Source organism: Strix aluco, chromosome 14 (assembly GCF_031877795.1).
Source record: "Strix aluco isolate bStrAlu1 chromosome 14, bStrAlu1.hap1, whole genome shotgun sequence".
Taxonomy (NCBI): domain Eukaryota; kingdom Metazoa; phylum Chordata; class Aves; order Strigiformes; family Strigidae; genus Strix; species Strix aluco.
The window spans coordinates 2,738,344-2,797,856 of NC_133944.1; the positions used below are offsets into that span (position 1 = coordinate 2,738,344).

The following is a 59,513-nucleotide window of genomic DNA, read 5'->3' on the forward strand; positions in this document are numbered from 1 at the left end:
TTTGAGTATGCAGCAGCCATTCAAGAGTAAAAAAGATGACTAAGGACCCACAAGGAAAAACGAAAGGAAAAAAAAAAAAAGGTACGAAGACGATGGACAGTTACTGAGGAAAATGAAATTTAAAAGTTAGTGGGGTCTGCTGCCTTCAGTTATCATTTACCCTGTCCACCCATAGCCCTCTGCCTGAAAAGGGAAAGCAAGAAAAACTGTGACAGGAGGGAATAAGACCATGTAAGGAAAAGAACTGAATTTAACTGGCACATGCTCTAATCCTTAGTTTATTTCTGGTTAAAAATATAGCAATCCAGTGCAGTGTAATAAGAAATCTGCTGAAAAGGTAGCAGAGAAACAGCTAAAACAGAAGCAAAGCAAAGCTGAGTCCACAAGTCAGGGCTGCACCCAACAACTCTGTATGTGAAATATCGAGGAAGATTTTTTTCCCTCCTTCCCCCACCCCCCCCCCCCCAGTAAATCTCTGTGTGGGTTTCATCCCACCCTTGGGTTGCTGCCACACTCGCACCCCTTCTCCTGTTGAACAGAGCTGCAGTGGGTAGAACTGAGGGTGGAATTTGGTCCCTGGACGTACCAAATCCCAAACAAGCCATTGGAACCGTACCTGTGGTGGATCACCGGCAGAGCTGATCTCTGCGGCGGGGAAAGATGGTGTGGGGAGGGGAGGAAACAGGCATTTTTGAAAAGCCAGGGGACGTCAGCCATTTCCAAGCAATTCAGCTAAGACCACACTCTCGTGATTGGGACCATAACAGCTCAGAACAGGGATACGGCATCTTTAATGAGTATGCATATTATCAGTGGGGACAGGGGAGGGGAGAAAATCAAGGCAGGCATATTACAAAGATGGTATAAACGAACAAATTAAGTGACATAGAAAAAAAAAAAAAAGAAAAGAATACATCCTTAGAGGCTGCCATTGCCAATGATGTTTGGTTTTTTGTTTTTCTTTTTTTTTCTTTTTTTCTTTTTTTTTTCTTTTTTTTTTTTTTTACAGGGACATGTTGGAAGCTGGAATATACATCCTGCATTACAAAGTGCAAAATACTACATGCTCAGAGCCCAAGCATGATGTCTGAAACAGTCCACAGCAAGATGTAAGAGACAAACCCACCACCCTCTCCCTCCTCTCTGGGACATGCTCCAGTGCTCCTCCCCAGATGCCTTTGAAAAAGAGTTTTATCTTATTTTGCTTTATTTTGTTTTATTGTTATCCTAAGTGGATCAGAATTGAGCCCTCTCTCCCCAGTCCCTCCCCACCAGTCTGCTCCCCGGCATCTCTGTGCGCGCGTGTGTTTGGGATGGGATGCTCAAGTAAGGCTGCTCCTCGCGTGTTGGCGAGCCCGGCATGATGACCAGCAACCGCTCAATTCGTGTTGCTGAAGGTGCCTGCAGGTTTTTTGAGGGAATCCAGGTACACGTTTTTACCCAGGAGAAATTGGCTGTGAATTGAAAGTAGCACTGAGTGGTTTTCCAGCCTTGCCGCGGAGAGGAGCAGCTTGGGGAGGAGGAGTGAAGGCGGGAGGGTGGTGGGGCTGCTGCTCACACCTTGTGTTGTTCCCTGTTCTCCCCCTGCCCCAAGAAATTTAGCAAAGCACCAATTGCTGCTTTGTTTTAAAAACAAATAACAAAATGGGGCCTGTTGTCCTTCTCCCATTTTTCACATCTAGACAGGGTTCATGCCTTCCCCGTGCTCCTTCTCTCCTCCTCCTTACAGCAACATTTCTCCATTTGCAAAGGGAGGAAGAAGAAAAGCCTGATTTTGCTTTTCTCTCCCATTTACTTTATCATTAAAGCTGTTGTGGATTTCCCTGGGAAACTCAGCCTGGAGCATCCCAGGACCCGTACATCCTTCAGTCAAACTCTCCCCATGGTCACCTCATCTGGTCTCCATTTTGGGGTTCATTACTGTTGTTACGAATATATTTTTTGGGGGTGAAGGGAAGGGAAATGAGGTTTTATTTTGTTGGGATTCCTTCTCATCCTTTCCAGTGTTGGGGGGGCAGAGTGTTGATAGCATTTTGCCATGCCACACAGCATAGTGTTATACAAGCAAAGAATTTTGGCTAAAATCCAAAAAACATTACCCAGGAAAAAAGGCAAACTGTGAGTGAGACTCGATCGTTTGTTGTTCTTCTGTGAAAAGACTTGGAAATTGTCGTAGGACAGTTCGAGTTATGATTTTTCCCTTTTTGTTGTTGTTGTTTGGTTTTTTTTTCCCCCATTCATACATGTAACTGTTATTTTTGCAAACAAGACAGTCTTGAATTAGATGAAAAAGTTAATAAACAAAATGGCGACTCCGATATTTAGTAAGATCACCATGACTACCAGGATGGGAGCTGAACCCTGAAAGAGAAAGAGAAGGAGAGGAGTTAGAAGGCGCATTCAAAGCCTGTCTAAGGTTGCCTTGGAGCAGGGCCTGGGAGCTGCACTGGGCTGGGGTGCTGCAGGGCAGGCACGTCTGCAGGTGAGCAGACCACAAATGGCTGATTTACACCTTCCAGCAAACGATCCCAAAGTGCTTGGTAACCCTCGAAGAATTTTTGCAGGCTCCTGCCTTAGTGAAGAAGGTGTGAATGAAGATCTCCCCCTTAGAGCTGAGCAAACAGCAGCAGTATGGACTAAACCCACATTTATTGCCTCCGTCCCTGGGACAACAAACAGGTCACCACATGGTCTTTCATCTAAGCACAATGTCCTCCTAAGGCAGTACTTGATTCTGCAAAAGCAGACAAAATCCCCCTCCTGTTTCACCAACAGAAATGAACCGGGCTCTGCCAGGAGCCCCTTTGCTCCTTCCCTGCACTGACCCGTAGTCCGAGGCATTCTTGGGGCCTGCAGCATCCCTGGTAGCACTGTCCCCCTTATGCCTGGGCAACAGAAAAGCTGCTTTTCTGAACCACTTCAACACTTTCCATCCATTTGCGTCGACAAACCTGCAGGTCTTGGGGCAGACTCTGTCACACGTTAGCACAAAGGGGGTGGGAGTCCCAGGGTGAGCCCCGGGCCCGGCGTCTGCCAAGCAAACACCCACCGGGCCCATTGGTTAAGGGAGCAGTTGCTCATTGACTCCCCCGTGTCGTGCATATAGGAAATCTGGCCTTAAAGGAGTAACTAAAATCGGTTGCTTACCTGGGGTGGTCAACGAAAGGAAAAAAAATAAAAGGATTGTATTGGATCATATAGTTGTTTGGGGGTGGTTTGGAGGAGTCTTCAAAGGACATTCCAATAAACATCCCAGAATCATCTTGGTTGGAAAAGCCCTTGAAGCTCCTCCAGTCCAACCATGAACCTCACACTGACCGTTCCCAACTCCACCAGACCCCTCAGCACTGGGTCAACCCGACTCTTCAACCCCTCCAGGGATGGGGACTCCCCCCCTGCCCTGGGCAGCCCATTCCAACGCCCAACAACCCCTTCTGCAAAGAAATCCTTCCTAAGAGCCAGTCTGACCCTGCCCTGGCACAGCTTGAGGCCATTCCCTCTTGTCCTGGCGCTGGTTCCTTGGCTCAAGAGACTCATCCCCCCTCTCTGCACCCTCCTGTCAGGGAGTTGTAGAGGGCCATGAGGTCTCCCCTCAGCCTCCTCTTCTCCAGACTAAGCCCCCCCAGTTCCCTCAGCCGCTCCCCATCACACCTGTGCTCCAGACCCTGCACCAGCTCCGTTGCCCTTCTCTGGACACGCTCGAGTCATTCAATGGCCTTTTTGGAGTGAGGGGCCCAAAACTGAACCCACTCATTGAGGAGCGGCCTCACCGGGGCCAAGCACAGGGGTAAGATCCCTTCCCTGTCCCTGCTGGCCACTCTAGTGCTGATACAAGCCAGGATACCATTGGCCTTTTGGCCACCTGGGCACACTGCTGGCTCATTATCAATCAATTAACCCCCCAGGTCCCTCTCTGACTGGCAGCTCTCCAGCCACTCCTCCCCAAGCCTGTAGCACTGCTGGGGGTTGTTGTGGCCCAAGGGCAGCACCCAGCATTTGGCCTTAGTGAAACTCCTGCAGGTGGCCTCAGCCCATCGCTCCAACCTGTCCAGGTCTCTCTGCAGAGCCTCCCTGCCCTCGAGCAGATCAACACTCCCACCCAACTGGGTGTCATCTGCAAACTTACTGATTGTTTGTGCAGGTATCCTGATAACAGCAAAAGTCTACGGTGCTCTATGTTAAGACAACATTTTGGGAAAGCACTAATAACCTTTCCTGAGGTTCATATGGACCAAATTAAGCTTCTGGGGCCTATTTGGAAACTACTTCAGCGACCCACAGAACCACTGCTCTGTGCCAGACACCTACCATAGGCTGGGTTGAAGCACACCCTGGGAGCATCCATTATTTTCTGCTGAGCATAAAGGCCGCCCAGCCAACTTGGGTTGGACCTGATGAGGACGTGGCTCTTGGACCCTATTAGCATTCCAGGAACCGTAGGAAGAGACCACTCAGTGTCAGGACTGCAGACAACCCTCCAACGCATCTTTCTGCAGAACACCGGTCAGAAAAACATCCACCCTGCCACCTCATCCCTGCCAGAAAACATTTGCTGTCCTGAAGTGTTAACGTGGCTGGCATCAGGGTGAGCAAGTGTGTGTGCAGGTAGGTGGTAGCTATTTCTCGGAGTAGCTGGTATCCTCGTCTATTCTTGCTGCAATGGAGCTGTGCCAGCTTTAATCGCCTGGAATGGTAGAAATGCCTTTCTCTACGCTCCTGTCCTCGAAACAAAGCTCCCATCGGGTTGGCATGGGGCAGGGATGGGTGCCCTTTCTAAGCAAGTCCTTGTACCACTCTGCAGAGCTGCTGGGGAAAAAAAAAAAAAAAAGGGGGGGGGGGGGAAAAAAAGAGCTCCTGGCTGGCCAGAGATCGTTTCTCTTCTGAGCAGGCTGATTCAGTTCGCATTTGGGAGTGGGTGGGAGCGAGGATGCTGGAGCTTGCTGGAAAGGCATATTTTGTAGCTTAGCAACAGGGTCAAAGGAAGCCAACCAAATGGAGGGATTGCGGAGAGCCTCTCCTGGCAGCCAGGTATCCACGCCTGACTGCTTCCAGCAAATCTCTCCGCCTGCACCACGCAAAGCCTTTCAAAGGCAGAAACCACCCCCCTGTTGCCACTCCTCCCCCCCCACTCCCTGGCCTTGCCGCTGCCAAGCACTGCGATGCGGTGTGTTATTTACATTTGGGGGGTTTAGCTTCATTTCAAAAGATTATTGGGTTTTACGATTTTTGAGCTCGTGTTAATATAATAACAGATTGCGAGCGATTATCACTGTCATTGTTTCTGTTGGCAGGGCACCACAGAGACACAAAATGCATTCGGTTCCCTCCACCTCGCAGCCAGGGGAGGACTAAACTGCTCTCTCCTGAGCTCACATTAGCCTTGGTCCACTCGCCGTTTGATTTCCCTGCCAAAGCAGCAGCGACCATTTCTGCCCCTGCTCTGCTCAGACTACTAGATGGTTTTGACATCACAAAGGAGGCAAAGTTGTGTGGCAGCTGACGTGAGCCTGGGATAATCTGGAGGCTGCTTTCCCCCCTGACAAAAGGCAGAGAGCAGGACTGGCTGCCTCTTAATTCGCTGGTGTTTGAGCTCACAAACACAGACACTTTGGAACTGTTGGACTGACCGAGATCACAACCCTCTGGTACTTGTGTTTGTAGGATGCTAATGGGATGGTGTCCAGGGAGGGAGCACACCCTTCATTTATACACCGGGACATTGAAGCCATGCCCCCATCTAGAAGAATGGGGGGAGTCAACATGCACCTACTCGCTTGCATCAGCAGCAACTGGCTCCCTGTGCACGAATGTTTTGCTCAGCTCCCTGGTTTAGTTTGCATCTATTTGCATCTTGCGTCCTCTGTTCAGTGCAGAGGCAGGAGGAAATCCTTGCTTTGCCACTGCGTATGTGGGGTCGTCCCCATTTGCCAGCAAAAGCATCCCAGAAATAGGCTGACCAGGGAGGGGAGGGGTCTCTGCAAACAGAACAGCTCAAATCCGACTGTCTGACAACCTACAAATTCTGCTTCCTTTTTACAGCTCCCTCTTTTTTAACACCCTTTTCCCTCTCCTAAGTCCACCAAGGGCTCTCCAGGCACGGACTGCAGGTACGGCTGCTCCCCCCCGGTGAGACGCCGCGTGTCTTGGCAGGGGCTGGAGTCCTGCCTGTGGCAGCTGGTGGATAAGCAGCTTTGTGACTCTGAAGCTTCTGTTTTAGCACCAATTATGAATCCTGCTGCACTTCTAAATGCTTATGTCTGGCTTATTTCTCACTTGTAAGGTCTTTGTGCCTTAACCTCTGCTCAGAGGAAACGCTTGCCCTTCTCCCCTTTGATGGCAAGGATGTCCTGGGATATGTGTCATCTGTTTCTAAGAAGTGATTCCTGCTCAGTGCCCAGGCAGACGATGAATCACTTCTGTGTTTGTGCTTTGGAAGAGATGTTTTGCTGAGCCCAGCCTGGCAATAGGTCAGTGAACTCCCTTTTACTGCAGCTACAGCCAGCATTTTAGAACTAGCAGCTTTTACAACTCCTCATGCTACATCCTAGCCCTCTAACATGAGCCATCCCCGTGTAGAAAGAAGAGACAGAGCCCTTGATTTGCAACTTTGCATGTTGCTTTAGTAGTTCGGTGGTGCTTTATCTCGTCTGTGGCCTCCTTGAGACTTTGAGAAGCCCAAAAAAAACCCCGAGGCTGGGGGTATCGCAGGCTCTGAGGTGCTAGAAAGCCAGAGGTCGAGCTGATTTTCTGAGCCTGGGGTTTGTGTGTCAAACACATCAAGCAACCTGCAAAGCTTTTCTTTTTCATCTTTTTTTTCAAAAGCTACGACACTCTCTTTAGCCCTGAAACAGTAGTGCTAAAGCAGGCCGTCAGGAGATGCAGAGATTTGTTTAAACTACCCTGCCTGTCATTCAGGAGACGAGGCTCCGCTGCGAAACGCCGCGCTGCCTCCCAGCACAGTGCCCGCAAGTCCAGAACCTGCTTTACTGGGAAGCAGACGCCAGTTGGCAGCGTCCTCTCACCCAATTTTAGCTGTCTAAACGTTAGATATCTAGTCTGTGCTAACCATCTAGGCTGTCTGTAGACCAAGTGACGTGAGATGAATTCCACCCAGAATGGTTACCAGCCTGGCTCCAGGAAAGGAGAAATTAAATCAAGCTCTGGTGTGCCTAAGCATCATCCAGTGTGCTGGGTGATGGCAAATCTCATCAGCAAAACAAGGCAGCTCTGGGGCTGGCTCTTTTTATTTTTTATAATAAGATCCCTGGACTCCTTCATAGGAGGAGGAAAACATCTGCCAAGGATGGACAACGTACACCAGTATCAGCTAGGCAAAAAGGTCCTTCTGTATCAACAGGGGTAGTCTCCAAGGACTTTTAAGATTTCCTCCAAAGTTTAGAGAGCTGGAATGCAGACCCAAACCCATGGAAGCACTAAAATGTGAATAAACCCTTGTTATGGCACGGGAGTAATAACAGTAATCGTTGCAGAAGTAATGAGTGACGGCTTCTTCCAGTCTGTGGTTTTTGGCACACTGCAGCTCTGATGGTGGCTGCAGCCGAGCACCACCATTCCTGCCCCTCCACCTTGTTTGTTTTTATCCTTTAACTGTTGTGTAGCAACTCAAGAGTCTTACTGGGAATACAAGGGACAGCTGGTTTACAAATACAATTGTAGCATAATTAATTTAAGCATTAACAATCCATTATTATCTGTTATCGCAGGGTACAAGCTCTGTCTCTCTGCCATGGAAACCATAGTGCAGGTTACCTAGGAATCCCTCTGGGATCTATTAAGTGTAATTACTAAGGACTTGGATCAGCAAAAAATATATATGCATTGTTTTCCAGCCTCAGCACTGCAGAAAGTGCTGAAAACTTAGCAGCTCTGTGACATTTGTGCTGAATTGTCACATAATTGCCAGGAACAGGCTGCTGTGAAACGGTTAAGGAGCATTTAGCAAAAGAAACATAAGGGATTCACTTTGCTTTCTCTGGCGTATTACAGCATCTCCCGTGACTTGAGGAAGGGAGCCCAGGAGATGCTGAATGTGTAAGAGGAACGGGCACTCGATACCAGTGTGCAACTGAGCCGGGCGGTATGGAAAAACCTGCTTCTGCAGAAAAAAGTGGCTAAAGCCAACACGAGGATTTATCCTGAGATAGTGTCTCTTAATGAACTGTTTTGTCACCTCTGGTTCAGTCCTCATGTTACCGGTGCCTGTGTAGCCAGGAGCGAGCTGTTATGTTTGGAGCTGTGTGTATGTTTTTAAGATTTTTGATTCTTGTGGAGACAAAAGCTGGCGTTTGACCCCAACTTCTTCAAAGCTAGAAGATGTGGAGTTGGGCTCAAAACCCTAAAATGAATCCAGGGTGAGAGGAGCAAAGTCAGTGAGGTGCTCTGTTCAGGTACATCAAAGGGCCCCTGAGATTAAAAAGGGTTTTAAAAGGACCCTGTCAAGTTAAACATCACATTTCCCTCTGAACATTATTTACCTCGTGCTGCTACAAGTAATGCCTGCGATGTCTGTACATGAAAGAGATTAGAGGAAAACCAGTTTCCGATTATTATTTGTTTTAAAAAGAGACATCCCCCAAACGGTTTGCTTTGCGCATGCGATGGCTCTTCCGGCGCCGCTGCAGCCCCTGCGGCGATGCCCAGACCCTGGCTCGTCTCTAGAGATGTGATGGCAAGTGGCTGCCTGCAGGACCGATCTTCCTCCTCGTTCCTATGTAATTAGAGCTTATACTTGTGTGGACGTGTGGATGTGCCACGGCCATTTGGGACTGGGCTTTGAACCTGTTTGGTTGAGATGAGAGAAATAAAGGAAAGGCAGACGCGTCTGTGTTAGGAGATCTGGGGAAGGCTCCTGATGGGGGGAAAATAAAAGGAAAATCCTGAAGCAGGAAGACTGAGAGAACCCCAGAAATAAGCCCCAGGAGGCTAACCACAAAAATGTCCCCAGGCCCATTTCCCAGCAGGCTGGTCCAAAGGCAGATAGCACAGCATGAGCATTGAGCCTGGTCTGAGGTGCAGGGGAAGCTTCACGATTCAAAGAGTGGGTGCCCGTTCGGGACAGAGGGAACAGCCTGCTGTTCTTTATCTCCTTTTACACTCTTTAGGGCTAAAGCTGCCTAACTTTTCTCAAGAAAACACTCCACCTCGAGGTCAATCCCTTCAAGAATAACCCCACAGCAGCTGGAAAAGGGAGCATCCGTCACCGGCATCGGCAGGGAAGTGCCATTTCTGGCTCCGTGTCCCCCCCAGCTTGCTCCATCGAAGCCTGGGCTGAGGCCCCTGGCCGTGTCCCCCCCCTCAGCCCCGGCTCCAGCTGCATGGCATGCTCCGGCAGAGCCCTGTGCTGCCTGCAGATTGGCTGCCTCCTCCTCACTTTCCCCAGCGACAACGAAACCTGCTCAGAATATCTTGATGGAAAATACGCCCCTCGTGCAGCAAAGCGAGCGAGGAAGATGCTGCAGCTGCTGGAATCCCTCCCCGCCTCCCCAGCGGGTACCTGCAGGCGACAAGGGGGTCCCTCTGAGATCCCCAACCCAGCAGATGCCTTGCAAACTCCATTTGCTGCAACTGTTTCCCCTGCTTTGTTTGCAGTAAGAAGCAGCACCGTTAGCAAACAGCCGAGACCACTGAGATTTTATCCGACAGCACATGACAATGGAAGAAAATGTCAGGGGGGGCTGGGGTGGGTTTTTTTTTGGCTGCTGCCCTACTGTCGGGCCTTCTCGATGAGATGAGACAGGGGGATTTTAAGGGGCCAAGTCTTGCACCTACTCACATCTCCAGGGTGCCTCTAGTGAGACCACAACGTGTCCCTAGAAGTCTTCCTCTAAATGTCCGTGATTGCTCCTGCTAAATGAGGACAGGCAGATGAATCAGGCTCCGTTCGTGCCTGAACACGGGCCCTTCTCGCAGGCATGCTGAGGACCTCTGTGCCTAAAACACTTCTTTTCCCTTTTAGAAGCTGCGGATGTTCAGCACCTGCAGAAAAGGCGATGTATTCTTCCCGCCCCCCCCCCCTAACCCTAAAAATGCGTTTTGTACTGATGGATAAAAGGGTTGCTAGCATTTTAGAAAGCTTCTTTCCCTTTCCAGTGTCTCAACAATCCCTTTTTTTCCTTTCCTATTTTAGATCTTCTCAAAGGCTCTAGGAACCTGTGAAGCATTCAGGCACAGGCTTGAGCTTTGCGCCTCGTGGGCCTTTAAGGCCAGAAAGGATGGTGACGTTCACATAAGTCCCTTAATCCAACACCACCTACACTGGTCCTGGCATTTTGGTTTCTGTTTTCATCTGCCTGAATGATGACAACTGATGGGAGTTTGCTCTGTGTGTGCAGGGGTCAGTGCACACAGAGACACAGAAAGATCAGGTGGCTTTAAATGTACTTTTAAAGCGTTTGTATGACTGTAGCGTCGGCTTGATGACCCTGAAACCCTGAAGTCCCCTGATAGCAAACACCAAGCAGCGCTGAATTTCATCAATGTTATTGAGCGGTGGCCTCAAGAAATGACCTTTATAAGAGCAACTTGCAATTACTAATGGGCCGCCCCAATGAAGGGGGGTTCTGGGAGCCTCTTTTTAAGGGACTGGTGAAAAACGACTGAGAAGAACAGAGTTCCTGTAGCTCATATAGCAGCCTGTACATCTGACTCCTCTACAGAGGTCTGCATCCCCACCTGGGCACACATTGCAAGAGGTTGGAGACCAAGGGACCCCCCCCAAGCTGTTCCAGCCTCATTTCTAAGCCAGAAATCAAGAGAAGTGATAATTTTAAGACTGCGTTTTTGCAAGACCTGCACTCTTATCCCGTTCCTGCGAGCACTGACAGAGGTGTGCTTGTTCTCAAAGCTGGAACTGGCACTCCAACACAGAGCCAACCCACTGGGCTCACTGATGGCGTGCATAAAGCTGGTTTATGGCAGATTATTTTTAAAACGAGCTAACCCATGAGGGTGACCACAGTTCTGCGCAGAGCTACTCCAGGTAGGGCAAAAAATAGCCCTACTCAGCTAAAGAGCATCCTTCCCGTTCATTGGCAGGCACCTTTCTGAAACAGCCCAGCTGTCTGAGAGAGGAGAAATGTCCTTTTCAGCGAGCAGCTTCACAGATGGCAGCGCTGTGGATCACAGGGAAGCGGGCTGTCATGCAAGCTGAAACGGCGTGGGCACACACGCGTGCACGCACACGCGTGCGCACCACCGGCCTTCCCCGGGAGCTGCGGTTCGCCTGCATGCTGGAGGCGAGCTGCTGGGAGTCGGAAGGGGAGGGGTATTTTAGGTATTTCAGGCTAGCATGAGAAATGGGGCTGTTGGGAGCTTTAATTCTGCCTGAAAAGATGTGGGGTGTGAGCAGGATGCTGTGGATTTTTTGCAGGAGCAAGCAGGCGAATGCCCTGTGTCACTGAGCGCGCACAGGGGAAGGTGGATATGGGGACTGTGGGATAAATCCTTCCCCCTTAGCCTTCCCCTCCTCTTCTTCAGTGACTCACTACCTTTGCCAAAGCTTGAAACGCTCTGAGATCCTTGGCGGCAGGTGAGGGCAAGGTCATGGTGTTAGGCAGGAGGTTGGACCACAAACCACTGCACCTCCCGTTCCTCTCCTACCGCTCCTTCCCGTGTTCCTGTCCGACCACCCCCTCCCTGCCAGGCCACTGGAACAAAACCCTGCTAGCACAGTGCAATTCTTGCTAGAACAAATTGTTGCTGGCATTGTAGGTTATTTAAATCTACATATTATCTCTTCCTCTGTATTACATTAGCTTCCTCCCAAACCTTCGCCATCTGTTCCACCCTCGGTTATGAATGTGAGAAAACTGAACATGCTGCTTCACAGCTACAGCACTTAAAAAGTATGATGTGCATCCTAATGGCTTTTCTGTGCGCCTTTCCGTGCAGGCTGTGCCCCCCTTCGTTATTGCTCGGGATTCACTCGAAAGAACCATTAATGTTATGTTGCATTAGTGGCTCTTCACCTCCAGTGTTGCAGCTCAAGCCCTCCCTGGGCGGGAGGTTGCTGTGTGCTGGCTCCGGCGCGCGGGCTGGGGTCTGTCTGCGAGGTGGGAGCCTTGGCAGCGTGTCTAACTCGGGCGGCGTGGGGAGAGACACCCGGACTGCTTGTGCCAGCCATCTCCCCGAGGAGTGCCTGGCTCTCAGCGAGGAGAAACAGGGGTTTTGTTCCTCCTTTGGGCTCTGTGTCTCTCCCAGCTCCCTGTCGCCGTGTGAGGTCACGTTATCAAAGGTGCTGGGCCATCTGCGAGTCCCACGGACTTCAACAGGGTTGATGTCCACACAATAAGTGCTGCTTTTCCCCTCTGAAAGCCTGTCAGGCTCCTAATGCTGCCTGTCATTTCTCCAGTGCTCCACAGGCATCTGTGCCAGCAGGGAAGGACAGCCCGGCCTGGCTTCAGCTTGTCTGCTCACTAGCGTGTGCTCAGGGCTGGCTTCACTTGGAGCTCTCTTTTTTTTTTTTTTTTCTGACTGGCAAGATGTGTCCTACGGTGCAGTCCACCAGCAAACACACTGTGTTCAGCTCTTCTTCAATGCTGTGTGGGTGCTTTGGAGCCTGCGCCGAAGCTTGCAAGATGAATAGGAAGCCAGAAAGCTACAGGGCTGTGTGTGGGGGTGACTTATCCACAGCCACAGCAGGGAAACTGTGGCAGAGCTGTAGTTTAGGCCTTCCCGCATCCCGGCTGCTCACGGTTTGCAGATGTCCCCGCTCCCTCCTCTCTTCCCGCCCGTTCACTCCCATCCCTTGGCTGCAGGTGCCGACACCTTTGCGGTGCTGGCAGAGCTGTTGGCAGGCGGCTGGAGGAGTGGGGATGCTGTAGGTATGGCAACAGTAATCATACCTTACAGACCGTGATGCCTCCAGCCCAAACTTTTGGCATGACTGACAAATGTCATTTCAGTTTCATGATCCCTGTCTCCCAAACAACCGAGCATCATCTTCTGCTACCCTGACAGGGAGGTTTAGCTCCTTTCTTCTGCCAGAGGCTGAAATGTCACCACCTGAGAGTTATAGAGTTTCCATTTCTCCTGTGTAGGTCTGGCCTGGGCTGTGGGACATCCAGCAGCATGGGACCCCTCCAGCCCTGCTCTGTGTTTGGCGCTGACTCAACAAGGGGCAATTTGGAGCGGTGGTGGCTTCCCCACTGCTCCCGTCAGACCTCATCGCCTCTCCTAGCAATGCCAAACCAACAGGGAGAACAAGTCAGGAAGCTGCTCTCAACGGTAAGTCCGGGAATCAATCAAAAACCAGGAAAGGACCTGGGAAATCACACAGCTCAGCCTTCTCCCAAGGCTGGTTCAGCTCTGACCAAGTTATATCTGAGCTGCAGATGTCCAACCAAGTCTGAGACCACTCCTCCCTCCCAGCCACCATGGCCTCCCCAGGCAATTTATTCCAGCCCTCAACTCACTAGTAATGACTAATGGCTAACCACTGCCTCTAATGTTTGAATTTAAGCCCATTAATTCTATCAAGAACAGATTATTCCCTTCCACTTTGCAGCAGCTGTTTTAGGTGTTTGAAGATCGCTCCGTCTCCTCTTCTCCAGCCTGAACACCTCCAGCTCTTCCCTGCAGCCAGTTGTTAATGCCCAACGTGTCCTTGTCTCTCCCAAACGAGGAGCCCAGGACTGGATGTCTCACAAGGGGTTATCCTCCAAGTCCTACAAGCTATGCTCCTGCTTAGAAAGCGTGCTTGTGCTCCTCACAGTAGATGTTTGGCTGTAGTCCGCAGTATCACCCTGCTCTGCCAAGCTCCTGGCTAGCCCACTACCCTCGCTGTACTTGCCCGTGGCTTTCCCTGCCCAGGTATCCTTCCTGAATTGCATCTTCTTGTCTGCAGTTTGCCGAGACCCTTTTTGCATTGTATCCCTCCACTGAGGGGCTGGTAGCCCCTCCTGGCTCTGCAGCAACTACACACCAAAAAACATGAGCGGTATCGTGTCGTGCAGATCGGTGCAGGAAAACCTGAGCAGCGGTCAGCTCGGGAAGGCCACCCCTTTGCAATGTCCCCTGCTCCCTGACCATGGCTCCCTCCTCCACCTGGGCCAGGCCCCCAGTGTGACATGGTGCCAAGGCCACCACCTCAGTGCCACCACAAAGCAGCAGAGTGATGGAGAGCCAGTGCAGGTGGAGACCAGCTACCAGGACTGGTATCACAACAGGGTTCTGCCACGCTCTTGGGCCAGCATGATGTTCTCTTGCCACAACCTAACCACAAGGAAGCATCACCAACACCTTGCCTACTCCTGCAGCTTTTCCACCCGGTGAATGCTCAAAATCCCAGCGATAACGTATTTTTATTGCTGGCCCCGGGGCTGGGTTGCAAAACAAACTCAAACTTGCTGCTCGCATCCCCCAGTGAAAAATCTGCTGCTCCCACCAAGAGTTTGCAGAGAAAACCCCACACTGACTTCCAGCACACGCTATTATGCAGGATAGGAGAAGGGAGGAGGGGGATTCAAGGCACAAACCCACGATAATTCGGGGTTTTCGCTTTCTGCCTCACTGCAGCACCACAACAGCTCTGCACCGGGTCTCTCAGCCAGATTTCAACACAGAATTTTGCCTACTTACCGTACTGGATTTGAGCGCATCCCCATTGTCCTCTTCAGATTCTAGTGCAACAGGTAAAGATTTCTGTGGCGGGGAGAAGGTTAAGTCCCACCTTAGTAGCCGAGGTTCAGCTTTGTCCCCGAATCTCAGGTTTTCCAGTTTCTGCACTGTGGGCTCGGCAGAGGAAGCTGGCCTGAAATTCTCTTTGTTCTGGGACTTAGACCTCAGTCTTTGAACCCCGAAGCCCCGGTCTTCCCCGCGGTGGTCATCAGCCATGCTCCTGCAGGGACCCCCTTTGCTATAGTGTCTTTTTTGGGTGTGAATCTCTTGCATATAAGAATCCATCCTCATGAGGGGCTTCATCTCCATCTCGTAATTGCTCATCTTCTCCTCATCTAGCTCAAGCAGTTTGGAGCTCCCTGAGCTGTGGTTGTGGGACCTGTGGTGGGAAGTCCATGAAACCGTGGCTGGGGAATCTGTCCACCTCTCTCTTTGCTTGTGGTTGGAGGCCGAATGTTTGTGTCCTCCGCTCCGACCTCTGTAGTCTTCAGGGACGGAGGCTGAGCCCAGCTGGCCGCTGCGCAGTGTCCCGCTTCTCACGCTGCGAGTCCCACCGACCTTCTCTTCGCTCCAGCTGTTGGGTCGCAAGTAATCCCCGCCACGTCCCTCCAGCAACATCTGGATCTCCCCACCCCTCTCTTCGTCCACCGAGACCTGCCTGGAGAAGTGAGCGCTCTTGTTCCTGCAGGAAGGACCCAGGGGCGGCGTGGAGGAGGGACTGGCAGGGAAGCTCTGCAGCGGGCTGTCATCGGGAGTCAGGTCGGACGGGGTGGTCCCTTTGCGGTACAGCTCGGGGCTCTCTTGTTGGAGAGGTGTCCCGGTGGAGAGGACCTCAATGTCATCGCTCGAGTTCTGGCGCTTCGGTCTCTGGCATTCGAGCCCTTTTTGTGTAGTCGTTAAAAGAAAAGAGAGAGGGAGAGAGAGAAATGCAACAGGATTATTTCTATTCTGCGGGCGCCCACCGGGTTTTTCATGTCAAAGAATAGGGCCGAGAGCGTTGGACGGCAGGGGAACCGTGGGGCAAGATCAGGACAGCAGCAGCGTGGCACAATAAACAGCTTCTGCGACTAGACCCAGAGAAAAGACATCGCTGGTTTTACACCAAACCTACTATCACCCCCAGCAGCTGCAGAGCAGCGCAGTGCGAGCGGCTGCAGCCCGGCACGGAAAATGCTTTGGCATCAGCTACCGGTGTTGTCAAGACCGAGGCATTCTGCACTCAGGTTGTGTTTCTCCGCTGCTGTTAACCCACGGACTACCAGCCCTTTTAGAAGCCACCTGGCACCACCGTGGCTCTCATCTCCAGTGGATTCAAACAGGCTCAAGGGTGGCTGCTCCTTTAGCACCCGCAGTTCTCGCCACCCCTGCTGCCGGTGGGCACCCTGCGCGCTTGGGGACGTGCGTGGAGGAGCGTGTGTCTGTATTACAGATAAAAAGACTTGCAAGAGTTTTGCAGCCCCGGCGATGCGGGGAAGCCACTTATGATGTAGAGCTGCTGGGAGCCCTGTGCAGGCAGGGAGCGGGCGCCAGGGCCCTGCCTGCGTTCTGCCTTTCCCCAACAGGTTGCAGGGATGCAGCAGCTCGCAGCCCCGCTCCAAAGCAGCCCGCGTTGCTCCATGGCACCGTTCCTGCCCCACCGTTTTTTGGGGATCTATCTGACCACCTTTGCCCATCAGTTCCCAGTTCGCGAGCATGAGAGGGGAAATCTGAGCTGCAGCCAGCGGCAGCCCGTGGCTCACCCTGCGCCCTGCGGGGTGCTGCTGGGGTCACCCCGTGCCCTGCTCGGTGCTGACAGCCTTCACCCCCCTCCCTGGATGGGGAACACGTCAGCTTTGCAGATGTATGGCTTCGGAAGGGGAATCTCACCTTGAAGCTTGCGCAGGGAGATGGTCCCATCTGGGCAGATGGGCAAGCTTCTCATTAAGAATAAACCCCACAAAACACATATCAAACAGCTTTCCTGCCCCATGCAGGCAAGGAGGGTGTGGACATTTCCCCACTCAGTCCCCCCTTGCTCGACGTGACGGGGAGCACACGGGTGGTTGTGCCTCACACGTCTAGGCAGGAGCAAAGGAGCAAGTTTAGGGCTACATGAGTACAAAATACACCGTATCTTTAAAGATAAGATCATCTTATCTTTACCATGCTGAACGCACTTCGCTCCCCTTGAGCCCAGAGACACCCCAGACCATGTCTCCCTGGGGACAGGGACCTGGGGACAGGGACTTCAAGGGTGGCTGAGTGTCTTCTGCTGGAGGTGACCAGCTGGCAAGAAACATGTCGCTTCTCTGGACATTTAGAAAAAAACGCAACTTATCAATCATTGATGAAACAGCACGTTATTTCAAGGGGGTGCAAGCTAACGGTGGTTAATTCTCATTTTACCCTCTCAAGGCATAGTTGTTCCCAGCTAAAGCCATGCTACATTATGTGAATAATTCAATAAATATATTAACTGCCTAATGCCTCTGAAATGCATCTAATTGCAATTGCTATGGCTAGACGAGAAATGAGTCTCAAAAAGGAAGAACTCAATTTCTTACCAGGGTTTAAAAATAAATGCTCTGAAGCGCCTGCTCTAATCTCTTCACTTCTGCTGAGTAATTTTCTCTATCGCATCTTCTTGGGGAGCTGCTGCCGCCGGGACATGCCTTCGCCTGCAGCCGTCCCCGCGTCCCGCTGTGCCGTGGTCTGGATATGTGTGGGGGATGCCGGGAGCGTGGGGACGGATGTCCCCATCGAAGCACTTGCAGGGGAGGTAAATAGTAACAAGGCTGCTTGGAAATGTCCTACTGAAGCAATTTCTCTGTCGGAAATTGTCTCCTAATGACTGTCGATTTTTTTTTTATTGTTTGCCACAGAAAAATCTGTTTGTGTTTTGGGACAATACTCAGATAGTTTGGTTTAGCTCATTCCCTGTGTCCCTGTTTGTCTGTGGGAGACTGAACCTCCTGGGATTTATCTGGGGCCCTTGAGCAACCCTCGTACTGGTGGGAAATTGTGATGAAGGAGAAAAGTGGAGTTCACCCCCTCCGTTTTCATGCAGAATAACCGTCTCTGGGGAAAAATACAGACTGATTTTGTGGCTGTTGTTGAGATGTTCCCATTCCAGCCACCCTCCAATATCACAGATGGGAAACTGAGGCAGGGACAGAACAAACGGCTTCATGTGAGAAAGCTGCAAAGCCAGCTATTGAAACAGGCTCACCCGAGACTCGGGGTGTCCCTGTGTGTCTCAGGCTTTGACTGATTTTCCCCAGTTCAGGTCTCCAGGGCTCTTGCCAGAGTTCCAGGGACTTGAAAGCTTCCCACCAGCCCCAGTGGCCCCAAAGCTGATCTCCAATGGCACAACCAGCCTCACTACACCCTCTGCTCCTGCACCTGAGCCCCAACCCCAATCTCCCCTCATTCCCCGAGCCCCGTGACGGAGGCAAGAAAGTCCAGGGATGCTCCAGCATCCTCACCCAGGAGACGCACACCAGGGACCACCCTCTTGTCCTAAATCTTCCCCACCCACACCTGAACGAGCTGAACTAATTCTGTCTCTCCATGGGTTAATTCCTGGAGTTTTGCAGTCCCTGGCTGGGGCTTGTGGAGGAGCAGGGGCCAGCAATGCTGGGGCACAGCCACCCCTCCAGCCCTGGAGCCCCGCGGGGATGCAGGCATTTCCTTGCAGAGGAACTCGACAGATGCATGGTGCTGTCTTGCTGGCTTTCAACACCCGAGGATGTGCAACAATTATTCTGAGCTAAAATTAGTCGCGGAGCACGTGATGTTCCTGGAAGAACGGTTGTGAGAGCGCGAAGGAGGATGTGGAGCACCAAATCTGGATTTCCAGCAGGATTGAGGCAGCCGTGCCCAGCCACGGCGTCTTCAAAGCCAAGCACGTGTCCCCGGGCACTGCCATGCCCCTGAGGACCCATGTACGGGATTCGGGAGTGGTGCTGAGCTCCTGCCTCTGCCACCAACACACTGTTGTCACCTTGGGGGAGTCACTTCACTGGCACTGTCCAGCCCACGGGCTGACCCCGCTGGCAGCCACGAACTGGGGAGGCACGACCGCAGCAAGCGTGGTGGGGATGTGGAAGATCCCCACAGCAGACAGAGGTGGAAAACCACAGGGGAGAGGGTGATGCAGGGTGCTGAGCAGAGATATTTTTGTTTTTTCCAGGTAAAGGCCTTGTGGCACTGCTGTGGCGTGTCTGGGGTTGCTGGAACGAGTGTCTGCAGGTCTGGAGTCTGTGTCTGTTCAAATCGGGGCAGGGATGGTGTGGGCCAGGGTGCCCTGAAGGGGGCACGAAACCCCCTGCGATGCTGTGAAGGTGGGTGACACCCACAACACCTTACACGGTGGGGACATCCAGCCCCCCCGACACCGTGCAAGGGGACCAGCACCTGCAGCACCATGCATGGTGGGCACGTAGAGCCCCTGCAACGCTGTGAAGCTCCCCCCATCCCTGCCACAGCTCCCCCCAGCCCCCCCTGGCTATTTGCAGCTCAAGGTTCTGGGGTCTGCAGGGTGGTGCAGCTATTATCTGCCTGACTTGGTCCACGGGTGCTCCCAGGTTTCCCGGCACATCTTGATGGTGTGTTTGTTTTTTAATGCGCTCTAAGTGGAAATTCCTTCCCCCCCCACCTCCCCCCCCCACTTCACTCACACACAACCCACCCAGACGAGCACCAGAAACACAAGCCCCAACACAAGTCAAGCACCATGTCCCTGTCTAGAAGCTAGTAAAAAATGCATTACCTAAAAATATCTTTTCAAGAGGTGATTTAAAACAGCAAAGTCTCTTGGCAAGAGGAAATGGAGATGAGGAATATCTCAGGGCTGAAGAAGCCCCTGGGACCACGCAGCCCTGCAAAAAAGCTCAGATCTCTGATATACAAATTGGGCCTCTGCAGGAGAAAAGCCGAGGGGTGTTTGAACAGGGCTGCGCCTTCTTCCAGTGAGCAGAGAGCTCGGCTGTGAGGGGCTCTGCATGCTGTGCCCCCCAAAATGCCCGTCCACACGTGGCCATGTCTCGGATGGGGGTTTGCTACGCGCACGGCCACGGCCCCGGCAGGGTCAGGGCTGGAGCCAGACCTCAAAGCCCGTCTGGCTCATCACTGCTCATCCCTGCCGAGCCGTGGGGTGCCCTCGGCCACCCCCGCGGCATCCCTGCTGCAGTTAAGTGAGGACTCGTGCATGGGCTGGCTGGTCCAAAAGACGCAAAAATCCCTTTTCCCCGGCCTCAGGGACTGGCACCGACATGAGTCACCAGCACCAGCCCCTGGAGCAATTAAGCCGAATGAGTAATCTTCAGTCAGAGAGCTGGAAGGGGAGAAAATAATGATAGACGCCTCCTAATGAGGGTTCGGTGCAGGAAAACTTTTGAATAAAACCATTCACATATATTAATTACTATGTTAATTATTGCTGTGGGGACTTGGAGCTTTCCACTCCCACTCGCAGCAGCCCCGGATAGGCGCAGCCTTCGTGGGGTGAATCCTCCTCGTGCACCCGCTGGCTGCAGACCCCTGACCGACCATGGCTTCACTCCAGCTTCCTCTTCCCCAAGCCTTTGCTGAGCCTCAGCCTCTTGTCAACAAGCAAAAATTTGGACAAACTGGCCAGAAACGTTGAAGATGATGGAGGGAAGGAAGAACCACCAGGAAAACCTCAAATGCGCATTTCCCCGACTCCTTTGCACACTGATTTGCACACCCAAGGAAAGGTTTGGGTACAAACCCGTGCAGCCCCCCGCTCTGCAAGCCCAAGTGTTTAAAAGAAATCAGGAACCATAAAAGCCAAGGGTGTAAAATCAGTGACCGCCTCAGGGATCATTTATGTTTCCATTTTGCTTTCAGAGCTCTTGGTTTTTTTATGTGCAACCATCAAGGACTACGACTTATAAAAATGGGGGTGTTTTGGTGTGAAAAGAGGAGATCCCTGTAATGACAGGACTGCACAGGGTGGAAGTGTTGAATATTGAAAGCCTTGTGCTAAAACCCCCGAAAACTGGTGTTACGGGGCGGTTTCCCAGCCCAAGCGTCCCGATGAGGACCGGGAGCAGCAGGAACAGACCAAGCCTCCACACAGGGCTCATTTTTGGGGGTTTTGGGTCTCTACAGGGCTGAGCTGGGCAGAGAGCAGCACAGGGTGAAAGCCATGGCCGCGGAGCCGGCCGGCACGGTGGCACGCACTGACCATTTTCCCTGTGCTGGAAGGAAGGCGAAAACTCTTTGGCAGTGATCCTGGCGATCCGCGCTTCCTCCTGAGCTTTCTGCGCCGCCGTCACAGCCGCCTCCGCCTTGGCCCTGGAGTGAGAGGTCCTGCAAGGCAACCACAGAGACAAGGCCCATGTTAGGCAGCTTCCCTCAGCAGACCAAGGGACAGAAAAACCCAAATTACCCCCACGAAACCCCTTCGCTCCGACCCCCTTTGGCTGCGACGGAGGAGTCACCACCGGGACCTGGGGCTCACTGGGGAACGGGTGATGTTACATCGACAACACCTTTGTGAACTGCTTCTCAATCTGCAAATCACCCAGGAAATTTGGAAATAGGGGCAGGATGCTTTGTTCCCCCGGCGGGGTGCATCACCCCGAAGCAGGCTGGTCCCCTCCATCTCTCAGTGGGGGACCCCAGCCTGGCAGATGGCTGCAGCAACCTCTACGTGCATCTCCCGCGAGCCTCTGGGGCTGAAGGCCTGAGTTTCAAGGCGGTGGGTTTTTTTTTTAACCAAAAACATTTGCTTTTGGATGAAAAAGTGAGGATTTCCACCCCCGCCACCACGTTTTGCGTAAAACGCTGGATGTAAATACAAGCGCGGTTTGTCACCGAGAGCAGAGGTAGGAGCGGGGGCTTGCCATCGGTACCGCCTCTACCACCCCTTAACATATCTTTATCAGGGCATTTTTTTTTTTCACTCTGGATGAGTGACTGTCCCCTGCACTCACCCGTTACCAGCCATTCCCCAGACACTCGTGTTTGATGGTATTTCATCCCATCGCTCAGGATTTACACCCTCTTACACAGCCCCTCTGCAGCGCTCCTGCGAGCATCCTTCAGAGGCTGGTTGGCCCCTTCCCCTTAGCTGAGCTATCGAGGCACTTTAAAAAAACGCCTGTTCCTACCCACCCTGGTGCAGGCAGCGTTATAAATAGCTCAGCTGATTTCTTTTCCCTCCAAAATCAGGCCCTCCATCTCCTTTAATCATTTTTTTTCCTGCCGCTCTCTGAATTCCCTCTAATTTTTCGACATCTGCTCGGAGAGGAGTGCCATTTCTGACAGGCTCCTATAAATGGAAAATAGGGCTAGTAATGTGCCTGGCGTTGCTTCGTGCAGCACAAGCTGGGGATATAAAACCGGGTGTGCGTGCGTCTGTGTGCTGCCACCTCTTTGAGCCCGGGCGAGACGCCTGGTCGCTGCTCCCGGAGCCGACCTGTCACTTGTTTTCAAGTGTTGACAAGTTGTCTTTGCCCTAATAAGTGCTTTATTTATATAAATTGGCTGCTTTGGTGTAACCGAGGGAGCGGATATGACCTGTTCTTCCGGAGCTATCAACGGTGGTGGAGGGGCTGTGGTGATGCTGTTGCAGGTCCCACAAGTCCTCCATGACCGACACAACCAAAAATTGGGTTTAAATGTTTTTTTTACCCCCTCCAGGTCCAGCACTCACTCTGCTCAACACTCATGCAGGGTTGGAGGAGTGGACAAGCATGTTACAGCCCCATCCCCTGGCAGGCATCCCAGTTCAGCTCTTTTAGGAGGAACAGGGATGCTCCAAGCAGGAGCTGCAGCAAACTGCTGGGAGAGGAGGTGCAAACTGCTCCCGTTTTTGGCACAAACGTGGTCGGTGGGAAAGGCTGAGGTGTCAGACCCGCCGATTAAACCACCTCAGTGCCAAGGATGGTGCCACAGGAGGCTTAAAATTAAGATGCTGCCTCTCTGAGGTTGTTAAAACAGCTGGCATCTTCCACAGGAGCTTCTCAGTGGTCTGGATGTCAGCTCCCGAAGATCCTCCATCCGTCTATCCCTCTGCCATCTCCTCAGACTGAAAACTGTTCAGGGACGGGACTGTCCCTCCCATTCTGCAGCGCATTTATAGAGCAGGCTGCCGGTCCCTGCTGGCCTGATACAAAGGATTAATAACGTCTGAGAGTGTCTGGACCAAACTCAGCAGGCAGGATTACACGCTGCCTCCCTAAACTCTTCCCTGGAGATGCAACTGGAGGCAGTTATCTGTCACTCCTTGCCAGGGAAGGAGGCTGGAAGTGCTGAAAAGCAGCTTGTGCCACTTCCAAGGCTCCTGGGGACACACAAAGGTGGCTGCGGAGCGGGAGGTGACGCTGCAAGAGCATATGTGGAGCCACCACCCAAGCCATGCTCTCCTCCCCAGCATTCATCCCCCCCCCCTTTTTTTTACCAAAATGGGTCAAAATCACCATCCCTAGGGGATGGATGGATGGATTTCCATCCCTGGAAAACTCACTCCAGCGACTTCTAGACTCATTCATCCCCATAGACTCCACGATCACACCAGGAAGAGTGGCAACTAGGGGCTTTGGCCCAGAAAGAGTTAAAAATCAATCACATTAATTAAGCCATCTCCAATCTAAAATATACTCAATACCCACAAAGCGGATATAGTGTCGAGCGCTGCGCAGAGGCACAGGCAGGCTTAATTGTTTGTAATGCTCTCTAAGATGCTCGGAGGAGAGGTGCCGTCGGAGTGAAAAGCAGAATTATGGTGATCTATACATTGCATAATAAAATACATAAGTATTCCCAAATAAATGCAAGTAATCCAGTTAGTGTTCGCATGACTTTGTCACATACTAAATTTAACAGCTGTCTCCTTTATACATGCCTGCTGCTCGTAGCGTGCGCTAAATCTTAATTCCCCGGTTAATTGCTTGAGTTTATTTCCTTGTAAAGCAGGTCTTTCTCCACGACACATAGATGGGGCCCAATCTAATCACTCTCCTCCTCCTGCCATAAATCTTTCCCAGACAGAGATGCCATCCTGGAAACCTCAGTCAAAATAAGGCTGGATCCTTCCCCATGGATTCATCACAGCTGGAGGAGGAGGCTGGGGATGCTCAGGGGTGGGAGGAATTAAACAGATCCTCTTGCATCGCTCCTTCATTACCTCCTGTGGTGTCCTCCATCCCGTAACGAGCCCACTGGAGAAAAGCTCTTGTTTGCAAGAGCTCAGTGCCCCTCTCATCTTATTTGCGCTGATTAAAAAGTTGCACGTCTGTGGAAGGTGCTCATCTGGGTTTCTCCTGCCATCAATGGATGAGTGGGGGAGAAGGAGCGACGCACCCCAGGGTGATGGAGAGGCCTGGAGCTCTCAACATCAGCACACCCAAGCGCAGAGGGACTTTGGAGGATGGTTATAACCTCTAAATCGCATTTTAGTGCACTTCACCGTCCAAGCTGAACTGGGGGAGGGTGTTTCAACAAGGATGGGAAGAGACAGACGGGTGATAGCGGGGGTGGTTTACAGCTCTTGAGACCCGAGGGTCTGGTTTGGGTCAGGGCAGGGAGTCCACACTGGCTTGGGATATTTTATTTATTAATTTTTTGCCAAGCTGACTCACTCTTCTCGGAGGATGACCGGGCAAGTGGTCAAACTGGCAAGAAGAGCTGGCAGGAGGCAGGGAAAAATCACAACCAAACAGATTTCTGTAAATCTTTGCAGATCTCTTGTGATTTGGCCAGGACTGACAGGACAAGGGATAATACCTGCGAGTGGGTCGTAATGCCAAGTTTATCAGCTCCAACTAATCTATAAGAAGCTGGAATAAACTCATTTGAAAGTAAGAACTTGGCTTTTTAGGAATGCCAACAGCGACTCTGGCCCAGCTTTATATGTGCAAGGAGCTTCTGCTGCAAATCCGATGCTTGGGGCCGGTTTAGCCAAAAAAGGGTGAACTTTCAGTAAAATCAGTGGCACCTGATGGTCTCAGGAAGAAATGAAGCAAAATTAAAACCAGGCAAGACTTGAGTGGTGTTTAGGTTAATGGGCCGCTTTGTCAGGAGAACACCTGGAACAAACTGCTTAAAAATTAGGCTGGAAATTAGAGCAAGTTTACAGCTCACCAGAACCATTTCTGAATGGAGATGGGTCTGCTTGGGTGTCGTAAGCACGATGCCTGTAATTGCAGGGATGGCACTCAGTGCCACAGGAAACCTGTTTCATTTCTGAGTCCTCCACCTTCATCCGACTTTCCCTGAGCGCAGTGGTAGGGCAAAGGGTGAGCTGGAACCAGATGAGGGACTCACCATCCTTGTCCCCTTCTTTTCTTGCATTCCTGTATGAGAAACAGGCTCCTCTTCGATAAAAATAGGTAACAGACTCTTTGAGCAAAAGTATGTCCTGAGTCCAAGGAATATGTGTGCTGGACGCAGAGGGAAATCCACATTATTCACGGTTTAAATGTGAAAAAGCATCATATGGGCAAGATTTCTGGAAAAGAAGGTCTATTTTCCAAAATTCCCATGGCAGCTTTTGCTGAGGGATTTCTGTTCTTTTGCAAACAAACTCCTTGCTTCTCCGATGTCCCCGTGAATGAAAAGCTCAGCCAAGGGATCCCTTGTTCAATGGGATTTAGGCTTGACAGGGAAGTACAAAAATGCTGGTTTATTGATCATGTTTGTCAGGAACCTGCTGCAGGGATGGAGACCCCCAGCTCTCCTCCATCCCATGCCGAGAGCTGATGGAAACCTCTCCTGAGCTCTCCAGAGAGTCCCAACTCCTTGCCAGGAGCACACACGAGATTGCAACAACCCCTAAACCCTTTGCTCGGTACAGAGCTGATTTAGACAGGACTATTAGGGTTTAATCTTTTCTACTGTGTTTGCATACCTGCAAATCAACCCTTTTGCAAGGGAGCTCAAAAAAAATCAAGCTCCTGGTAACTACAAAGGAGTTCACTGTCTTCTCCCCCTTGTTTTGCATTTGCTTAGTTCAGATGGAGGGGCTGCAGTGATGGACAGACTGATCTAACTGTTCAGAGCTTAGAAATGAAGTAAGAAAGCTGAGATCAAAAGAAAAGTATTAAAACTGTTATTAAAGCCTTCTTCTGTGCAGCTTTTTAAACTACCATATAAAAGGAGAAAACCCCACAGTCTATATTTTCATGGAAAACGTGCAAACCCGCCATGTGACAACTTCACCAAAGGCTTCACTTCAGCAGGTGAGCGCTGCTGGCTCGTAGGCACTCACCAGTGGTGAGGATGGAGTTAACCAGCCAGTGAGCTCATCCTGGGACATAATAACAGCCTCAAGTTCTCCTAAGGGGCCAGGCTGGCTCCATCAGATTCACTTTGTCTCGCAGGTCAATATGCAATCAGGCAGCTTTTTGCCTTTTTTTTAAAGGAATCTTTATCTTCCTATAGGAGGAATGTTTTCTCCCTCCATTACAGAGGTTCATGTATTTTTCAAATGGCAAAATTCAATTAAAACATACACTAGCTGCAAGAAAAGACTTCAGGAAAAATTTAGAGGGAGTGTTAGCAGGTTTGCAGGGTATTTAAGGCTCGATACTTTGCTCTCCCCTTCAACCCCAGCTCTGTTTTGCACTTGAAAAGCAGCTGGGGTGGCTCAGGGGTGCACAGGGAAGTGTTGGTGCATGTTGTCCTGGGAAGGAATGGCCAGACGAGGCGAGGAAAAGGAACTTTTCAGTCCAAACACTCCATGTGCAAGAACCAGGCTTGCATGAGCAGGAGCCCCCCAACTGCTTTGACTCGCCAGGGCTTATTTTACACTCCCACCAGCTCAGTGGAGTGCAGGATCCGGCCCTAATTGCATCAAGCCGAGATGCACCAAGAAACACAAAGCAAAAGTCCCCAAGTGATCGATGCTGGTAACCAAACCCCAGAGCCCTGGGAGAGGGGGAGCGCTGATGCAACCTCTCCCAAGGCTATCCGATCGCTCCGTACCCCGCCGCCAAGGAGAGGCCTTTCCAGCTCTCAACCCCACCGACGTGGGATCGATAGCTGCGACCAGCACCGGGGAGGGACGGGGAGGTGGAAAGAGGCTGTGCCTGCTCAGGGCAGTATCTCAAACCCTGCCTGCGAGGAGGGGAGGCTTGGCTGGTCTTCATGCTCTCGATGGGACAAACTGGGACTGAATTATTAATAGCTGCTGCAGACTGTCTGGCTTCTACCTCTGCGGGAGCATCTCTGATTTAGGGCAGAGCTGGGGAGAGCTGCAGCGCCCGGCCGGCCTCCCTTTGGCCCTCGGCAGCCTTCGTCGCACACAGCATCCCACATCCAGCCCCTCCCTGGCCCCAAAAGACCGACGCAATAACCTGACTGCAAGGGCCGGGGTAGGCACGACCCAGGGCCAGGCTCTGTCTAGACGTTTCCTTCAGGGAGCGGGGAGATGGCAGCAATTAACAACCTGTTTGTTATTTTCCCTATCTGGCATTTATTGCCCCGATAAAACCCACTCTTAATTCCAGCTTGACTCTTTTCACAGCTCTCCTGGCTTGGTTGTTATTGCACTAGGCTTGCCTTGAGTGATTTGTGAAGGCAGTAATACAGTGCCAGTACTCAGGGGGTGGAATATTAGACACACCAATTAGCTATCCATGCATAAATTCCCATTTACCTGCTTATCACAAGCATATTTGCCTTGCCCGTTTCCTCCGTCTGCTTTTTCCCCCACCCCCCCCATCATTGGAATTCTTAATCAAGAGAAAAAAGCAGCTAATGTGACCTCTGACATGACGTAATGCAGCCAAAAACGTCTGCTCTGGCTCTTTGCAGCCAGACAGAAAGCAGGTGCTGTGCATAGCAAAGAGAAAGTCTGGCTTCCCCCCATGTTCGCTGCCAGACTTCCCAGCTCTGGATGGAGATTTTGGGATGGGAGGATGGACCACCCCTGCCTGAGCACTGTGTACTGGTGGAGAGCAACGAGCAGGAGACCTCCCATCAGTGAGACAGCAAGAGAGAAGCGTTAGGGATGGCTGGGATGGCACGGGGCAGAGGGAATGGTTATTGCAGGCTCTGAAAAAATTGCCCTGAAAGTCACATTTCATGAGAAAAGTTCTGAATTAAAAAAAAAAAAAATAGTCAAACTCCTTCATCCTGAAAAAAAACCCTTGATGCATGTGTTTGTTACTGCCCAAGAAAGTGAAACACAGAGAAGTGTGGAAAATGTTGTGGTTAAAAGCCCATATCTGAGTTTCCCTGTGGTTTTACACCAGGAAATGTAACGTTATGTGGGGAAACCATCCCCAAGCCAGCAGGGAGACCCTGGGGAGAGCAGGCGCCCATGTCCCAGTCGGGGCACTTCGTGCACAGGGTCTTCAAAATTCATGGAAACGGGGATGGAGCCAGTTCCTATTTAGCTTTTTGCTCCAGGCACCTCTGCCAGGTTCTCCTCTACCTTTATATTTTTGGAGCTTACAAATGGAGAGCGAATCCACCAAGGTGTCACTTGCCATTTTGCACTAGAAATACCGTTTTTTAAATCTGAGTAAGGGGAAAAAATATCCCAGGCTGTGCCCTTCTGTCTCGTGCCTTGCCAAAACGAGTTTTGCTGGAGAACTGAATTCACAACATGTAATGGTACAAAGTCACAGTGACTTGGGGGACAGGGATGGGCCACAATCAAATGTCACATCCCTAAAATCCTGGGAGAAACATGGCCCAAACCACAGCTGGCAGCGAACTGAATTGTGACCGTCTCAGCTGTTCCCATCCCTGTGCATCCCCCAGGACCCGGAGCTGGCTCCTTCCTGGCAGAGAAGGATGAGAGCGGCCGACGGGCTGTAATGTCACGATCCTCTCCAGCTCGCCCTATTGCCATCATCCCAAACCAGTCATGGAGCTGCTCAGATTTCTTTATTTTTATCCCTGTTATTGCTAAACAACAAAATGCCAGCCCTTGCACAAGAAAATCAAATCCCATCGGCTTCAAAGGGCTGGGCCAGGTGGAGCTGGTACCCAAAGGCACACGTGCCACCGTTAGCCAGGATGCTGCCTGCATCTCTCTCTGGCCAAGGGACACACAAAACAAGCAGACCTGTGCATTTCCCTCCTGATGGGCTTCCTTCCTTTTAATTTTTTGCCCCCCAGCAAGGGCAAAGCTGATGGGTCTTTTGCACTGGAGACAATGCGCAAGCTGCCCAGCGATGTTATTTACAGCTCACGAGATAATTAACATCTGGAGAGGGAGTCTCATCTCCTGCCATCTGTCACCTGTCATGAAGCTATGGAGGACGCAGGTGAGCGACGGGGCCAGGCAGTACCTGGTCCTGCGAGCCTAGACCTGCGCACAGGAGCCAGGCTTTGCCTTGGAAAAAGGACAGTTTTGATGCCACCATCCCCACCGCTGCCCCAGCCTGACCAACTGAAGGAGACAGGTTTGGCCTCACTCCAGACCTGGCACTTTGCTGGCTCAAACACGGCAGCAATGGGCACCGGGGCTCGGGCCAGTCCCCTCTCCCAAATCAGGCACGGAGGCAGCAAAAGCAAACCCCAGCTCTGGGGATGGAGTTTGCCCTTTTCTTATAAATTGGGGAAGGCATGAGATAATTGTGGGAGCATCTTTATCTTCTGGGAAGCAATGGGTTGTGATGCAAAATCTGCAGGAACCCACTTGGTTTGGGAAGAGTTAGCTTCAAGGATGGGAAAGGAGTGAGCAGGGGGGATGCTGCCTGCTTTCCAGCTGTCATGCTTTGGATGGGGCCGGTTTCTGTGATTTTACTGGATAATTGTCATGTACATAATGGAAAATGTACATAATGGACACGTGCAAAATGGAAATGGGAAACACTGATGTCCTGCTCCTCATCCTCTGCTCTCGCAGAGTGCCAGCAGACAGTCCTCCACGCACACATCCCAAAGGCACAACCACGCCACAAATGCTCCTCTAACCCTGTGCAAAAATAGTGCGTTACAAATGAGCCTGCCACTTTCAGGCAGGCGGCAAAACAGGTTGGAAGAAATCACTAACAACCCATGGAAAAGAAGAGTATTAAAAGAAGAAAAAGCCCAAGAAAAAATGAGAGCAAAGGCACAAAATCTCCAAGGAACCTGGGCAGCACTGGATCATCCGCACACTGCAGATCTATACCGTCTGTATTAAATGCAAAAACAGAACAGCAGAAAAGCCCTACATCAATGCCGCATTCGGGTGGAGATTTTTTAAATGCACAACAGGCCAAGTTATTGCTCCCCGAGCAGCCATAACTCAGCCTGCTTGGACATGTGTAGCGTTGAGTTTGGCTGTACATGCTGCTGACTGTAATGACTTCAGGCTGGATCCTGCATTCCGGTTGCATCGCCTTGTCTCCGGGCAAGGCTGGCTCCAAAGACGGCGCCGCCAAAACCCTCACGAGCCCGGCCCCACTCGTTAGGCCGGGAAATGCCAGGGTTTTTGGTGGGAGGCTTGGCCATGGTGGGTCTGGATAGGTGGCTTGGTGTAACAATACCCACGCTCCTGGATTTATCGAGGAGAGGAGGGTAGAGATGTGGTTGAGACATGATCACCCCCAGTCCAGCCACAAATGTGGAGCAACCTTTGCAGGATGGATGAAGGCTGTTAGAAAAAGCCTGGCTCGCTGTGGACACTGGGTACCTCCTCCTGCCATGACCTGCCCCAGGCTGCAGGTCAAAATGTAGAGGATTTAGTGGACCATCAGCATCCCACCCTGGCCTCCATCACCAGAAGGCTCCCCAAAGGAGCCCATTCCTCCCCATTTTTCACACTGACCTCCTTGCTTGGCTGATGCCACACACGGGATGAAGAGTGGGGTGGGAACCTCAATGCCAAAGGTGCAAAATGCAGCACAGAGAGAGAAACTCAACCAGGCCGTGGGTGAAGGGAGCTGAGGGACCCTCTTCTTTGCCTCCAGAGAAGCCCTCAAATCCCTTCGATGAGCCATCAGCACAGCCCAGCCCTTGGGGAATCGTTGGGCTTTTCCCTACAACCAAGGGGAAAGTGCTCAGAATAAGAGAATTTGGGGAGTTCAAAAAACTCCAGGTGAGGGAGGCGGTGACAGGCAAGCAAAGCAGATCTGTCCATTTAATTTCAGTTTCAATCTGATGTCTAAAACAGAATGAGCCAAACCAAATTCTGAAGCAAAACACAACAGAACCACAAGGAAAAGTCTTTTTTCCTTTCCTGACCCTTCACTCCGTTTGGGTTTTGGCTGAAACGCTCTGGCAGCGTCACAAGTTTTGGTCACCTCAAGCAAAACAGACATTTGGCAAATGAACTTTCCAGGCAATTTTTTTTCTGCTGTTGGAGCCACAAAAGCCCAAAAGAGGCAGGATAATGTTGAGCTCATGGTCCTCCTTTCCCTTGGTGATGGGCTGATGGACAGGGACGATCCATGACATACCTCTGGCCATTGCGCCATTTTAACCAGCCAACACCCAACAGCAAAACCCACCTCAGTTCAGAACAAACTGAAAAAAACCTCAGCCGGCGTCAACGACAAACTCGTTTAACTGAACTTAATATTTTAGTTCCAGCACAGTCTGGACTCAGGCCAAGACATGGAGCTGAAGTGGCCTCAGAAGCACTGACGGATGTTCTCCAGCTGTCGGAGGAGAGGTGGTTGATATCCAGCCTCACCCTCTGGCACTTCTCCGCCACCTCCAGCCCCGTGGGGTAGGAGACAGGACTCTTTTCTGCATGATGTGATAGGGGTCTAAGGGATGTGTTAAAACAGTCCAGTTCTCACGTTTCTACCACCAGGGCCCTAAGAGATGCTTGGAAAGAAAATATGTGTCTTGCTCCACACAGATGGGAGGAGGCTGATTCTCCACCCAGAGCGAGATGCCGGAGGTGGGCACCTCTCTGTGCACATCTGGCCACGTTCAGCCTCCCCAGGATGGACTTAGTGATAATGGGGAAGCTTCTCTCTGCTCTAAGGGGCAACTGGACCCAAAGCAGCTTGTTGGAGAGAGCCACGTGCGGGACACGGCAGCATCATCTCCATGCCACATCTAGCTCCCACGTCTGCGCACCAGCAACCCCCAGGAATGATGAGAAAAGCAAAAATGCCAACCCAGGGGAAAAATGCTCCCCAAGGAAATCATGCCACAGACAGCACCCCCTTAACCCCATTGCTTAACGCCATCCTGGAAGGTGCCAAGTGGGGATGAGGAACTTGCTTGGCCATGCCCCAAACCCAGGGTATCACCATCCCGTGGTGCAGCCCAGCCGAGCCCATAGACTTGCACAGAAATCTCAGCTGGAAACAGTACCCACCAACTCGGCCCTACTAAAAGCAACATCAGATACTAAAATGCTGCAGAAATATGTTCAGAGCTGGGCTGCTGTCACCGGTCTCTGCAGCTCCGGTCCCCATGGGGAGGAATGGAGGGAACAGGAGTGTTTGGTGAAATTTCTTGTCATTTTGAGCACTGCCTGGGGCTGGCCTGGCCCTGTGGCACACGTTGCCTGGTCCCCCATAATCTCCACAGCCCTGGTAGGTGCAGTCAGGAGGGAGAAGGGCTGGGGGTGCCTCGGGGGCTGTGCTCAGCCCCGGGCAGCCAGGCAGGAGTGGGCAGATCCTCTGTGGTGCGAGTTCCGGCCACAGCCCTGTCGACTGTGGGGGGGGAAAAAAATATATATCATCCCAGTTGCCACAGCAACGAGCAGCTCCTGCCTGGCTCAAACTTCAGAGCCCACCCAGGAGCCACTTTCCTCATCCCCGCTGCCTGCATGGCTTTCTCCTCCCTGTCACCTGGGGGTTTTTGAGCACCGAGGAGCCCAAAAGCCAGCCCACACCCCCAAATATCCCACGTCTCATGAGGCATCTCGAGATGGGGGGGCCATGCATGAACTTTGATCCTCAGCTGGTGGGTGCTGCTTGTCCCAGTGCACCCCGAGCATCCCATGGGATCCCTGGGACGGGGTGCTGCCGCTGGGGACCTGCTGGGGCAGCAGGTGCCCTTTCTGGTCCCCAAACACCGACATGCCCTGAGGCCAGCAGACTGCCCTGGGTTTGCAGGTCTGCGCTGCCTCCAAGGCAAAGCCCGTGAAAATTTCCACTTAAGCAGCCAGCAGCACAACAGGGGAAGGGACTCGGAGCCCAGCTCTGCCAGCAGAGAATCTGGGCTTTTAATTATTTATGCTTCACCTCCGTGCTATGGTGATGAGAGACAGATCAGACAGAGAGACACAGCCAGACAACGGAGAGAAGGCTGCAGCCTGTTTCCCCAGAAAGGCCATTTATACGACTCAGGTGAGCTGGAGGGCTACTGGCCCCTGCTACTGCCCCACACTTCTCCCCATGATAAAGAGGAGAGGGGATCCCCCCCAGCACCTCATCCATGGCTCTCATCTCTGCCACCGCTTTCCCAGAGGGTTTGTCCCCAGGACCGAAGGGCTGGGGAAGATCTGCCACGTGCCACGGCTGTTTGAAGCTCCCCAAGGATCTTGTCGTGTTGGCTGGGGACCGGTCACAGCCACCTGCCAGTGGGGGGGCTGTGGGACAACCACTGCCACCGCTGTGTCCAGCTTTGAGCCCACAAACCTGTTTCTTCTCTGTAAGGGAGTCTGACTCCAAGGAACTGCTGCTCAGGGTTCAGGGTGGCATCATCGAGCCATCAAGGCTCACAAGGATGCTTTGTGGTGGGGTGTCCACTGACCCAGCCTTGCTTGGGTCTTGTTGGACAGTGGGCTGAGCACTGGGCATGGTCACATCGCTGCCACGATGAGATTTTAGGGTGCCCAGCACCCTGAAGAATTGGGTCCTTTCTTAGTCACAACTTTAAAGGAATAATTGGTTGGATCCGTGGGCTAAATCTCCCTGGGATTTTCAGGGGGGAAATTTGCTTAGCAGGGTCTATGGTCAAATCCTTTAATTTCCTGGATTAGGAAGCCAGGACAGCTTGTCATTTGTCCTGTGTGGAGGAGGTGACAGAACCCTCATTGCTTGAGGCTTTTCAAACTGACTGCACGAGCACCAAGGGAGCAGGAGCCCCCAGCCAAGATGCTGCGCTCCCCCCACAGCTGGTGCCAGTCCCCCCAGCATCCCAACCTCTGCCCGTGCTGGGAAGTGATGCTCATGAACAGGAAAATACTCAATATTTTTGCTCAGCTCGCCATTTTCATGTCGGTTGTGCTCCTGACATTGCTTTCACCTCTCTCCAGGGAGGAAGGGGCTTTGAGGGGGGGGCAGGAGCATGGGGGTGTTGGGGCTGTTGCTGCAGGGAAGCGGGTGGGTGGGTGGCTGGGGTGGAAGCAGCGCAGCCGGAGGGACACATGCCAGGAAACCCAAAACGGGAGCTAGGAGAGACAAAAAGCAGCCAGGCCTCTCTTGCAAGATGGGAAGGCAGCATAGCTGTAGCGTAGGGACCCCAAACCTTCCCCTCAGCTCTCAAAGCTGCGGTGTGCAGCATCGCCGGCGTGCGGCACGGGAGCGGGCAGGGACACGGCGCAGCAGCTCCCACTGACACAGCCGGGGGGTTCAGGGTGGCGGGAAATGGCAGCAAGGGGCTGGGATGCTACAGTCAGCATCCCCCCCATCTAGCCCTTGGGCCTGGCTGCAGGTTTGTGCGCACCCCCACCAGTCTCCTCGCACCCACGGAGAGCGAGGATGAGGATGGAGGAGAGCGACGGGGCTGCGAGCCAGCCCGCCTGCCAGGCAGCTGCACAGGCTGGGGGAGGATCTCTCCCTTCCCTCCCAAAGATCGCTGAGAAAAGCAACACTGCAGTTTCTGCTCGCTGAATAGGAAAAGCAGCAGAAAGGAAAATCAGGGGCTGGCTTTTTGTTGTTGTGGTTGTTTTTTTCTTTTTTATTTTTCCCTCTCTGATGAAGGGCTTCTCCACCTGAAAGCTAGCAGGCAGCACCCCACTTCCCTCCCACTGGCATCAGCATGGAGAAGAGGCTTCACCATCCTCTTCTTGCACTCATTCCCTCTTTCCTGTGCCGTGCAGGCAGTCAGGGCAGAGAGGAGGTTAGTGTGTTAATGGGGGGATCTAGCACGGCTCAGGAGGCTGAAATCATCCTGCACCATCTCCTGAGAAAGGCTGATTCTGCAGCGGGGCCAACCCCAGCAGGACAGCAGTGCTGGCCACAGCCCACGTGCTAAGCAGGTAAAAGGCCTGGATTAGAAACCAGGCAGATGATCTGAGCTGCTGTGCGATGCTGGAGAGGAGGAAGAGGAGGAAGAGGAGGGGGCAGCCTCCCCTTTGGCCCCCCATGCTGCCCCCCATCTCCAGCCCAGCTCTCTGGGGCAGCCCCTTCCCGTGAAAGCGGTGACTGCCAGGAGTGAATCACCCTCCCATCCTTCCTGCCTCGCTGCCGGTGCCATCCCTGCCCGTTTCCATCTGGTCCCACTGCAAAAGCAACCATGGAGCAGGCACCGGCACATCGCACCCCGGCACTGGCACGGCAATCCCATCCCGGCTCTGCTGCTGGGCATTTCTCTTGCTCCCTCACCCCAGGACCCCTCTCCTGCTTCACTCTACAGCAAAACCATCCCCTCTGGCTGTGCAGACACAAACCAGGGCTGCCAGGGCCGCGGGGATTCGGGAGATCTTCCCCTACGAGCACGGGGAGGAGGGCAGAGCTGGCTGGGACCACGGCAAATCCAACGGGTTGTGAATCTCTGCTCTGCCCGTTATTTCATCGCAACATAGCAACGTTGGAAATGATTATATGAATGCATGTTGCACACCTGGGCCACGGAGTCGGGGTGTTTCAGCTCATATTCAGCTCAGCGGTGAGGGAAGGCAGTGGGAGCCACCGAGTCGGGAGCGGCGGTCGTGGCTGAACCATGGGAAAGCAATGAGAGGGGCTAGTGAAACCCACACTCAGCTGCTGTCCTAGAAGCTAAAGAAGACCCTGTTGAAGTTTTTGCAGTTGGATTACTTTGTAAAGCATCATTCCTATGAAGGGCACTTCATTTTCCAGCCTGTTCATGTCTGTGCACGGATGCACTCCTCCACCTCTGCACGGAGTGGCCGTTCGGGACGTGCCAAGCTGGCCCTGTGTGGGCATGCCGGCTAGTCCTGACTTTTGACACGGCCACAAAAGGGCTTAATGCTGGATATCCTGTCTGAGCAGGAAGTTACTAAATTGCCATTGCAGGAGGACTTAAACAGTCACCATCCCGCAAGAGCCAGCAACGGGTGAGGATGCGCTGCTCCGGGATGCCATGGGGGATCTGCCATTCCTCGAGTGGCCTGGATTAGAGGTGGAAATTGTGCTTGCTATGAGTCAGAGGTACCCGTGTCATCCCAGCTGACAGTGACACACGAACGGGAGGACTAACAGCTGATCTTAATCTTTGCTGCCGTGGTATCGCCTGACCCCTGTCAACCCACGGGAGCTTGTGCACGGGCAGGAGGAGGGGAGGGAGGTGGCAGAGGGAAGGAGCTGGCAGGAAGGGAAGTCGGCGTGCTCTGCCGCAGCTCAGCTCTGCTCAGCTCTGTCAGTGGAGCCTGCCAGCCCTGGGCTTTGCTCCTCTCTGCATTGCACAGGGGCTGTTTGCGGGGAGAGAGGGCAGGAAGGAAAATGAAAATGCTGCTGTAAAAAGAATTACCTCCTGCCCCATCTGATCTCAGCCTTTGAGTCACCTCCAGCCATCCCCTCTGTGTTTTCCTCCCTGTCCCTTTGCACCCCTCCAGGAAAGGATGGAGAGCTGGGGAAGGGATGGAGGGTGCACACTGTCCCTGCACGAGACCCAGGGAGTACCAGAGGACACCGTCAGTGACCCCGTCAGTCCCCAGCTGATGCACAGAGGTGGCTCCTGCACAGCCCCAAGCTCCAGCTGGCTGGTGTGGCCTCAGCAGGGAAAGGGGCAGCGCTTCTCCAAGGGGCCATAAGTAGAAGATCCCTCCCCAGACCCAGAGGTGCCCAAAGAGGGGCTGGATGAGGCCCCAACACACTTGGGCTGATCCCTGAAGCATTTGCTCAGCCCCATCCCTGCAGCCAGTTCAGCTGTGCCTCATTTCGGCTTCAGCCCACCGCCAGCTCGTCCCCACCATCCTGACCCAAGGAAGGGGACACACAACCTTTTTGGGGCCGCAGCGCTCCCCTTAACCCACATCCCTCCTCCTCCCCGTCTCCGTCCGCAGCAAAAGCCCTGCTGTCAGCACAACACAGGGTTTAGGGCGAGACTAATGCGGGAGCCACCTCCCCCAGGCACCAGAAAAGCCAGCAGAAACCTTAAATCAAATGCAGCTAAGTACAATTGCAAAGCTGCAGGCACAGGCCTGAGAGAGCATTAAGCAGCATTATTATGGCTCGACGTACTGCCGGTAGTGACATTACCGCAACTTAAAATGTTTGGGATCAGAACTGCAGAATCTATTCTTTTCTGTGGGTTTTGCCTGGGCTGCATTTCCATTTGTCTGAAGAAAATACCTGTTTGGCTCAAACAACCTTCTGCACTTTGCTGTTCAGCTCTCCGGGGCTTTTCTTGCCTTCCTGCTCCCCGTTGAACATCAAACGCGGACGGATGCTTCACCCTCGCTGCAGCATCCTGAAGGAGCATCCATGCTGAGTCCAAACATTTTCCTTTACCCGTCCTCACTGCCAGGTTGGCTTTATTCGCTTCCTTTTTCTTTTTTTTTTTTTCTCCAGTTTCCCTTTCTGAAGTTGAATGACACTGTGCTAATTTGTAGCCCAACTCCTCCTGAGACTATTGAGCTTAATTATATTTTTCTCATCGTTGGTGAACGGCTCGGCTATAATTATGCCTGGAAGTGCATTACTTAGGACTAACCTGAGAACAACATCCCCTCTGGGGTGCTGGGGATCGGCTGCTCCGAGGAGCTGTTATTTAAGGCGCTGAACAACGGGCCCCCATGAAGCTTGTTCTGGAGAGCAGCTGAGTGCTTGCTAAAGGCCGCCCATCTTTGGGACTCCTATCCCTAGCACTGGTGACAGCCCTTCCTCTCATAAGTAGTCCACCCACTAATTACAAAACCTTGAATTGTGGTAGCAGAAGGAAACCCTGGAGAGAATTAGAGTCTGTCTGCCTTGCATTAGAACTACCATCGTCCGTCGCTGAGAGCTGGAGTGAGGCCTGAGCTCCTCCCGATGCTTCATGTGCATCTGTCCTCCACAGCCAGCAGCTGTGCCAAAAGCCAAGGGGTGAGGATGAGCTTTCTGGCCCACCTCTCTTGCCTGGATATTATATTTTAGGTGACCGTGACACACCAATGCCTATGGACAATTTGTGTTAAGCATGAACTAACGAGATGGGACCTGGTGTCTCCAGTGCATCCTTCATCCTTCCAGGGTAGCAGCAGAAAGAGCGATGGCTCTTGGCTGATACCAGAGGAATAAAGCACACCACAGCCCAAAAAAGACACCCTGCACCTTCCCTTTAAACAGCCTGGAAAAGGGCTCCCTCCCTGGCTACCTCTGACAACCGATAGTTGATACCAACGGTAGTTTTTCAGACCTGATTCACAGCCCTTCTCACCCATTGACTTTACACAAACTATTTCAGCAAAATGGGAGACATAAGAGGAAAGAAAGGGTTCTTTCATTGTAATTGCATTGAAGAAAATTTAGGAGAACCATCTACGGAACCTAAAAACTATTCCTTAAATGAGCTTACTTTTCTGTGTCACAGATAACATTGTACTCTGTTCAGACTAAAACAACTTTAAGAATCCAATTTACTTGTCTCCAGTACACTATGTTTTTAGCCTACTTTCTTCAGGAAATGGGGCTTACTTATGTGACTGTGCTGTTTATATATCTATATGCCATCACTCCCACACTAATAACTTTTGAACGTGTTGGCCAATTCCAACCAAATCTGCCAGAGCAGTAGAGTTTTCAAAAATACTGAATTCTTACAAATTTAATGAAATACGTGGGTGGGTACATATTTTTCCCCACCAAGGGAAAGGCTGCAGAGTGAACTCAGCCATATTATTAGACAGAAGAGAATACACACACACACACACACACACACACACGCATGCACATACACAGACACACACCAGTGCTGTTAGAAAATGCCCAGGTGCTGGTAAGCCAGAGCTCGCGTTGGTATTAGAGGGGGGATATTGCATCTCTGAGCCCCAAAGCCACTGAAATGAGCATCAGGATTCCTCCGGCAGCACATCCACTGCCTATTTTGTGCCTTTCTTTCTGTTTGGACGATGCAATTTGGTGTGGGCGCTGCAGGGGAGTGTTTATTCATTTAGAAGCTTTAAAATTAATCGGACTAATTATATGAAAGCCTTTCTAGCTGGTTCTGTGTTTGTAAAACCTTGCTCTCTTCTGGTTCTGCAGGCTGAGAGGCCGTCTCTGCAAAAACCCTCGCAAAGGGGAAGAGCTCGAGGTGAAGGGTCGCAGGTTTCAGACAAAGCAACTCTCCCTGCTTCCATGTCGAGCTCCTTGGGCCTCTCCTGTGCGTGGCCAAATTGCAAACCCAAAAGACCCTCCAAAACCTCAGGGCTGAGCCTCTACGCCCACCTAATCGCACCTGCCCCCCCGTCTCCAGCAAAGCCTAAATCCTGCGATCCCACCCGACCGTAGCCGAATGGTTTGGCTCTTTGTTGATAGGATTCGCGGTCTCAACATAAACCATTAACAGGCAGCAAAAATTCCTGGGACGGATGTCATTTGTGGTTGGTAACCCAGCACTAATGGCACAGCACGCATCACGTTGGAGTCTGTCTGTCCCCAGCTCGCGCAGCGAGAGATGGGCTGTGCAGCAGATCAATAAAGGGCTTTTCAACACACCAGCAGCCCTCGTGCACCGGAGGCGATGGCTGTGTCACAAAAAGAGCAAAGCCCTGCATCCTGGCACTTGCTTTCTTCCACAACAGACCAGTTAAAACCAAGTGCAAACAGTGGAGGCAGCTGGGCTGCAGGATGGAGATGTCAGGTTGCTCACGGAGCACTTTCTGGTGGGACCAGGTTTGGTCTCTGACGGAGTATCCTAGAAGCAGTGCACTCCCATTCATTTATTTCTTTCCATCTTCACTGATGATTAAAGGGGTCCTCTGGGTGGTCCCCACATCCCAAAGCTTTTCTCCTCCTCCATGCAAATGCATGGTCATGGACTGCATCGTCCCCCCCAGCACTCCAGCGGAGCTCAGGACCGTCTTACCCCGGCTGGTACAGGGGAGGAAGGTATTCATGCCCTGGCACTCCTATCTAATTTGATTTTTTTCCTTCTCTCTAATAATTAGAAGGTGGAACATTATATGTCAAGAGCTCATTAAGCATTTCCAACATGGGGGAGATCATATCTCTTCCAACTCCCACTCTGGTGGCTTTCCAGGACCATTACCACCTGGGATGGAGGATGCTCAGGTTCCCAGACCCAGCATCCCCCCGCAGACTAGAGCTCCACATTTTCAGGATTCAGGCCTTTGTACCAAGGCATTTGCATCCCCAGATCACAGGAAAAGATCTGGTCTTTCCCCTGCTCTGCAGTCTGTTTCCTACCTGGCAATCTAGCGGGATTTTTTTTTTTCTTTTTTTCAAACCTTTGACAACAGTTTGGTACAACATCAGCTCGAAAACATCATCAAGCCCAGATATGCTCCCAGAGCAGGCCTGGGAGTCTCATTCACATTGCAGATAAGTCATCAGCAGACATGCTGATAAAGATTTCAAGTGTGACTCTGCATACAAATGATCCAGACCCAACAATTAATCCTGCACAGGCGACTGAAGAGGTACCTGGGTTTTTCCCCTAACCCCACCCTTTTTCCCCAGCCTGGCTGCTATAGGTAGCACTTGCTCAGAAACCAGAAAGGAATGTCCATGCTCTATTAAACCAACCCTAAAAGGTGGTACAAAGAGCCCTGAATTCAGCAGAGGAGCCTTTCCTCCTCGGCTCACCTCTTGTCTGGGAGCTTGCTGTGAGTCACAAAGCTCCAGGCGCATTTTGGGAGGCAGCTAGAAGGTGCTTGAGTTGGTCCTGCTTTGAGCTGGGAGTTGGACCCTATTTCAACCTAAATTATGCATGGCCCCTCTCCCCCCACCCTCCTGCTGGTTTTCAGCCAGATCAGGTCCCTGCTCTGAATCACTGAGCAGTTCCATGATGGCTACAGGCAGCCTGGGGAGTGGGGGTTTCTTGAGGCTTGTAGGGATTATCTGGGCACCCAGATCTGCTGCTTTCTAGCAGAGCCTCAGGCAGGGCAAACCCTCCCCGAGCATCAGCTGCAGCCAGCGATTTGACTGCTTTTCCACTCAAAACCTCTTTTGGGAACAGAAATAGCTGGGAATCCTCCCAGCATAGGCCAACCCTCGGATGGTTCCTCCTGGCTATAAGTCAGACAGAGGATACGGGCAAACAGCATCTCAGGAGCTCTTCTGCTAAGGCTATTATCCTGCTTATTAAAGAGGCTCGGGAGAAATGGGGTAAATAACCCAGTGCCTCCTAAGTGACAGCTATCAGCCTGTGAGCCCCACACTGTGACCCACAAGTGCAGTCCCACCACAGTGCAACCACCCCCTGCACAGGCTGCAGCGAACGCAGTGCTCTGGGTGAGCCTGCATGGCCTCGCCGGCTGGTTGGGGAAGGCCGTGCATCCACAGCCCCCTCAGAGTTAGCCAAGGGACAATTCAGCTGGGATCCACCTCATTTTGAACACCATCCATGAGGTTTGGGCAAGCCCAGCAGCTTGGCTTTCCAGGATGCTCCTCACTCTTGCTTTGGGGTCCAGATAGCACCGACCACTGCCTGCACCAGCAGATGCCCATCGCCACGCTTGCCTGCCTCCAGCAGCTTTCCTAAAATACCCCCTTGAGCACCTACTACCACAAAAAGTCTTATCCTACTTCTCCCGTCAAACCACAGGCGTTGGGGCAGGACCGCTGCTGAGACGCCACGTCGGGATGGGGACCACCTTACCTGGACGCTGCGATCTCCGCTTTCTGCTTGGCGATGGTGGCCGCCCGCTCGGCCGCCTCGACGGCCCGATCCACCTTCTCGCGGATCTTGCTGGCCCGCAGCGGAATGAGGTTCTTCCTCTTGCCACTGACCAGGATGTTCTGCTTGTACTTGCCCTCCTCCTTGGTGCCGTCGGGGAAGGTCATGCAGCCGTAGCCATGGCGCTTGTTGTTGGCCCATTCTCCCTCATACTTCAGCCCGTCCGAGCGTTGGCTCACCCCGAAGCCCGACCGCTTGTCGTTCTTCCACTCGCCGACGTAGATCTCGGTGGTGGTGGCGTCGATGTCGTCTTCGATGACGGAGAGCTCAGCTTCGCCCTCGCCCAGGCTGATGGTGGAGTTGATGTCGCTGGCAGTGGAGCTGACGGTGCTCATCCCGGCTTCGCTCCGGAAAGAGCTCTGCTTGCTCCGCTGGCTGGCCAAGGAGCTCTTAGACTCGGACTTACGGAGCTTGAGCCCACTCAGCAGCGACCGCCGGAAGATGCCCTTCTTCTTGCTCTTGAGGATCTCGGCGTCGCTGTGGGCCATGAGGACGAAGCCACCTCGGGAGACGGCGGGGCTGCCAGCCACCGCCGGCGAGGAGTCGGGGTGCAGCGCTGTGCCGTTGGTGTGCTCACTGCGCAGGGAGTTGATGGACGTCCTCAGGGGTGACCTGATAACCGCAGCCATGCCGTAGGGAACGCTCTGCCGGACGCCGTAACCCTGGCGCATCCCTCCGACCCACTGGCCCTGGTATGTCCCTGGGAAGAGGAGACAAAAGCAAAGAGGGGTTTCATGGCATGGCATCCCGTGGACCACTAGCAGTGTCAAACTCAGAATCCCAGAATCATCTGGGTTGGAAAAGCACTTGAAGATCCTCCAGTCCAACCATGAACCTCACACTGACCATTCTCAACTCCACCAGATCCCTCAGCGCTGGGTCAACTCCTTTGCAAGCCCTTCACTAGCAGGAAACACAAAATGCAGCTCTGGATCCCAGTCCCATCTCCATGACAAGGATTGTAATGTCACGTTGTGGGAGGAAAAAAATAACATCTTGGTTGGATTGCAGGCATGCACTCCAGCTGCAGCGTGGAAATATCAGAAACCAGCCAAGGCACCAGCGTGCAGGGAGCGATGCTTCGAGGAACTGTCCCTCAGAACAGCCCCGAATTTGAAAGGGAAGGGAGAAGGGAGACGGGGTAGTGGAATTGTTATCCGGGAGCAGACTTTGATCCCATCCATGCTGCCGGCAGTGATCAAAGCGGATGGTATATTACAATGCATTTATTTATATACATAGTGCCTTTCATCCGGCGTGTAGCGGAAGGGAGCGGCTCTGTAGAAATAAAGGCCTCAGAAGCAGAGATCCATTTGGTCATTCTCCTTGGAAATGTGCCCCTGTTTGAACTCCTACATTTGCGTGGGCACTTACTGGAGTTGATTAACTAGTCGTTAATGGGATGAAACGCACACGGGACCTTGCTGTGACACTGGAAATGGAGGCACAAGAAACCCATCCAGCCCAGGAAGCACAACCAGAGTATAACACCTGCCCTGCGCGCCAAAATGTGCGGTGGTAATCTGCCCGGGGTTTATAACCCCTTCCCCTCCTGGAGCTCAGCGATTGCCACGCTTTTGCATTTTAGCCCAGCTGGTTGAACTGCGGGGCTTGTTTTTATTCTTAGGTTAGCTTAATCTCTTCTGGACTAGCTCGAGATGTAGTGATTCACCTCCCGCCTAAGCCCTCGTGGGGCGGATTGATGAGCCTGAGGACAGCTCCTCGCCTGACACTGGTGCTGCTGGGATGCTGCGGCCAGTCCTGGCCCCGGGCTGCCCTGCTGCCCCCCACCCCCGGCTGGCGATGCCAAGAGCAAGGCCCCGTGCTGGGACGGGCACAGGCAGCACCTTGCAGCACCGGGGCCTCCTTTTGTGCCAGCCCTGCTCCTGCACGCCAAGGGAGTCTTAAAATAGACTTGCTGAAACAGTGAACCCTATGAGAATCAAACTGAAACAGCCCCGACGAAAACAGCCTGGATGATTACCACCAGCTCAGTCTGATAAAGACTTTCCATACCCTCTCTGCACAAGATGCTCTTTGCAATCAGGTTGTGATTCGTAGACATGAGCAACCTGTTGGGTCCACCTGAGCTGGCTCTTTTGGCTGCAAAAATATTGTTCCCTGAGACCTATCTGCCTTGCTGCAGTGTTTTCCCTCTCAACATTTTCCAATGCCCCAGCGGAAAGGATTATTAAAACAGGCTGTGCTGGCCATCCCCAGCCCAGATAAACCCAACCCTCGCTCCAAGGAGTGATCCCAACCCTACAGCGACACATCCTTCTGCTCTGTTTCATTCCTCATCCCGATCCTACCCCCAGGACTCCCTTAGGGGTTTCCACCACCCTGTCCCCGGGGCTCAGTGGTAGCTCTGGAGACAGGTACAGGCTGGAGCGGCTCATGCTGAGCACGGCAACTGCTTCCCAAGAGTGTGAAACTAGCACCCGGGCACATTTTGGGGTGCATTTAGGGGTGCATGAGCTGTCTCATCTAATAGCCAAGAACTCTTTGCACAAACCTCCTGGGGCTTGGGCATCCTTCCCAGTGCTCTGATGCAAGCAACCCCCCAAGGTGCTACATTATGTGGGTGACAGCCTTGTGCACCCAAAAAAAATGCCAGCCCCAAGCTAGGGCACCCCACAAAGACTGCCTCAGAGAAGGGACAAGGAGAGGCAGGGCCAGGCAGGCAGGATTTACCGAGGGTTTATAGGATTAGCACTGGGGAGGGAGGCAGAGCACCAGGATTATGGCAGGACAGGGCAAGGAGGTGGTGGCAGTGCCGCCGGGGAGAAGGATGGGGGACAACCAGCAAGACGGTTCGTAAACAGCTCTGAGGAAACATCAGACATGTCCTGTGGTTGGGTGTGAGCTGTGAGCTGGGCTTGACCCGCTGCAGCCCACTTTGGTGTCTCCAAAAACAGGCAACAAACTGATGCTGCGTGACCACGGCTCTCCCCGTGCCCAGTGGCACCCTGGAACGGTGCCTGGGGCAGGGCAGAGCCCACAAAGTCACCCATCCATCCCCTGCAGACCTGGCACCATCTCGCTTCCCTTTCTGGCTCCTTCTCAGCGCATCTCAGCAGGACAACCTACTGGGGGCGATGGGCAGAAGCCGGGTGAGAGAGATTTCCCCCAACACGCTGAGCACCCCCACAAAGGGAGCCCCCAAGACGTCTTGGGATGTCCTCGCACTGTGCTCAGCTTCCTGTTTCCTATAGAGATGGATTCAATGGGTTTCAGGGAAAGATGCCACTGTGGGGACAGGGAGAAAAGATCCTGCACGAGATTTGTCAGAGCCTGCCCTGCCCGAGTCCTTGACTCCCTTTCCCGTGGCTGAATCCCTTGACTCAGTCCCTGGCCCCACGCAGGTCCCTTGACCTCCCTGTCTCCTAGCAAATCCACAGCTGTGAAAAAAAAAAAAAAAAAAAAAAAGGCGGATTAAACCAAAGCACCATAAAGCAAGCACGGCCCTTTGCTGAAAACCAGAGGCAGAGGCAAAGAGCAGAACAAAGCGCTCTCGGAGCAGGCGTGACAGCGCGTCTCAGCTGGAGCAGAGGCGGCAAATTGGTCACAGCAGGTTACAGCTGCAGCGAGCGCCTGTGTGTATCTCCAGCGAGGCAGAGGTGCCCGGGAAGCTGTCATCTTTGCATGGTCTTACAACCTACTCCTAGAACTGCACGGCTGCCAGGAGCAATCTCTGCATCTCCTTGGCAAGGCTGATTTTTCGAGGTAGAGGATGCAAGGAGGTGAGGAGCCAGCCCAGCCAGCCAGCCCGTCCTGCTTCTCCCCTCCCAGAATCATGGAGCAACTCCCAGCAGAGAGTAAAACCCACACCCCACACATGCTTTCAGGGGTGTTGTGGCTCTCCTACTTGCTTTCCTGCTGGAGGCAGCAGCGTGGATTACCTCTGGGGGTTGCCTGGGAGGGCACAGCCACCTCTCTGATGGCTACCAAGACATCTGACCACCTTCATGGCCACCAGCACACCAAAGAGATTCCTTCCAGGGAGCTGAGATCGTCCATCCTTCCTTACCCGAACAGCACTTCATCTAACTTTATTATGTTTTAAACCCCTAAATATCCCAGGATTTGGCCGTAAACACTGGAAGGTCTCAGAGCCCTCTGATCTGCATTGCTAAGCACTGTCACCTCCTCCCCTTGCACTGCTCAGCTTAACCCCTGCCCCCTAAACATTTGCAGATATATGCACGAAGTTTAATCTCACAAGGAGCCAGGAGACTCTTTCTCTCTGTAGAGGAAACAGGATTTTATGATTTTCCACTTTCCGTGCCTGGATGGACCAGCTATAGCTGTTTCAGAGCTAGGGAGCTGAAAAGGGACATGCAATGGGAAGCCGGTGCAGTGGGGACCATAGGATGGGGCTGGGGGTAATGGGACGAGCATGTCTGATGCAAAAGGTCCCCAGACTGATCTGCTGAGGTGCTGAACAGAGGTTCTCAAGGACTTCAGTGCAAATGTAGAGAGCTGAGCACCTCCCAGGGTCGGGGCAGAAGAGCAGATGCCCTCTTTAACTTGTGTGCAAGAGGGGAACATGCCTCCGTTGGGATGGGAAGCAGCGAGCAAGCCAAGGCTACTGCAGTCCTGGCCACAAGCTGACTGCACTGCCCAAGCCCTACAGAAAAGAGGCAAAGCCAGCGTGACGGAGGAGAATTGCTGGGGAGGAAAACGTGCCAACCTCTTCCCCGCAGCCATGCAGGTCGCTGTTATGGATGCCTCCAAGATGCCACAAATCTCCATCCCACTTCTGTATGGGCCTTTTGCACTGGGCAAAAAAGACAAAGAGCAGCCAAGAAAGCCTTGGACATGGAAAGAAAGTCCTCCTGAGCTCGGTAATTTGTGACTTACTATGGTAATACAACCGAAGCAGCAGCCATTTCTGCGTTGTAGCTCTTTCCTTACTATCAATATTTGCAAAAAGCTTCCCAAAGCATTAATTGCATGATATTAATGGAGTGATTGCAGTGGGGAAAATGCAGCATCCATTACGTGGTCAGGGCAGCATCGCACAGGCAGCCGAGCTGTGCAGGCAGGGCTAGGGCTGGCTGGAAGTCATGGACAAGAGCAGATGCAGGACAGGAGAGCACTGGACATCCAAGCCAAGAAATCTCAGTCACCACTACCACCCTGCTGAAAAGGGGGCCTGGTCCTGCCCTGGGAATGGGAATTCTGCAGTAAAAACAGAGCCCAAGGGAATAAGCAGGTTGTGCTCATGCTTGCCGTGGTTTTACCCCAGGGAAAATTTTTTGACTTCTGGTGTCATCGCTCCAGCAGGATTTGGCCAAGATAGAGGTGATGCCAAGAAGGGTGGGGATGTGGCCACGCGTGTGCAGAGCAGAGACAAGGAGAGGGCGTAACCTGAGGCTAGGAGAAAATAACCGAAGTCATCCTGAAAGATGGATCGGCAAGAAAATTCCTCTTTCAGAAACTGCAGATGGAGCGTGAGCAAGGGAACGGGCTTGTGGGGAAGACAGGGAAAGTTGGGATGGAAACATGGAGGGAAGAAAAGAGGCAATGCGGTTGTTGGCCACTTTCAATTCTGTCCTTAAGCCTGGGGTTTGGGGTTTTTTTGGCTCACTCCCCTTGGAACAAGGCTGGGTTGTTTCCAAATGGCTTTTAAAACTCCTGCAGGAATTTCCATTGCTTTGAAGACCATGTGGAGCCCCATCCTTGGCTGAAGACAGCTGGGCTGAAAGCAGAAAGCGGGAAGTCACTGGCCTCCAAACCATCATTTCTGATGCTCCAGCAGAAGATAAAATGTTTTGAGAAATGACAAGTACCAAAAAGTAATCTAATTTGTTGAAGTTATTCAGCGCTTTCTCAGCATTTGGCTCAGGAGGCTAAAATATATTCTGGGAAGAGAGCAGAGTCTGCAGGGCTGCTCCTCTTGTCCCCATAATCCCAAAATCCCCGAAATCAGGGTTAGCCCTGGTTTGCACCTTGCAGAATCAGGGAGGTGAGCAGGACCCTGCGCAAAGCCGACTACGAGATGGCTGGGTGCAACCTCTGCGCCTCTGTGTTCCCTGCTGGAAACAGGGATAATGCAGCAGCACTCCAGCGATTCAGCTGGGTATTGGGAAGACTAATTAGCTCCTATTTGCAAAGTGCTCCTGGAGGATCTGAGGCATTACAGACACCGGAAAGAATTACGGGTTTCCGTTCATTTCTTTGGCTTTGCCAAAGAGCTTTTTGGGATTTTCCTGGGGAGCGGGGAAGGAGGAGACCCATCTCCATCTCCATCTCATCTCCTGGGGGTCCAGCCGCTGCGGTGGGGCTCGTGTAGGTGCTCGTGGGCCCAGGACTGCAGAGGGAGCTGCTCGCTCTTGTACATGAGGTCTTCACCATGACTGGGAAGAGGCAACCAACTCATGTCTTGCTCTTCCCACACGCAGCACCCTGGGCTGAAACCTCAGGCAAGAAGAAGAGTCACTTCATTGATGCCGCTTGTCTCTATACCAGGTGCGTTTTGCACAGAACAAAGCAACGGAGAGGCAAAGGAGACCTGAAACACCTAGAAAATGGCCTTTCTGGCCCAGATGGAGGTGGCCTACAGTGCTGCACTCAGCAGGTGAAGGTGAGAAATGCCAGAGGGTGGAAAGCGCCTGGCTTTGCTGCTTGCTGCCCCAAGCTGAGGGGCTGCCTGGCACCCACAGTCTTCTCCTGCTTACGGAGAGATGGCAAAGACCAACAACGATGCCCGGGGGAGTCCAGCTTTCCAACAAACAAGCAGCACCTTAGGGCACACCAGAGCAATAAGTGGATTTTGAACGATACTGGGGGTAGCCCCAAGGGGTGAAGATGAGCTGCTCAGCACCCAGCACATGGGGCTTCCCGTGGCTGAAGGTGGGATCATTCACTTGGATATAAACCTGGTCCATCTCCACCATGGCATTGGAAGGAGACAGAATTCAGGATTTTTGGGGTTGGAATGGCTGCATTTTCTTCCATCCCTCTCCCCATACTCAAGGATTTGGCATTTTGCAGGCTGCTGAGCCCTCTGGCTCCACTCCAGGGACACCATTAAGTACAAGCTTTATGGACTGAAGGCTGCTCACAGGCTTTTCCCAAACAGAGACAGCCAGTTCCGTGTCCTGCAGGACAAAGCCCTTGGCAAGCACATGGGGTAAAGCACACAGGGAGGTTTGCACAGACCTGCCCTGCCTTGCTCCGCTTCAGTTTCTCACACGGAGAAATTCAAGCAGTTATTTAGGATGCTGTAAAGCATTTTGAGGCCCGTGGGCACATACATATTATTATCACAACACGACCTCAGAAGAAGTCAAATGCTTAGAAAAATATTCCTTACCCATCATTGAGTTAAAAAAACCCCACAAACAACCCACCATCACGGGTCAATGCAAGGTATTTCCACGTTAGCTAAAATAATCAGTGACACGGGCGCAGCTACCCAGGCTTTCACAGAACATGGGAGCAGCAGGCTTCAAAGGGCAGGTTTCTCTGTAGCCTCTGTCCCATCCTTGAAGCACAGCCAGATCCGCCTGTTACAGTGACTGTTCGGCAGCAGCAGTGGTCCAACCTTCCCAGCTCCCTTCCGCCACTCAGCAAAATTTGGGAATGAGGTCTGAGTTGTCCAAAGCGCCCATCCACTTTTCCAAACCCAGCCAAAGTAATTAGGCCTTGCAAATTGCTAGTTTATCTTGCGAAGGATCCTTCCTGGTATGCTCACCCCCCCCTCTTATCTCTGATCTCTGTAGCATATTAATTAAAGACATCCGATGGCAATAATTAGGCCGGTCTCTTGAATTCCAAAAGAAGGAGGAAGTTTTACAGATACCACTTTCCAGCTTTGCGATATCAGAAAGTCCCAGGGAGGATTCATGCCCAAATCACGTTTAGCATCTCAGAAACCTCCATCCCAAAGAGAAGATGCGTGAGAGAAAAGAGAGGCCTGGAGGATGCTAATTCAGCCTCAGTCCTGATGGTGTGATGATGGGGACACGCTCGTTGGCCACCCCAGCTGATGTCCAGCAGTCAGGGGGCCTTGGTGGTAAAAATATGCCCCCCAAAGGTGCTACCTGTACGTATGGGTCCTCCTGAGCATGCATATGGGTGCATATTTGGTGCCAAGCCCTCCTCAGAGCCGTTCCTCCTGCACTCCTGGCAGCGGGACAAGGCGTTGTGCTGGGTGACTTGCATTCCCTGCCCTGTCCCCAGCTATTGGGCAGAGAGCAGCAACCGTCCCCCAAATGCTCACCTAAATCCCACGCAGGCATGGTATGGAGGGCTAGGACTTGCCACCTGCATCGCCCACTGTGAAAGGTGGGAACCGGTGACGGTGCGTGTGTGCAATGCCGCATGGATCAGCCGCGAATTATCTCCCTGCCAGCCCTGCCAAGGCTCTCCATGCCTCTGACCACCACCAAGTCATGCTAAAAACACAGTCAGATGCTTCTGCTGGGGCTGCTAATTTGCCAAAAATATGCTCTGGTAACTGCTTACACAGGGGAAGAAATAAAGTATGGATTTTTGAGTATGCAAATATAATCTGCAGGCACGAACACGTGATGGATGTTAGTCATGTTGCTTAATGCAAGGCTGGATACATACATACTTGCTGGGCACAGTGAGGTCTAGGCATCTGTGGAGGAGAGAAGGGAAGGGAGACAGGAGAACGGCAAAGAGCAGAGCAGAGAGAAGAGAGGACGCGAGCAGAGCTGTCGTGGGCTGCTTTGCTGCTGCCTGGGTGCTGGGTAGCATTAAGTCTGTTGCTGGGGCTCTGCAAATAATAAATCATTACAGTTGTGCAGCTCCTATCAGCACAGTTAGCTATCACTTTTTAAAGCTAAATGGCAGGGACCCTCCATCTAAGGAAACAAACCAGTGGGGTGGTTGGGTTTGGGTGATGGAGCGTAGGAGATCACTTTGCAAGCAGGTAGAGATGGGTGCAGGGCTGGTCTGCACCTGAAAAGCAGGGCCACATGTGGCGAGAATGCTTATCTGGGGGGTGTGAGCCCCATCCAAAACATGGGGAGTCCTTTATATTCTCATTGCCATGATGACTGCCACAAAGATACTTTGCAATCAGATCAGCAGAATGAAGCTGCTTCCCTCACTGGCAAACGACGTGTGTCATGGCACTGCAAAGACTGCTGCTGTTTGCACTTACAGAGGGGAAACTGAGGCGCAGAGCGAGATGGAGGATGAGCTCCTCCAACAAAACGAGGTGTGTGGCTCCTTCTGCTGCGGCCACGAAGTGGCTTTGCCCAGCCTACAGCAAACCTACGGCAGGGCAGGGAAGGGGGCAAAGCCCTGAAGCTGGTGTCCTACCCCTGAAGATAACCCCAGCGGCAGGAATTAAACCATTTTTCACAGGGACTGGCCAGTAATGAATACGTGCCCTTATAATATTAAGGAGAAGCCACTCCAGAAGAATCACATATGGAAATTCAGCTTGGAGAACATCTGCGAGAGGAGCATCCCCCCAGACCCATGACTAGGTTCGGGCTCACCTGACAACAGCTTCTGAGGTATTTCAGCTATTTGCTTTGAGGGGGAAAAAACTCAATTTGCTCTCTGTGGTGTGCAGGACAACGCAAGTCTGTGCTGAGCACCCCCTCCCTCTTCCTTCTCATTGCTTCTGTATCTCCTGCTTCCCCGAGCCTGTTTGCGTTCATTAGTAATTGCCTTTTCCAGCCAGCATTCGGAGAAATGCTTCAAACCATTATAATGACAATCAAATCTCAGCATTGCTAATTCTGATGGGGCTCATAATGCATCTCAGGCCAGTCACGATTTTTCTTAAAGCACCAGATCCTGGAGTCAGGGGAAATGTAGCTTTCTAAAAGGAAAAAACTAAAGCAAGAAATTTCTAGTCTTCCTGGGAATGGGAAGTGCCAGGTTTGCTGGAGCCAGGGAAAGTCAAGGGAGCATCATCCCCTGGTGAAACGGGGCCCAGAGCAGCTGAATCCCTGCAGATTTGGACACCGACTGGGACCAAAACCAGGATGAGGCTTTAGCACGAGGGGTGCGAAACACATTAACATATCGCTCAGCGCCTTTATTACAGCTAATGTGCTCCTCTCACAAAGCAGAGTGAAATCGGGCTAATGCTTAGTCCGTTAATCCTCCAGCGCTCTAATCCTCATCGCAAACTCTGTGATCTCACCCCATTTCTCGGCAGAGCTCACGGGAGTAAGGGCTAATTCTCCGGTGCTCGCAAACGGCGCTGCGTGCCGGCGCCGGGTTTTGGGTGGCTGCATCCCTTGAGAGGTGTGGGAGATGCTCAGGTGCGTGGGACGAGGCTGAGCTCCCCACGGATGTGGGATACGAGGCTGTACCAGGAGCGGGGACGGCACAGGATGGGACAAGGTGAGAACAGGGTTTACTTATTTCCTGTGAAATAAATGATCCAACCCCTTATTCAGTCCAAAGAAACACCTTACAGACCCAAAGTGATGCCCTGAGCAACAAATCGTATCTTTATAGAGATCGTCTTGGTTTAAATATCTGCAAACTTAGGGACCTTGCTCTGGCTTTTCACTCATTCATGAAAATTCATGATGCTCTGCTGTATGTTAAGAGTAAGTGGAACCTCTTCAGGGAATAATTTTGGGACAGGAATGGCTGGTCTAAGGGAATGTTCATGCATCGATTGCAATTTTTAAGGATTGTTGATTCAAAGGCCAGAATCTCTCTTTGAAAAGCCAATATCAAACCCCAAAACATAAACACTTGCTGTTCAAGTATTTTTTTTTCTCCAAGCTCCCCTTTTTTGTTAACAAATACTTTAATTCTAAGTTAAACAACTTACTGCAGAGGTAAACTAGCATCAAGACTCTCCCGTAACTATTGCAAACTCCTGCCAAAAAAAAAATCCTTTCTTGGTCAGGATTTCAGCCAATGCCAAAGCCAGACCCCAAACAGGCAAAAACTGCCAAATCTCCCCAGGCAGATGCTAAACCACAGTGTTTTTCCCCCTATAAGACCATCACCAACCTCACCCTGCCCAGCTTCTGTATCTTCAAGTCATGCCTATGTTAATACAGATCATTCATCTACATCAGCGTTACCTGACTCAAAGCATTCAAAATTAATCAGGTTCATTTTAAAATCAAGGCATTTTTAAACAGAAGGCATTTTTAGCTCTTGTCTGCTGGTTTCCAGCCTGTAAGAATGACTTTTCTGCAATAGTCTGGGTGGAAACCTTGCTTCAAAAATGAAGCTGAAAATCTTGCAAAATCACATGATTCCACAAGCTGGAGCTTCAAGGAAAAAAAACCTTCAGTTACAGGAGCAGATGTCACCCAACCACGAGGAGCCCCATGGGATATCAAATCACATGCAAATATCCTGAGATTTGCATTAAAAGCTGTGAGAAACCCACCCCAGCGTCCCCAGTGAATGGATATTAAAGTTGTGCTTCAGGACTCAGGTCACCCTCTATTATGGGTCAGGGAGAGGTGTGTAAGGGGGTCAGATCCCTCCAGGGTTGGTCCTACACCATCCCCTGGAACATCACACCTGGATAAAAAACTCGAGAAGATGGAGTGAGGGTCTAAGCCTGTCTGGCAATTTCTATCTCATGTACTTTTCCCCGGGGTCAAAATCCTTCTTCCTCTGTCCTGAGCTGTACCTGAAACTAAGCAGCATGTTCCAGCGAGATAAGTAATAACCATGAGTTCATATCATTTATTTTTAATGACGCTGGTCAGAATCTTCATTTAGTATTTTGATTCATTTTCCTATGTTCGGCGGGTCCTCATGTTTCTCTTATTGCTCTCCTATAATGACTGCTGCACTGCAAACATCTTCCATACCAAATCTAGCGAGCGAGATATTTTATAAACAAAGTTCAAAGCTTTTTTTTTAATTATCAGGCTCTTGGGGGGGTTGTTAGGATCAGCTATGTGTGTCTGGATTCTGCAGGAACCAGGAGGATCAGGGATCAGGGCGCATTTGTATTTGCTCGTTTCCGCCCACTATTTAAAGTGCATCAACAATTCCTTCCCGGCAGCAAAATAAGACGAGAGCTGATACTTTTAAGGTATTTCTGACATCGGCGCTATTAATAGATCGCATGGAAATTTGCCCTCGCTCGTTGGTTCCCTGCAACTGTAGAAGAACCCGTGAAAAACCCCGGTATGGAGAGAGGCATGAGGCAGCGCTTAGTGATGCCGCTGCCCTTAGCGGCACTGGCCGGTGGTGGTTCACCCAAAACCACTTCTCAGCTCAGGCGAGGGGGATGCAGCCCCTTCCCGGACAAGCAGGTCCCCCCCCCGGCATCCCTGGTCCATCCCCCCAAAGCAGCCCTCTACGCTGGCAAGGGGCCTGCTTTTGCAAAATATTTCATGTTTTTCACCTCCTCAACCATTTCAAAGCCATTTGGTCAGTAGCTCCTGCTAAAGGAGCGGCTGGAGGTGTCACCGGTGCCACCACAGAGGTGGGGAAAGTGGGGCAAGGAGCCACCGTGGCTCCTGCCTGGGCAGGACAGGCTGCGAGAGAGCCCACACCGGCAGCTCCCACTGCACTGCTTCCCTCTCCCCATCGCTCCCAAAGCATGAAAATTTCCCAACGCGGGCCAAGAAAACCCACTTGCCTACTCACACGGTGCTAACAATGAAAACACTAATTATATTTCACTCACCTATCAAAGGGATGATTCATTTAGGTGAGTGGGCACGGAGGATTACACAAGATGAACACGGCGATGCGACCGCCCATCCCTTTTGGGGTAGCCCTCCTGAGAAACAAAGCTGCGTGGAGCACGTGGGCACCCAGGATGGGGTGAAGGGGTGGCAGCAGGAGGGACCCGGTGCGGTCCCGATGCACCACAGACACCTCCAGCCTGGAAAACCACTGCGAGTTGTTCCCCGAGGGCTGGCTGGGCACTGGGAGACCCTAGAGAGGGGCTGGTCCCTCCCTGAGCCCCTGTCCTGTCTCAGATCCCAAATGCTCAGCTGGGGAGAGGTGGAGGGAGAAGAAAAACAGCTTTGGTGGGGATGGAAAGGGCAAAAGCAGATTTGGGGCTTCCTTTATCCACCCCATCTTATCCACTCCCATAATGGTTTCGGCAGCAAAACCCAAACCCAACGCACAGCCCTCGGATCCCCATGGCAAGCCTGCAGTTACACCCCAAACTGTCCCCAGGGTAAAACCACTATTTCCAAAGTGTCCGTGGAGTTACAGAAAGGCAGGAACCAGCTGAGATGTCTCCTGATCTCAGGAGATGGTCTCCAATGGGAGGAGGTCTCCAACCCTCTGCTCCAGAAAGGTTCCACCAGCCCCAGCCAGGGCGACCTCAGCGGCTCCGGCTCACATCGGTGCTGATCCAGGTGGATGCAGCCCCTTCCTCCTGGAGCAAGGGAGCATGCCTGCTCCTGCTCTGGAGCTGGGCTGAATCAGGCCCAGCAAATGCGCGGCACAACTCCAGCATCTGGCTGAAGCAACTCTCAGAAGCCTGGTTTATGTAATATCTGGGTGCTCCTGGATGGGGGCAGGAGGTGGCAGGGATTTTTGGCAGGAAGATAAGGATGTCTCGGCAGTATCGTTGTTCGGGGGGGGTCTGAATGAGTGCGTGTGTGCAGGGGAAAGACAGGACCGTGGGTCAGGCGCGCAGCAGCGCCAGGGAGAATTGGCCAAGTGTGGGATTCCAGGGGAACAGCGTGGCTCTGTTTATTTGGGCTCTGTGTCATAGGTCTGGGTCGATGAGCACGTACCCGCATGGCTCGGGGCACACAGCTCGCACTCATCCGGCGCGTGCAGGGGTCAGGGAGCGCTGGCGCGGGGCCGGGGGCTGACCACGTGCGTGTGGGTATGCAAGCGGAGGGGCGAAGCGCCGTCTCGGCGTGGGGAGGAGAGGCGTGTGTGCATGGCGATGAGTGTGTCAGCGTGGGAGGTGTGAGATCGGCAAGCTGCATGTGGGGGAAGCGTGCGTGCGTGTGGCAGGCGTGAGCACCCGGCGTGGGGAGCCGGGGGGGCTGGGGGGACGGTACCCGGGGTGGTGAGCGCCGGGGGGGTGGGTAGCAACTCGGCTCAGGCCACCGCATGCCGTACCCCACGTCCAAGCCCAAGGCATCACCACGTGCGCATCGGTCACACAAAATACCGCTCCCCAAGATAGCGCTGGCAACGGCTGCTGGCGTGTTGAGATTTGCCCTTACCCACTGCCGTGCAAGGAAATGGTAAAATTGGGAGTGAAAACCCATGAATTCTGGGCATCTCGCTTCCTGAGCCTCGCTGCGCATTTAGGGACCCATCCCCTAGCTCTGGTGGATGTGCTAAAAAAAAAAAAAAATATGCAAGGGATGAATATTTATCTGTGGGTGGCAAGTGACAGATGCTGGGGCGAGGATTCTAGGATACTTCAGTTTGATGAAGGTAATAACTTGAATAGATTAATGAGAAACATCCTTCCCCACAGTTGCCTCCCCTGTGCCATAGCTGCGCAGCCACCCTTCCAGCAGCGCTCCTGCACGCACCAGCTTCTCGCATCCAAACACACAAAGTTCGTTAAGGTTCCAGTGTCCAAAAGGCTGGAGATGCCCAACTTTGGTGTTTTCTACCCAGAATGGTGCCAGGCAACTGGGAAAAGGGCCGTGGCCTCTGGGTGCTTGCAACCGAGGGGGTGAAAGTGTAATTTCAGCTGGGTTCGGTCATCCCATGGCGACTGCCCAACTGAAATGGGGGGAAGTTGGTGTGGAGGAGCCCGTCGGGGCCTGTCCCCGCTGCCGGCAGCAGGATGGGCTTGGCCACAGGTACCATCGCTCTGCCTTTCCCCAGCACCGCCGTCCCCTCCTCCCAGGATGGTTTGCAGAGTTCCTTATGCTACAGACCCTGCCCTTTTCTCCCGCTGATCCTCTTCCCTCCTCCTCAAACGATAAACATGCAATGGAGCTTTTCGGTGCCCAAACTGGCCTGACAAGATGGAAGAAAAAAGCTCTTTGCTTCTGGTAGGTTCTCAGAAACAGTGAAACTGCTGGTAAGCCACCCCAATTTGGAGATGCTCCCCGGGTTTCCCAAAAAACTGCTGCGCTGCAGTTGGCAGCCGGGGTGGGGGGCACATGTGTGCCCGGGGACGGGGCCGGCCCTGCAACACCCAGCCCTCGGAGACCTGTAGTTTATGGAGACTTCTGTCTGCCTTCCCGCAAACCCCCTGGGCAGGGGCTGGGTGCCAGGAGGGGAGCAGGGAGGCGGCACTCGCGTTGGGAACACGCAGAGACACCCCCCCCACCCACCCCCTCCTGACCGCTTTGAACGTGGGAGACGGCGATTATTCTCTGACCAAGCTTTATTCTCAAGTGAAGGACTGCTGGGATTTATCGACGGCTTGCAAACACACACTCGGCAGATTCCAGCTCAGACCCCAGCACTATTCCAGGCGGCTGAAACAAAAGGTTGCAGCTATATTTTCCTTTAGGAGAAAGCCACCAGCACAAAATTATCATTAAAAATCAAAGAGATCGTTCCACCTCTCCCTTTGAGAGCATAAAAGAGCAGCTGCAGATAATGTTTAATCTTGCCTCCCTGTATAATCACAAAGCAGCAAACTGGGTTTTCTAGAGAAAGGTCTTGCAGCACCTTTCAGGAAGGCTGCGATGGAGCTCATCAGTGCTGCAATTTCCTTAACGATAATGTCTTAAAAAAAAAAAAAAAAAAGAAATAAGCCTGCTTTAGAGGGACATGTTTGCCAACAAAACACCGGGGCAGCGCTGCCGAATGCCCCTGGCTGCCAGCAGGTAGGCCTGCCTCGTATTATGGTGGCAATTTAGATGGAAGTAGCCACAAAACACGAGCGAGGATGATACAGCCACTTACAGCACAGCACCAGCTGTTTCTCCTAGTTCGGCCTTAAAGCTTGTTAGTCCAGCAAATTTTTTTTTTTTTGGATCGCTCCAATTGGGTTTTCTTGTTTTTTTATTTAATCCTAGTTTCCCCTCCACGTCTCGTTAAGCCATGTTGACAGCAGAGAATAGCTTTGGTGATCCCTCTGAGCCCCTACACTAAGCATTAAGCTGTAAACTAGGAATGTAAGACTCTTGTCTGAATTAAAGTCTTTTGCTTGGTATTATTAAGCGTGGGGCTGCGTTTGGAGGGGCTGCAGGGTGTGCGAAGACCCCAGCTCCTGGCTGGAAGCATTTACAGCACCAAAGTTGCACCCATCTGCCCTGGACCCCCCACCCCGGACCTCCCCCTCTGCCCCGGGTTGCTTCAATGCAAATCCTACAGGTTCCAGTGGTGCAGTCAGAACCGCGAATCCCATGTGCAACTTGGGTCGTCTCCCAAAGGCTCGGCCCACCCCATCCTCCAACCCCCCCCAGGGCGAGAGCTGGGTGTCCCCCACCCGCACAGCCATCTCCCCTCCCCAAAAAGCCTGATCGAGGCGATATGGGGGGGTGTGGGGGGGAGGACCCGGCACCCAGAGACCCGTGGAACATATGGGGCTACCTGTGGCCAAGAGCTGGGCCGGTGCCACGCTGGGCTCGTTCCCTCTCTCCTGCGGGGTACGAGCATCCCTCGCTCCAAGCGAGCAGGTTGCAAACTCACAGACTCCAGCCCAAAGCCAGGGTCCCCGTTTGGAGGTTTGTACCCCCACACCACCCCCCCCACCCCGGCCGGGAAGGTATCAATGCAGCACCTACCTCCATCCGAGTAGGTCTCTGTCCCGTAGCCATCCTGTAATCCATTGCTCCAGGTGCCTTCGTACTTGGCCCCATTTCCAGTGCATTCTCGGACCCCGTACCGTCCCTTAAATCCATGGGTCCACTCTCCTTTGTACACCCACTTCCCCTTGCTCTCCATGCCAATGCCATGGCGCTTGCCCTGCGCCCAGGTGCCCTGGTAAGTGTTGCCGCTGGGCCAAGTGTAGACCCCCAGCACCTCAAAGCCGTGACTCCAGGAGCCCGAATATTCACCTTGACCCTTCGGGCCGGTACAGATTCCGTGGCCATGAGCCTTTCCGTCCTCCCAGCCTCCACAGTACGACCCTCCATCGTCAAAATTAAACCTTCCCCCACTGGACATGCATGTAATTCGGTTTGCAAATCCCTCAAAAGGTGAAAAAAAAAAAAAAAAAAAAAAAAGAAATGCAGGAAATAAAATGCGAACGATGACTTGGGGAAAAAATAAAAAATTAAAAAAAAAAAATCAAATCAAATCAAACTCAATCGAAATCATGCACCAGATCCACGGAGCTGCTTAAGCCAGTTTCTTGTGATTATTCATTCTCTGGGAGTATATTCGGGATCAGTTCTCTCTTCCCCTGCTGTGGAAACAGTATCATTAAAAAAAAAAAAAAAATAGCAGCAAGAACAGCAGCAGCTATTGGGTTTTGGTGCAAACGACTCCACCTAAAAACCATCCAAGGCAGGGAAACGGGGGTGGGGGGGTGGGGGGGGAAGGAGAAAAAAAAAAAAAAAAGAGGCCAAATGCCAAGAGAAGGAAAAAGGAAAACTAACCCCCCAAGGTGCGCTGGGCAGCCCAGGGCACCCCGAAAGGCTCAGAGCCGGCGCTGCGCCCCGCCCCGCGGGCTGCCCGGCCGGCCGGGCTGGCTCCGGCGCGGCGGCATGGCGGGGCCGGGGCTCTCAGCAATGCGGTGCCTCTGCCCTCCCGCAACGCGCACACGCACCCCGCGCCCTAAAAACCCGCCATCGCCTCCCGGCAGCTCTCCCTCCTCCTCCTCCTCCTCCTCTTCTTCTTCTTCTTCTTCTTCCTCCGCCCTCCCCCCCCCACCCCCCCCCCCACCCCCAGCAAACCTCACTCCCGGGGGGACCCGCTCGCCTCGCCCGGCGGATCCCGCATCTTGGCCGGAGGATGCTCGGAGGGAGGTTGGATGCCCGGGTGAGGGGCTTGGGGGGGTGGGGGTCGGGGGCAAAAGGCCTCTGCTCGCCCCTTTCTCTCCCCACGGCCTCCCCCCTCTCTCCCCACGACCTCCCCCCCTCCTTCCCGGCTCCCCACGGGGATAAATCCTGCTTATTAATGAGCAGGGATCCTGGGCTTTCTGCTCTGCCTCATCTCCCGGCTCC

The 59,513-nt window shown here is 52.5% G+C and overlaps 1 protein-coding gene across 2 annotated transcripts; it reads right to left on the minus strand.

The window, feature by feature from the left end:
• Positions 1-752: 752 nt before the first annotated feature.
• JPH3 (junctophilin 3) lies at positions 753-59,198 on the minus strand. Of its 2 annotated transcripts, XM_074840103.1 has the most exons (5): positions 58,131-59,198; positions 41,440-42,217; positions 20,828-20,952; positions 14,599-15,518; positions 753-2,361 (listed from the first exon to the last, which is right to left on the minus strand). In XM_074840103.1, exons 1-5 carry the CDS (start codon positions 58,510-58,512, stop codon positions 2,281-2,283), a joined length of 2,286 nt encoding a protein of 761 aa, XP_074696204.1. In that variant the 5' UTR covers positions 58,513-59,198; the 3' UTR covers positions 753-2,280. The 2 variants fall into 2 exon arrangements, with proteins under 2 accessions (XP_074696204.1, XP_074696205.1); XM_074840104.1 differs by lacking the exons at positions 753-2,361; positions 14,599-15,518; positions 20,828-20,952; positions 41,440-42,217 and adding an exon at positions 56,658-56,873.
• Between the last annotated feature and the right edge of the window lie 315 nt (positions 59,199-59,513).

Excerpts from the sequence above, each read along its gene's own strand:
- JPH3 (XM_074840103.1), bottom strand. The coding sequence starts at position 58,512 with ATGTCCAGTGGGGGAAGGTTTAATTTTGACGATGGAGGGTCGTACTGT. Across the intron at positions 20,953-41,439 it reads GCGGAGATCGCAGCGTCCAG|GACCTCTCACTCCAGGGCCA; the intron begins GTAAGGTGGTCC and ends GTTGCCTTGCAG. Across the intron at positions 2,362-14,598 it reads ATGCGCTCAAATCCAGTACG|GGTTCAGCTCCCATCCTGGT; the intron begins GTAAGTAGGCAA and ends TTTCTCTTTCAG.